Source organism: Dermochelys coriacea, chromosome 14, assembly GCF_009764565.3.
Source record: "Dermochelys coriacea isolate rDerCor1 chromosome 14, rDerCor1.pri.v4, whole genome shotgun sequence".
NCBI classification, from domain to species: Eukaryota; Metazoa; Chordata; order Testudines; family Dermochelyidae; genus Dermochelys; species Dermochelys coriacea.
Window position 1 is genome coordinate 14,682,917 of NC_050081.1, and position 60,948 is coordinate 14,743,864.

The following is a 60,948-nucleotide window of genomic DNA, read 5'->3' on the forward strand; positions in this document are numbered from 1 at the left end:
ATTCCCATAATGAGGATGATCTTACATTTTTATAGCAGCTTATCTCCTGAGGGACGTCAAAGCACTTTGCAAACTTAAATCACTGTACAAACCATACACAGGAATCACTGTACCCACCACAGAAATGCAGCCACTGCTGGGGTGAAACACGACAACTGATTAACAGAACACAGGAACACTGAACAATTCTTTTAGGATGAGAGCAGTGGAAAATGTAGTTGTATGTTAAGGGTGACTTGATTATAATCTAATTGTACCTACATAGGGAACAATTACTTGATAGGGGGCTCTTAGTACAAAATACAGGCTCTTTCCCTCTGTGTAGAAATTGACCATCAAGGAAGGCCATGTAGCTTAGACAGGTAATCAATGGCTCCTCAACACATAAACATAGAAAGGATGCAAATTAACATTAAAGGAAGGCAGCGGGGCGTGGGGGGTTTACACACACGCATAATAATAATAATAATACCTGGCTCTAATACAGCACTTTTCATCCATAGATCTCAAAGCACTTTACGAAAGCATTATTATCCCCATTTTACAGATGGGGAAACTGAGGCACATAGAGGGGCAGTGATGTGCCCAGGGTCACCCACCAAGCCAGTGGCAAAGCCAGGGATAGAACCCAGGTCTGCTTAGTCACAGTCTATGCCCTGGACACTAGGCCAGATGTTATTTTCTGTCTTTTTGAATGGTTTTGCTGGGTAGAGTGACTGACCCCGCTCCCACCAAAGCCAATAGATATCTTTCCCCGGATTTTAATGGGGGTTGGACTTGGTCTCCATAGCACGAGTTAAAGCCCACTGAAGTCAAGCAGAGATCTTACAGTGGCTTCACTGGGCTGCGGAACCACCCCATAGAGAAAGACTAAAATAGACAAGGTACTCCTGCCACGCAGAGTTCTTGTCACCCGCAGGCCCGGATATGTAATGTGTTTGAATGGCTGAGTCAAATCCCAATTGTTTATCCATTCTCTCACCTTGGTAAAGGCGGGCGAGTTGATTTTGCTCCTTGGCTGGTTTAATTCTGCACGACTACTTTAACCTACCAGCACTCCGGCTCACGTCGCTATGTCATTGGCACAGAGCTCGGGTTGAACCGCTTGCCTTGCAGCACGCCTGAAAAGCACACCAACGTGCGAGGGGCCCACACCCTCTGTCGGGGTTTACCGCTCACACAGGCAATGCCAAGCACAGGAGGATATCGCTCAGCTCGTTACCCGAGGAGTCATCCTGCAGCGGTATCAGGGCACTGGCCACAAACATTAGGGCCACACTAATCATCCAGGATGGCTCAGCATCACTCCAGACAAGTTATATAACCCGCTTACATAAGCCAGGCGTTGTTCTGCTGCAGTGGGAGGAGAATCCACGGCTCTCCTGCTCAGGTTTGGTTTCATCCCCTGGGGATTCAGTGGAAATACACGGCACTGGTCTGTCCAGTCTATGTGGCACGGGGGCAGCTCTTCCCACTAACCTTGGGAGCAGCAGGGATTCAAGAGCTGAAAGTCCCTCACCTCCCCTAGGGCTCAGAGAAGCAGCCTTCTGCTCAGACACAAGCTCGTCGGGTCACGGGTTGATACCTTTGGCAAACCCTGGTCCCCTTGTCTTTTGGGGCCTGAAGGGAGAGCACAGGGGGAGGGTACAGGCAGAACAATCTTTGCCACAGGTAGCACCTTGCCTAGCTAAGGGGAATAAAGGAGCAAGAGCTGGCAGGCTTCATCCCCAGGCTTGAGGGGAGATTTGCAGGATGCTGGAGCAGGATTCTACAGGACTGGATGGAGTTTTAGATTTTGACCCTCATACCCTAGTCCCCTCCATTTCTCCCTTTCTTCACCTCCTGATGCACAACCAACCTGCCCACTCCCCATACAAACTGCCATCCTAATCACTGTGACCGTGCTGGCCGGAGCAGGGCTCCCATCCGGGTACGTCACATCTCTCCAGCTGCGGCTGTCTGCAGGCTGGTAGTTCAACCCACAGCGGAATGTGTCTTTATTTGTAACCACTCCCCCTTCAGCACTGATGGGGAGGTTGCCCATACAATTGTGGACCCTTAGGGGGTGCTCGGCTGGGATGCAGCCTCTCGTCGCCTCCGACCAGCCATTTGTCCTGCTATTGCCAGCAAGAATTAAATAAAAAGTTTCTCTTTTAAACCAAGAAGTAGGGACAAGCTGGAACCAGAAACCCACGTCAAAATCTCCCGCAGTTCTGAGCTTCGCTGCTTAGTCAAAAGCTCTATTGGACAAGATACCTCCTGAGGTCCCTTCCATCCCTGATATTCTATGAAAAGCCTCTGAGATGGCCCAGCCCTCTCTTTGCTTTCACTGATCCACAAAGTGGCCAGTGTACTCCACATTCCTACACCTTCCCAGGGGCCAAAACTTCCAGCACCCCTCCCAGGACCACTTCTGTGACTCAGTTATAGGCCGCCACTATGGAACTAGGCTGCAAGTCGAAAACGGAAAGGTTGCAAACAGCGTCTGTCAAACTCAACAGCACAAGGGGCACCGTGCTGTGGGTATCAGTCACTCCCATATTCAATTCAGCAATAGACTCAGTAAGTGACCTAAGTCAGTCGTTTAATACATAAAAATTCAGCTGCCATAGAATTTCCCATCTGCAGCAGAGGCCGGGGGCCTGGCTGCAGCATTGAGACCCATTGTAAATTCCAGTTCGGTGCCACCCTACCAAGGACAGTGGCATCCTGGGAGAGGCAGGGGCTCCCCAGCTGCCCAGCTGAAGGGCAGCAGCAGCATGGGGAGAGCCCCAGGACCACTCAAGCAGAACACAGAAGCTACTTCCTGCGTGGAGAGAGCTGGAGCCTGGACTGAGACTATCCTTGGGGTCCACATCTCCGCATTTCCCATTATAAGCCAGCTGTGCTTTCCTCGCCATTTGGTTTGCTCGCTGCCAGATTAAGGGCAGATCAAAGGATCATGCTGAGGTAACAACCCTCCCCCTCCCCCCATGCACCACTTCCATTGTGCATGGCAAATCAAATACCATGGTATCAAGCCAGACACCTGAGTCTTATCTACCACCCCCCCCTGGATGCAACTGTGGGAATCTACATCCAATTATGCTGCTAATTGTGGCCACATGACATAAGGAATGAGCAGTATCAGGAAGAGGTATGTGCAGCAAGACAAAATTACATCAGAGGCCGGATTCCGTCTGGGCCAGTCATCGTCCGTCTCTCTGTCCTTCTTCCCATCCTTATCTCCACTCCTCCACAGATATTGATTGGGGGGAAGTCCCTAGAGGAACAATATCCCTTGGGCTTGCCTAATTTTCTCTTCCTCCTTCCTCCATTCCCTTGCTATCCCTCACTGGCCCCCTCCCACCATCCTGCACTTCTAGCAAATCCTCCCCCACCCCCAGCTTTGCTCTCCCTCCCATTCCTCCCTTCTCCTCCCCAACACTGCCCCATCAGGCAGTCCACCCCAGCTCTCACTCGCCCCATGCCCCTGGGTTGGGGTAACACATGGAGGTGGAAGGAGACAACACATGCTCCCCATCCCCCTGGGAGACCAGGAGTTCTTTCTTTCTTCCCCTGGCTTTGCTGCTCCATTCAGCTGCCTGCAACAAAGCAGGAGGTGATGGAAGTTGGTGGAAGAAAAAAAAGAACCCGGATGAGAGAGACTTTAGGCTGCTCCTAGGTGGCCGGAGGTGGAGAGGAAGCACTGGGACCAGCTAAGACAAACCTCCGTATGCTTCTAAAAACCCACAACACGTCTTCCAGATCTGAGTGCACAAAGTGCACCACCAGGGTGTAGGGCAGGCAGGTCTTGGGCTCTAGCTTCCCGACAGGCCGAGACAGCATGATGTAAGGAATTCACAGCAACACATGGGGAAAGAAGGTGGCCAATGCCAACGACTGGAGAGCACTTTCCCCCTTTATGGTTATGGCACATACATGCAAAACACATTAGCAGTGGGGACGCATTTTTGCTCACCCAGCCTGCAGGCAAAACAAGTTGGTTTTGTCAATGTGTTGCTAGTCGGTGGCTAAGTGCCAGCTGATGCAAACCCTACAGAAATCTCTGATTTCATGAACAAGAGCCTGAGATTGACATGGGATCCCTGAATCCCTGCAGTCCAGGCCCCCAAATCTGTTACACTGGTTAAGGAGCTTGCGTGCTCAGTGTACGCACAGTGAACAAACATGAATGAACACCGGACAAAATTCTACTTTCAACAACCTCAGAGCTGCCGTGTTTTTATAGCACTTTCAAAGCGCCAGGAGCCAAATTCTTCCCTCAGTTGCACTGTGCAAGTCCATTGGGGCTGCCTGAGCGCAGAAGCCGCTTCCCATGCTGTAAAACACATTAGCGAATTGCACAATGTCCCATAAGGTAAGAATTGTTCTCCATTTTGCAGATGGGGAAATCAAGGTGCAGGGAGGTCAGGGGAGTTGCCCAAGGTCACAGAGTGAGTCAGTGGCAGAGCCAGAATTAGAGTTCCAGCAACAGGAGTTATTCATAGACTAAGGGGTGGAGCAATGCTTCAGAGGGAGGCAGGGATCTTAGTAAAGAGCAAGGGTGATACACCAGCATCTGTCAAAGTTAATTCTCTTCTGGGTCCCTTTGCTCTACCTGCCTGGTGCTTCTTCGCTGCTACTCCTCAAGCAGGTTTTTGGATCTTCTGGTCGGCTGGGAATGAAGACCTGACACCTGTTCCTCCTCCTTATTCCCAGGCTGTGTCTGAATCACTGCCACAGCAGGTTCCTCACAATCATAGCAACTGAGCCACAACACACTTGGAAAGCCAGTGATGGAGCAAGGTCAGTGAACCAGGAGGTTTCTCCTCCTTTTTATCTTTGTTGTTGCTGTTGGAGTTGTCCGTCCTTAACTCAGGCAGGGAGGCTGCAGACGCACTGACAGGTGCATTCGCTAGCTCGGTTATGGAACAAGACATGCTAACATGGCCCGTTACTCCTCTCATTGACACCAGTGTTGGGGTAACTGCATGGACTGTAGTGGCATTCCTCCTGACTTGCACCAGAATGAGGTGAGCATCAGGATCTCAGGGCCTGATTCTCCATTGCCCTGCACCACATGTAGCTATTTACATATGCAAAGTGAGTTTAAAACCCTGCCAGGGATGGGAGTGAGAGGACTCTGATTTGCTAGTGTTTCCCAGCCATTTTGCTCAGGTGTAAATGACTCCAAGGGGTGGCTGATTCTGCGATACATCTTTTCAGGCATTTGCAAGGATTGTCAGTTTCATTCAGAGACTCCCCACAGGGGGGTGCTCTGCTCAAGAACATCATCGCCACCTGGCCTACCATTATCTATTTGACTCGGGTATGGAGAAATGGGCAATAGCCAGGAGAGGCAAAGAGTTAACTAGCCACATTTCATTGGGATAAATAAAAGCTCATGGGGTCAGTGTCTGATCTCAGTCATGCAAGTGGAAATCCAGAGTAATTCACTCAAGGCAAAGGGTGGGGGGAATCAATCCCATTTTCATGGGCTGCCAATCCTGCTCCTCCAGTGAAGGCAGAGTCACTCTGGATTTACCCTAGTAACTGAAATCACTATCTGGCTGAGTGCCAGGCTTTTGGTTCATTTGTGTTGGTGTAGAGGGATCTCCAGACTGTCAGGCTGAGGGTTTTACCAAGGAGGTTTTTCCCCAGTACCTGGAGCATTTTGCTATCTCCGCTTGGTTCTTCCACCACCTTTCTAAGCACCTGTATTTTGGTCTCTTACTTCACTCTCATCTCTCTTGCAAAAGCAGTGACTAAGGAGACACAGCCACCTGCCACTACTTAAAGGGTATAAACACCAGAGCCAGAGAGGAATACTGAGGATGATACCAGACTAAGAGTGGAAGGAAATTAATAAAGGGCAAATTTAGGCTGAATATCAGGAAGTGAGATGGATCAGGTTGGGCAATATTCTCCCAGAAGAAGAGGGGGAAGCTCCATGGCTCCAGGCATTAAAACTTAGACCAGACATAGCACTAGAAAAGTCCTGTACTTAAAAGCAACAAGAAGTCCAGTCTGCAGCATTTTCGTCACACACAGATCACAGCTTTGCTAAATGCCACTCGATAAAGTCAGGCTCCGCTACTTAAAAACAATAAGGTCAATGGAATGGAACCAAAGCAATGTTGTACATAACCGGATTAGCAGTGGGTGGCTCTCTCTCAAGACTTGGAGGCTGTGCGCTCCGGTTGGACGAGGACTCTTGTTATTCAAGTGCCAGCCGCGTGCTCTGGGGACAGATCTTCACCTGGTGTAACACTGGCATTGATCTATTGCAGCCAGTGGAGCTCTGACAGTTTACACCAGCTGAGGAGCTGCCCAAGGGAGCCTACAGTCTAAGGCCATTACTGGGACATGTAGGAACCTCAGGGAAGGTTCCATCGGGCATACGGGCAAAGGTCTGGATGCTGGTCCAAGGATGGCCCCCAGCCTCAGTTGAGATAGGAAGGTTATGAATGAACTGGGAGATTTGTTCTTTCCTAACTCCAGTCAATCTGTTTTGTCAAAGCGGCTCCCACATTGCAGCCAACGTGAAGCAAATCCTTTTGGATGCCATGGCATGTAATTAACCTGTGGCACTCACTGCTGCAGGGCGATTAGCCAGGGTTTCATAGGAAGGAGGAAGCAGGGAAATGAATAAGAATAGCAATGGCATTAAATGACAAGGGCTATTAATCCTTCATGCTGCAAGGCAGGAGCCACTGGTTCTCAGCCACTTTTTCATGATGCCCCCATGCGATAATTTGATATCTGTCCCTGGGGCAATTTTGTATGCTTAGCTATTTGCTTTTCCCTCCTTCCTTCTCTGTGCTGTATCCTGCACACCAAGGGTCTTTGTCTTCACAAAAGTCACCATTCCAACACAAATAACAACAGCTTGAAGACAATGCAGGGCAGGGTGATTAGGTCAGGAATCAGGGCTCACCCTGGGAAGGGTAATAGTAGAGGCCCGTTCTCACCACACCCTGCCTCTGTTTGTGATAAAGGCTGGAGTGAGACTCAAGTCCTCCCTGAGCAGGGGCAGGCTGGCTTTCCTGCATGGCTCACGCAGGGCCTAGCACTTGTCCTCTCTGCTGGATGCCTGTGTGGGCAGCGCCCCATGTGATGTGGCCACTCATTCACAATGAACTTATTCCACGCAGGCTCCCAGAACTATCGAGGTACTTGTGTGAGCCCACCACTGTAGTATCCAAACACATCACGTGCATCAGGGAATTTCTCCCCACCACATCCCTGGCATGCAGGGAAGTATTCTGAGATGAGAAACTGAGGCACTGAGCAATTAAATGTCTTGTGTAAGGTCACACTAGGAGTCTGTGGCAGAGTTAAGAACTGATCCCTGCTCTCCTGCATCTCAGTCCGGTGCCTTCACTACATCACTATTTAACAGCTGCTAGACTGTACCAACTACAATTCCAGAGGGGGACAGAGAAGCAGACAGTATTTGTGCACGTGGATTCCGCTGCCTCAACATTATCAGCCACTAGGGCCCAGTTATTGCTGCTACAATGGGTGTTTGCTAATTAGCCTGACTTAGATCACTTGTCAGGGAAAGATAGGATGTGTTTCTTACAGACCTACTGTAGCAAGATGCGCTCCCAGCAGCATAAATTACCCTCAGTTCTTTGTGCCTCTCTTATTAGCCACTATAAAACACATCCAGCATTAATCACCCACACCATCTAACCCAACAGCTCCTTGCCACTCCCTCCACCACACCATCCTACTCCCATCTTTGCCCACCCCGTTTTGGGGTCCTTGCTCAAAGCCAACCACGCCGGGCCAGTCATTGTAAGCTAACAAGATCGAAGACTCAAGCTAATGCCCAGGCTGTTACATTGCTAGGAAGCTCTGCACACACCTGCCGAAGTTGCACCACATAGGAAAATCCACATGCTAGAGTCTTTTTTCTTTTTTTTAATTCAATTTTCGTTGATATCGGCAATAATGATCTTGGTGATGAACGTTGCCTGGGGATTAGCAGCCACAGCAACTTGGGCTATCAGCCCCACCCAGCAGGTCTTGAACCCTCGGAATTAGTGCTTAGCTAGTGCATTAGAGGCACATACTGCACCCGACTGCCTAGGTCCATAAACCCCACAAAGCATCATCATTCTGGTTCTGCTATAGCAATGGGGGGTGGAGGGACAGGTCAGAGAGAGGGAATGCAAGGGACTCCCAGTCCCTGAGCAGCATGGCAGCTTGTTCCTCAGCAGCATGTGGAGCAGTACTGGGCACAGGTCAGGGATGCAGAAGAGCCATGGCCAGTAGGTCAGCATCTATGCGGATCCAGTGACCAAATTCTCATGAGGGGGTGGGCTCGGCAGGCATGGGGCTGCTACTCTGATGCTCCATCCTTTGCCACGGTGGTGAGGATCAGGGCCCTGCTCCAACAAAGCACTTAAGTGTGTACTTAACTTGAAGTCTACATGCCTCGTTGAAGTCAATGGGACTATTCGCGGGCCTACGTGCTTTGCAGGACCGGAACACAGGTGTAGGGGACCAGGATTTGGCTCAAATGTCATTAAATCAAATATCTGGTCCAGTGTCAATAATTTGAAAACTTCCTCCTCCATCCCCCACCCTCCCAGATTTATTAGAACAATCGGTGGGAACCTGCACTGGCCGGCTGCTGAGCATTTTGAAAGCGGAGTCCTGGTTTCAATGAACTAGCTGAGCAAACCGCACAATATAATCAAACCGAACCTCCCTGCCTATCCACTGGCCAGCTCCATGCTGCAGCTGGGCTCCATAGCCTGGTGTACTGAAAGTTTGTAATTTTAACACAGTTATCACTTTAATGTGCGAGGTGTTTCCTGTTCCTGCTTGCCAGCTAGGGCGCATTGGAGTCAGTCTGCAGAGAGCCAGCCTAGAGAAAGGTGGGGGGAGTTGTACATCTCTGTTATAGGGAGCAGCCTGCTTTGTGTCTCTCAGTTTTTTGGATTTGTAGGTTAAATCGTTCTGAGTTCTAAGAAATAGAGTCCTCTCGTTTTCCAACTTCCAGTAAGAGTATTTTACACTTTTATCTAACTTCACTGTGAATATGCCAGGAAAACAACACGTGGGACTGTGATGCCACAGCATGGTGCATGCTGGGATGTTACAGCCCCAGAAGAGCCTGTAATATGGACTGTTGGGGTACAATCTGAACTATTAAAAGAAAAAAGTGTAAAAGTCATTGTACTTTGGTGGGGTGACGTCTCCTACCCCTGGCCCTGATGGTGAGGGGAGTAAAATCCCTGGTATATGGGACCAGGCAGAGTCCCTGTCACAATACAACCCCCCTCCAGTATGGCACAAAGCATACACGGCAAGAGCTCCACTCTCCCCCAGGGGAAAGGAAACTGACAGCCCGCGTGCTGTGCTTGCCCTTTAGGACCTGAAAGCAGTTATGCTATAGAGATAGAGAGGCATCAGATGTTCTTGCTGAGAAGCCTTTTCAAGGGAAAACAGCTTTCTGACCAAAACAAAAAAGTCTTAACAGAATTGTTGGCATTAAGGTCGACCATGTCCATGTTTGGATGTCCCAGCTCCTCTCAGAAGCTGCCATTGACAGGGGAGGTTCGTTGGAGGCATCACTCCAGTGAGGCATAGGGTTACTGCACGCCATCCTTTGGCTTTCCCCAGCAGCATCTGCACATGGTAGTTTCCTAGGAAGCCTTGTTTTTTATGGTGCCCATCAGGCGAGCAGCATGGCACAAAAGCCAGCCATGAATCGCTAGGAATAACCAGCTAGCTCTAAGGAGGAGCTCACTTGTTTCTGCAGAGACTGGAGGCCAGAAAGGACCAGATCTTCTCCTGTAGATCACAGGCTGATAACCACCACCCAGCTATAAATAAGCAGAATTAGATCAAAATATTCCAGCCCTCAGGAGACCAAACTTTTGCAAGCCCCGGGAAGAGCACAGCAGAGACTGAGGCTCCTGCAGCAGGAGGGGATTCATTTCAGAAGAGGAGCTGGACATTTCAGCGAGGCCTCCAGCAGTTTTGTCTTTGCACAGCCAACCCTATCACTGGCCATTCAACCTCCTCCCGAAGGGAGTAACAACAGCTGAGGCTCACACCACGTGGCCACAGCAGGAAGAGATCACCAGACAAACTGGTGATAGAAGCCACAGCATCCTGGTGGTGTGGTCGGAGCACCCTGACCATTAGAGCCACCCACGCACTTGGCTGGAGCATGGCTAATGCATCCAAAAACCTGGAAAGGAGGGGGTGGAAATGGTACCGCCCAGAAGGCCAGGTGATTGCTGGGATCCCTGTAGGGAAGGGGGCTCAGGTGAGAATAGCCCTTTGCACATGGTCATGAATGCGGTTTTTCCAGGTCTATCTAGCATCTTATTAACCTGAGGTATCGGGGAGGTGCCCCAGCTTGAGGCCACGTGGCCCTTACTGCAGCCAGTGAAAAAGGGAGCACTTCTGGTCTGGCTTTGGTACTTGAACAATCGACTGCACTGTTCTCTCTAGCTCCTGGCTCCAGTGTCCTCCTCAGCTCTCACCTGCCTCCTCCCGACAGCCTGCTGGGGCCCAAAGCCGGTGCCCGGAGCCGCTCGGAAAGAGGCAAGAACACTCTCCCGTCCCCTGATCCAGTTCCTGGCTCGCTCTGTCTGTGCTTTGGGAGGTTTGCATGCACTGCCACAGGGGCACAGGTCTGTGCTCGGGGTAGCTGAAGCCTGACCCTACCCCTGCTCGGCCGGCTCTAGTAAGTTTACGTGATACAGCTGGGTACCTTTCCTATTCCCAAAGGGACGTATTTCATAACCCACCTCCCCTACTCAACTTCAAAGCCTTCTGCCACCCAGCAAATCCTCTTGGGAACAGCAGCAGGGCCCAGTCTCCCAGACAACACGTCCTGAGCCTCGTGTTTCATTCCAGCACTGCTCTTGAGAACGTTGTGATGCCTGCAAGTTTTCCTGGGCCAAAGCCCCAATTGAATCCCCCAGCAGCATCCCATTCACTGCCATGGTGCCTTACTCTGAGCCTGCCTCCTTTCGTAGGCACTGATGCCAAGGGGCTGTCTCCCACACAACGCTACAAAACAGGAGATGCCTGTGAAAGACCCTGGGACTTCTCAGCTGGCAAATGACAGATCTGGGAGCTATTTATCCCTAACTCAGGCTTCAGCAGGCTGGAACATGCACAGCATCCCCTGTGCCCGCCATTAAAATGCTTGACTAGACTCACTGTTTGGGATTGCCAGCAGCGTTGTTACAGGCTCGTCTTTGTAGGAGAGACCATATCCTGTCCAGCAGTCAAGACACAAAGCAGGTCCCTTTGTCTGTTAACGTCACTGTAGGAGTTCTAAGTAACTCATTGATCATGCGCTGTGGTGACGTAGAGCCCAAGGTCAAAAGAACAAGCCCCTAGCACTTCACTAAAGAAGAATCTCTGTTATTAGCGGTCTATGCCCTATGACACAACACTGGTCAGATTCTTTCCAGCCAAGGGCAGTGACAGGAATCCACCTTAGCTAATTTGTTACAAGAGATTTTCAGGCAGGATCTAAAATGTATTTACTAACCCTGGAGGCCTCAATCAGGTCAGGTCCTCCTTGTGCCAGGCACCGTACAGACACAGAGCAAAGGACAGCCCCTTACCTAAACAGCTTATGATCTCAAAGAGGTAAAGATGCACATTCACCCAGTAACTGTTTTAAAGCAGGTTTCAGAGTAGCAGTTAGTCTGTATTCGCAAAAAATAAAAGGACTACTTGTGGCACCTTAGAGACTAACAAATTTCTTTGAGCATAAGCTTTCGTGAGCTACAGCTCACTTCATTGGATGCATTCAGTGGAAAAACACGCAGTAATTCAGTGCAGAGACTATTATACACAAGCCTCTGGAGCGCTTGGTTCTCCCAGCGGTAGACAAAGCTGCTTTGTTAATTGTGAGCAACAACTTAAATAGAGGAAATAAAACACATCCTGCCCTCCACTGGCCTAAACTAGCACACAACTGCTCCCCAGGAGACTTCTCTTGTCACTTACAAATCAGTGGCTTTCTGGCTACAGACAGCAGGGCAAGCGTTTCCATTCTGGCTCCTCTCCACTCTGGGAATGGTTGCGAAACCCTTCTGTTTATGGCCAATCGGCCACAGCTGTTGCTGTGCAGGTTTCTGGCTGTGAGTGGGTGTTGGGAACACCTGGAAGCAAGCAGCCAAAACACATTTATACAGAGGCACATTTGGAACTTCTTGGGTCTAACTGTGATCTCGACTCATACCAGGGTAACATCATTGATTTCACAGGCATAGGTCCAGATCTACATCAATGTGAGATCAGAATCAAGCCCTGAGCATGCAAAGCTCAATGTTAACTGGGTCAAACTCAGCCTGGAGTGAGTGGGTAAAACTCCTGCCACCTCAGGTTTAAGCCAGAGCTGGATTTGGCCCATGGAGTTCAGTCACCCACGCATCTCTGTCGAATTTCTTTCACGGCAACACAGAAGAAAAAGTTGGCTGGTGAAATGTGCTTTTTCACCCCTCTGTGCCTGCTCTCCTAGAGCGGGGACTTGAAACATTCCCATCATTGTCCACCATGTACTCATGATCTTCCAGAATGATGTCTATACGCTGAGCAAAGATAGGGACCGACAAATGGGGAAAGTCTTTAAAAATCCTCGTAATGCTATGTGTTCATAGAGCGCACTTCCTCCCAAAGCATTTAATCAACTACAGACACTTCCCCCACTGCTGAAATGCAGCCACCTCTGGGGGTGGAACGCATCAGCCCTTAGCAATATACCATCACTCAGCAACACACAACAGTTTAGGACAGGAAGTGAAGCCCCAGCAGGCCCTGCAAGGGATAGTTAAGTAGGCAGCCTGGACTTACCTCAACTGGGATTTGGCCAGAACACAAAAAGTGCCATGACATCTGCAATGAGCACAAGTTATCAGGACCCCCGTTGTACAGCTCATTTCAAAGATGGCACTTCCAGAGCAGAACAGCTACGTCTCATAGCTGCAGTGTTCTCCCAAGGTACATGCCTGGAGAGATCAGCCGCAGGAGATCCTCAGATGCTCTATAATTCTCCAAGGTGGGCAAATCGCCTCACCACTGAGACAGAAGCACACCACCCTCCACGAGCCCAACAGGCTTTCTGCAGTAAGTCTCCCCTTTCAGCAACAGGGGATACTCTGATCCGGCCCCTGTTTTCCCTCGGGAAGTCTCCCTCGTCCCTGGCCAGCCCCCATTCTGCTTAGCATGTGCAGCTGATGAGCTGACAACTCACGGTTGCACAAATGCAGAGTTCTAAATCTGGCACAGTGGCAGGTATCCCAACAGAGCCTGCACCTGGGTTTTCCAGCATGACTCTGTAACTGGGTGGCCTGGCGAAGATGAATATAAACATCAGGGAGAACCAAGGAGCCAACTTTTCCACAGGTCGCCGGATGCCATGTTGGGCCCAGCTCAGCATCTCTCATGATGCCTCCAGGACGTTGCATGCTGGGATGGCTCTGCACAAGTGGGAAGTCAGTCACCGATAGGGTGACCAGACATCAAATGTGAAAAATCGGGTCAGGGGGTGGGGGGGTAATAGAAGCCTATATAAGAAAAAGACCCAAAAATCAGGACTGTCCCTATAGAATCGGGACATCTGGTGACCCTAGTCACCAAGCAATAGAAAGTAAAGGAAACTGCAGATAAAATCCTGATCATTTGTTGCAGGAATGGGTCGAAATAACGGCTAGGGATTGGCGGGGCGGGGTGGGTGGTTCTTTGGAGTGGGGAGAAGCAGATCAGGGAGTGCAGCTCTGTGGGCAAAGCTTGGTTCATTTTTTAACCCTGAAGTTTCTATTTCATCTTTCGCATTCCCCATGTAGTAACAGCCCTGAGTGTCGGCCCCTACATTACAGGCCCCAGGAGGGGACTTCTTGCAAGGGAGTTTCAGTGAAGATTGCCTTGCAGCATTTTACCTCCATCTTCTTGGAGCCCCTTTGCCCTCCCTAGGGCTCTCATGCAAAGCCCTCCCCAGAAGTTTGAGTCCAATGCAGGCATGCCAGTTAGGGACCCACAAAGGCTAGGGCAAAGACCGGACATGGATGAGAAAGTTAAGCATGGTTTCTAAAGCCAGCTGTATGGAGTGCGGTTCTCCTTCATTGACACTGGATTGTGCCCATTGACTTCACTGGAATTTCGCTTGATTTGCAAGCGTGAGCTCAGTATAAGAACTCCGGTTCCCAATCCCAAGCATAGGGAAAGCATTTGAGCCGTGCACTGACCTTTGATTCCCACAGGAGGGCACCACTGGAAGAAGGTGCAGGTGTTTTTTATTATTGGGCTCAAGGACCTAGCCTGAATCGGTTTCTGTCTGGAAGGGCAGTGAATCGACAGGTGTTCCGAGGGGTGTGCCCCAGACTGGCCTACACACTGCTTTCACAAGCAGCCTCTCCAAAGGGGGTTTGTTGTTCCCAGTAGCATCTGACGTGCAATTACCACATGTGAACTCTCCAGCTGACTTACAAGTCAGGCAGGCAAATCAGAGAAGGCAGTGTTGCCTAATGGGTAGAGTACTGTGCAGGGACCTGGGTTCTGTCCCCAGGTCTGTGACTGGATTGTTGTATGACCTTAGGCAAGTCATTTCACTGCCCTCTGCCTTGGTTTTCCCACCTGTAAAATGGGGATAAAGTTGCTTCCCTCCTTTGGAAAATGCTTTGAGCTTTCCAAATGAAAAGCGCTAGGTAAGAGCTAAGAATTATTAGGAGTCACGGGTGCTTCCTTGCAGTCAGGGAGTCTGTCTAACCTGTGTGTGACCAGTTAGCAGTTAGAAACCCTGAGCTCCTCCTGTGAGCTAAGCCAGGGAACTGCTTTAAATTGCATTGGCAGTGGAATCTTTTTCACTTGGGGGAAGATGGTCAATGCACCAAAAGCGAACCATTCCAAGAGGGGGAGGAGACAGACAGCTGTTCAGTATATGGCAACTTCAGGGCCAAAATCCCACTGGTCTTACTGAGTATGTCTATACTACACACTAAGCCCAGGCTCTGACTCAAGTTTGAGACCAGGCCCCTCTTCTGTCCACACACAAATCAGTCCGAGTTGGTCCACAAGCACTCAACGCCCAGATCCTAGGACCCTGCTGGAGGGGTGAGTAAGAACCCGCTGCGACTTGGGTCCAAGCCCTGTCACTCTGCAGTCTGGACGCAGCTCAAGCTCAGACCCGAGTTAGAAGGGCTACATGGTGACATATGTGGACACGTTAGCACGGCCGTGATACCCAGGTCCAGCAATTGTAAGCCCAGGTTTACAATGCAGTGTGGACATTCAAGTGCGGGCTTGGAAACACGGAGTCCATGAGCCTGGGTCCCACAGACCTGGGATTACAATGCAGTGTAGACTCTGCTGGCTCTTTCCTGAGCTTCAACATAAGTAGATATGGGGAGCAGGATCTGTCCATAGCCGCTCCAATCTGCTGCTCAGTGTGTGCAGCACAAGGCTCAATGGGTGGCCACTGTAAAAGTCCAGATGTTAGAGTAAAGCAGAGGCTGATGGTGCTTGCTGCAGGCTGGAGTGACACTGACACCACTTGGAGGCCTGCACTGCACTCGGGTGCTTGAAGTGGTAGGTTGGCACAGATTTAATGCCTGGCCACCAAGCCACGCTGGCCCAGTTGTCAGACCCCGCTGCCTATGCTCCACAGCCAGGCTGTTTGCTACCCTAGTGCTGAGACTCCAGGGAAGATGCCAACGCTACCTGGTTTGGAACTAGAGAGTGCCAGGCCCATAACAGTGCGTAGGAACTCATGGGTCTCGCATACATTGCACAACTCCTGCCAGGCTATCTGCTTCCCCATGACACATGACCCAAGGACAGCAGGTGTTTTCTGGGCTCCTGCGACAGGATCACACTTGCCTCCTGATGAGCATTCAGAATCCTGTCCTACTCTCAAGACGGGCACAGCCTCCTCCCGGCCACACCACATCACTGCTCTACTTACTGCAGCCTGTCTGGGGAGCTCTGAAATGCCTTCCCACCAGAGGGCACTCCCGTGGGGTGGAAATGCTGAGACCATTTAGTTCCTACTCTTGCTGTAAGATCCAGAGGTGGGGGGCTCCCTAGCTGCTGTGGTTTGGGTTTGTTGTCGGGCTCAGCCTCAAGGCTCCCTCACCTGTAAGTTTTCACACATACCTGGCTTTTCAGCCTTGGAAAGCAGTTGCTGAACCAGCTGTTCTGGTGAAAGAGAGGAAAGCGAGTATCTGTCTAAGCAGCGTTTTTTTCAACATGGGGTCTGCAGACTATGTCTAAGATTTGCAAAGGGGTCCATGCCTCCATTCAAAAATGGTTAGGGTTCTGCAAATGAAAAAAGGTTGAAATCATTGCTGTAAAGGATCAGACATCACTTTTTTATGTATTGGGAACTAGGAGCTGGGAAGCTCTTGAACAGGATCAGACTGTTACTTGAATTGCAAAGCTCAGTGATCCCAGAAGCCCAGAATAACAGTCTGATCACTGATATTGACTAGCTGTCTGAAGAGCAGAACAGCCTAGAAATCTCCATCTTGGTGTGGAATGGGAGTTTCTTGGCTGGAACGAAGCGTATTTGGCCTAGTGGAGGCGGCCCCTCTTGTTTCCTTTTCTCCTTTCCCAAGAATCTGTGCCTTGTTTCTTGAAAGATCCCAGTGTTCATGGGCACCGTTGTGTTCCTGCCAGGCCACTGGCCTTTCTGGCAGCTCCTAGCCAGTGTTTCCTATTTCCTCTTCCCATGCCATCCTTCCAAGGACCCTGCCTCTGCCCTGCCCTCTGGTGCTGAGATAGCTCATTAGCCTCCAAATTGACACTCTCCGGCCCTTTTCCCTCTAAGATGCTCTAGCTAAAATAGAACAGTGGATGATTTCACAACCACAACAAAATGCTTTTCTCTCCTGCCCTCCATAAAATCCACAGGGTCCTTAACAATAACGCTCAGTTTATGTGATCAGCAGCTAAGAGCAATTTAAAGCAACAGCCCTTGGATATTTCCTTTGTTTACTTATAAACCCCAGAGTGGACAAAAGGTCTGGCGCAAAGTTTTTACCCAGATGTTTGAAAATGGGGGGAGTGGTGGGCTGGGGGAATTGTCATTATTTAGATTATCACAGCTCACAGGAGCTCGATGTGATAGTCCCTACTGGAAGAGGGCGGGGTATTTGAGTTTGTAAATTGCCTGGGTCATTGGGGATGGGCTATCTTGACTATTGCTTAGTACTGCTGACCTTAGGATATTATTTGTGGTGTACTTTTTACATTATTAAGGGCACCGAGAGTGTATGGAGAGTGGCTGCATTTAATCCTTGTGCAAATCTAAATAAACAGACACAGGCCAAAGCAAACTCCAGGTCTGAACAGCCCTGAATTTAGGAGCATTCCAAACCGCTCCCTTCAGTTCCACACAAATCCTGTCCTATAAGGAGCTGAACCCAACCCCCTCAAACTCTGGAGCATTCCAAATTCAGATCTGGATTGGAATTTGACATCCTGAGCCAAGCTCCATTCCAGCTCCCTAGTGTGACTCAATGGGAGTGCTCACAAACAGTGTGCTAAGTGTTCCCGACCCACGACCCACGGAGCTCACAGACAAACATACAAACAGGCTGAGGTTAGCAGGGAGGGTTAGAATCCATCAGCAGAGTTGTCAAGGGGCATGTCGGCCACATCCTGGCAAAATAAAGTTAAATTCAGCTACATTAGGGAGCTCTTAGCTTTGGCTAGGCTGTAGGCCAGTCTTCCAGAGAGACCCTGCTGCAGAACAGGTAAGGTCCTTGCAGATGCACCTAGCAAGAGCATTCCCTGCACAAGGGCAATGTGAAAGAAGCCACAGGGACATGAGGAGGTGAGCTCCACAGTGGAGGGGCATGAGTACAGCATAGTCCGGCTCCCACTGTCAAGATTACAACTGGGATTTTCCAGTTCATCAGCCATTTTCCATCTCAATGGGCTGGAAAGGGCACAGTGACAAAAGGAGCAAATACTTTGTTTTAAATGATTACTCCTATCCTTTGCCATTGGTCAACTCATGGACAAGTAGGCTGGGTTATCCAACCAGGGAGAGGAACCTTGGTCATTCATAGGTCTATGTTCACGTCTTGCATTCACACAAATCCTAGGCCCCATGGCTTTAATTCTACAGAGGTTAATCTGGTTTTAAATTCTACGGTGGCTGCCAATTTACTCCAGCAGGGGGAGCGGTTGCATTACTTGTAAATCTAGCTCTTTGCAGTAGAAAGAAGCTGACACAATCTTGTAGTTGCATGAAAAGACCAGTTTGTGGGACTCAGTATTCATTGTCTGTCAGCTGGGAACTTGAAAACTCAGTGCATCTAATGTCAGTGCATTTGTCCTGGACTTTAGTCCAGGGGTTCTACAGGGGGCCAGGGATAACTGCTTTGTATATTCGGAGAGCTAATAACCCTTTAAATAATAAAGGAATAAATCCTTAAGAGTTCCTTTCACCCTCAAGCACATTACAACTACTCAATGATTAAAGCATTTCAACGCGCAGGGGCCATGGAGGATTTTTAGTATTATCCCCGTTTTACGGATGGACAAGAAAGGCGGAGAGTATGTTTACACTGCCAAAACAAGGTGTTAAAATTGCAGTGAAGACCCGGAAAACTTGGCTTTTAACTTGGCTTAGCAGCTCGCATTCAACCCCGGGCTCCATGACATGCCTGAATTTGAGCTGCTAACCCAAGGCGCTCCGTCTTTGATGCCATTTTAACCAGCGCTAGCTAACACAAGGTAAGAATTCATCATTTTTTGCATTGTAGACAAACCCTAAAAGAGATTCAGTGACTTGTCCAAAGTCACAAAGCAAGTCGCTGGCACAACCAGGGCCTAACCCCTGCAGTCCTGATTCCATTGCCTCTCTCCTAAGCACTCAATCACACTCCCTCTTTAAAAAGAAAAGGAGTACTTGTGACACCTTAGAGACTAACAAATTTATTAGAGCATAAGCTTTCGTGAGCTACAGCTCACTTCATCGGATGCATTTGGTGGAAGTGAGCTGTAGCTCACGAAAGCTTATGCTCTAATAAATTTGTTAGTCTCTAAGGTGCCACAAGTACTCCTTTTCTTTTTGCGAATACAGACTAACACGGCTGCTACTCTGAAACTCCCTCTTTATTGGCTCCTAATTTGGAGCCCTCTGGCAGTCACAGCTGTTTCTGTAGCTGATAGGCAGGCTCAGGCTATTGTTCTGGGGTAAAACCAACAAGCTGATCTAATCAAGGCCATAGACATGTGTTGCCAGAAATTTGCACAGGCATCTGCATAGACACTCAGCAACCAGGAATGAGAGAGAGACACTAGACCCAAAGCCAGGAGCAGGAATTGTTCCCAGAGCCACGGAGAGGAGACAAGGTGTATCAAAGAGCCCCGAAAGATTTTATAATGGGATCTGCTGGAGCTGAAAGCTGTGACATAGAAGCAACATAACAGCTGGGTTTTTGACTAGTCTCAGAAATAAAAGTCATGCCCCAGCATTGATGGCATTAACTTGAGATTCTGCCCTCTTCACATGAGCCTTTCCCACCTCACTTCTTCCTGGGAAGCAAAAGAAGCCCAAATTCCCACATAAGCATAACCTGTTGATACAGCCAAGCATCCAAACCAGAGTCAAGGAAATCACTGTACAGAGGGTGTGTTCCTTAAAAAATTTGTAATTATCAGGCAATATAAGGAAGTTCATGGTCTCTTAAATAAATGGTAAACAATGTGATCCTTGTGCAGGTAGGAATCACATACAATGAAGAGAGACCTTACATATATACATTTAATAAACAGAAAGGTACCTGGGTGCAGGAATGTCCTGGTGCAAGGGAATGTGTAGAATGGAAGTGGTGTAGGGGGCATTTTTCACATCTTCATATACTGGGCACACCTCACTCTAGTTTAGAGATGGACTCTAGCCCCACCATCTGCAGCTGGAGCAGCTCAGAGTTTGGATCCAGGAATTTTGATCTAATCCTTTATAAAGGGAGGGGCCACTTGAACCTATCCAGTCTATGGACGCGTTTATAACAGGCCCATGGTTGGAGTGAATTCTGGGTCGGGGTTTCAAACACTGCCCCAAACTTGTGGGCTGTTTACATTGGGGGCTTGGATTGGGGCCCAGGCTATTTTAGTTCATATATATTCACATTTTGCCCAGGATGGACCTGAATCATCTACCTAGCTGCCTTCAAATAGGGGTGAGGGTCTGGGCTGAGACTATTCTTCTGACTCAGCCTTGTTTGTCTTCTCTGGAACCTCTCACCTCGGTGCAGGGGCCATATTCAAGGTGGATTGCTAGGTCTGGCCGCTACCAAGGGCCTGTCGCGCTTTCCCTCTTGTCATGCTCCAAAGCCCATCTGAGTCAATGCAAGTCTTTCCACTGATTTCAATGGGCTTTAGCTCAGGGCCTACGTGAGCTGGGCTTCTCGGGGCGAGTAGCACACATATCACTGCTTCCTCACTAGAGCCCCAACTCAGCAGGGGCAATGCCCATTCAGCAAAGTTCTTACGCACAGGCTTAACTTTAAGCACACATTTAAATCCTATTGAAATCATCCAGACTTCAATACGTCCCTGAACTTAAGCATATGCTTAAGTGCTTTGCTGAACAAAACTGGATGGCTGAATGGCGGCCTACCAGGTACATTCTGCTACAGGTTGTTCTCCATCAGCTCCCCTTAGCTTCAGTGGAAAGTGTTGGCACAGGGCCCAATCCCATTGTCACATCTTTCCCCATGTACATGGAGGACTTGCCCCACCCCCCCCCAAAAAAACGCCTTCTAATACAACACTCTGTGATTGACATGCCATGACCCTGAAGACAATACATTAACCAACACAAGAGTCACTGGACACTACACTTTGAACCCAGCATGGCTGGGTTTCTACCCTCATCCTTGTCCCAGAGTGATGCACGCAGTGCCAGGAGGGGGCAGTGACAGCAGGTGCAGCTGGGAAGTTATGAACAGCTGTGGGAAAACTGGAGTGACCCAATCCCAGCTCCCTCCAGGCAGTCACCTAAAGTCACATGTCAAACAGGTAATCCAGGTTGCCCCAGGAAAACCATGAATCAGAAGCAATAACATACAGCAGGAAGTGCATTTCTTATGTGAACTATACAGGGGTTACACGTGCTTTCCAGCAGGAGCCAGAGGGCCACGGGCTTTCAAGCAACTAAAAAGGACCTGGCTGATAGAGTGGGGCATGGAGCAAGTTTACTGCCCCAGGAGTGTTTTTGAGATATTGAAAAATTTTCCTGGCTCTAATTGGGATGAAAAGGCAAAATCTGGAAAATTTTCATGAACCAAAATTTTCGGTTCAGGTCAATCAAGATGTTTCATTTCAATTTTGACAGTTTAAAAAAAATATTTTTTATTCTGATGAGTTTGTTTCTAAATGAGACATTGTTTGTCAATTAAAAAAAAAAGAATGGCAAATGAGCATGAAAATTTCAAAATGTTCTGAAACTATTCTTTTCCAAAATCTTTCTCAAGTTGAAAAACAAAAGTTGAAATGGACCCTTTCCCACCAGTGGTTTCGGGTTTGGATGAATCAGCATTTTCAGATAAAACGGTTTCACTGGAAAATGCCTGACTAGCTCCACTTGCTAACACTGGAATGAGGGGTATTATTGCAACACAGGCTGTATGGATCAGAACCAAAACTCTACAGCAGAGCACCCCTGAATTTGGGGGAAATGTGGATCTGAACTTGGAGGCTTAGGCCCATAACAAAATGGATATTAAAGTGTTTTGGTTACTAAGCCCAACCCATGAGGGAGTCATCTCATAGCTACTGCCTCAAACTCTTCTTCAGTTGATCACGGTGTTCCCACACACCCAGCCATTCCTGGGTCATTTCCCATCATTCTCTTCTATGAGAATGGGCTCCACAAACCTATCCCAGACCTGGGTTATGGGAAACTAGAAAGCAAACCCTCTCTGAATGGTCTTGATCCGTGCAGGTTTATGTTCTTTCACCTCACTTGAGCATCCAGCATTTCTTTGCAAATGCTCCAGGAAGAACCAAATGGAGCTTCATCCCTCTTTCCTACTGCCAGAATTGTTCTTGGCTGTTATGCCTTAGTGAGTCACAATATTCAAAAGACTCAAGGTGCCAGAGCTCACTGCTGGGATTCAGATCTGCCTGAGGGGAGTTAGGGCAGAATCCGAGTTCTGTTTGCAGGTGATGGGCTCACTGTGCAGTTAGTCACTAAAGCCCTGTATAATTCATAGAAGATGAGAGGTCATGGTACAAATGTGACTAATAAATTACCATTGGAAGATCCCTTTTTACTGGTGGTCCCATCCCTGCATATATCTCCTTTTCTGGAAGTTCCCAAGGATGGAGCTCCCTGAATCTATTAAGAATACCAGAGCCACAAACCCAAAGGAACAGGCAGTCCACACAGGGTTTGCAGCACAAGCATGATAAAAGAATTGGGAGGAGTTTTCCTTTTGGAATCTGAGGAGCATTTTGGCCACTCATTTCAGTCCTGCTGTAATCAATTCCTGGAAATATCACATGCATGAAAGTGGCACTTTCAGGCACATCCACAGACAGCAGAGCAACGGGCAAGTCAGAATAGGGTAGTATCCCTTTAAATAGCTCACAAAGGCCATTGATTTGGGGTGCCTTCATTGCCGGATGTCCCATTTGGGACATCTAAGGCCTGATTTTCAGAGGAGCTGAACCCCCCAAAGTGTATGTGAAATCACCGCATTCTGTGTTTTAGAAGCCATCAGAAACTAACCAGACCTATGGTGTCTCTGGGCCACATTTCTATAGGCCAGTAGGAAATCCGCCATAAGGCACAAGGCATTTGCTTGAATGTCTGGATAAATCTTTCCACTGATCTGTTAGTGGCAGCATGGTAAGGAGCTGTGGTGACATGTTTGATACCATTTCTTTGGTATCAATTGACACTTGATGGTGATCACAAATTACTTAAAGGGATACTACCCTATTCCTAGACAACCAGGTATCATCACCCTCTGGGTTATTAAGTGTGAAAAATCCTCCTGTCTCCCTCAGGAGCATAGTGTTTGGAAGCAAGTTCATTTGATCAAAAGAAATTGGACTCAGGCTGCACAAGCTGGAGCCAGAATTCAGGAGTATTTAGGTGAGGGGGTTTGGTTAAGCCCACTACAAAGACAGTGATGGAAATTCAGAGCTGGGCTGGGATTTTGAGCTCCCAAATTTCAGGGGTGCCCAGAATCAGGTTTTTGGTTTGGATCCATCTCTATTAAAAATAATAATTGTGCTTTGCATTTGTGGAGTGTTTTCCATACAAGGATCTCAGTGCGCTTTTCAGACATTAATTACTTAAGCATCACAGTACCCCTGCAAGTTGGGACTGGATTATTGTCTCCAGGGAGCATTCTCTCCATTTTACAGAATGGGAAACTGAGGCACAGAGTGGTAAAGACCAATGTGTTCAAAAGTGGCCATTGATTTGGGGTGCCTTCATTTCCGGATGTCCCATTTGGGACATCTACGGCCTGATTTTTAGAGGAGCTAAACCCCCAAAGTCTACATGAAATCAGAGTTGTGGGACTGTGAGACTCAGACCCATGGGGTCTCAAGCTGGGAACCCAAAACCAGAGGCACCAAAATCCAGCAATCGCTTTTGAAAAGGTGGTTGCAAATGACTTCTCCAATGCCACACACTGAGTGAACAGCAGAGCCAAGAACAGAGGCAAGGTATCCTGATTATTTATTTGTTAGTCCATTCCAAGGTACCACACGGTTCTCATTGTCCATGGCTTCCTGTGCTTTGTCAAACTGTGATCACATGGAGTTCCACCTATCAGCTTCATAGCGTAGGATGATCTTGTCACCCCTCTAGCAAGCAGGCTAAGGAGCTCCATTCAGCAAAGATGGAACGTCAGGCAGGTCATATCTCAACAATTCCTCTCAGCAGCTGGTTCCTGTTGGGCAGAGTCCCCCAGGCTGGAAGCAGAATGGGGAAGGAGGCAGTCAGTCATGAGGGACTGGACGACACTGTGGCTTTCAGTTGTCCTAGTGGAGGAGTCACTGGTTTGAGTTTTCTGGCAACTTAGAACTGGTTTTGTTTCTTGTTCATAAAAACTGCTATCTGTAGAGGAAAAGAGAAAACCTGTTAGCAAGCTCACACTGGGGCCAACACTGAGCAGATGGCCCAAACCAACACTGAATAATGGTGAAAAGAAGAGGGAATGCATTAGAGAAGCTAGAGTCCAGCATGTGGTCCACAATGAAGGACGAGGTATCACATTTTCAACGGATACACCACTTGGTGATGGAGATTTTCAAAGCACTCTAGGGGATTTAGACTCATACCCTCCGTTAATCTTAATGAAAGATGTGTTTAAATGCCCCAGACAGCTCTGAAAATCTCACCCAGCATTAGCCAAACAGCTAAAGGGGGCAGTCTTAACTGGATCATGGACACACAGTTTAGCAGACATGTAACAGATGCAAAAGATTAAAAAGTGGCCCCAATTCTGAATTTGTAATTATTGAGGGCATAGATGTTGCCACTTAGACATCTATTGATTGCACCTCCATGTTGGGTCATTAGGTGGGAGCCTCTCTGCTGGGCATTAACTGCAGCACAAAACTGCACGCACAGTTACGAAGGCCAAACTGATACCTTTTTAGAAATCAGGGTCTAGGTCCCAACCTGTGAACTTAGCTTCCATTTAGGCACCTCAGAACAGTCTGAGTTTGTTCAGGTTACGGAGCAGCAAGAACTTCAACTCCCACCCACCCAGCATGAGAAACACTGAGAAATTAACTAACCAAGCAACTCTGTAACCACCCAAAATCTCTGTGGGCTGGCAAGTTCCTGTCTTGCGTATAAATGAAGAAATACGGATCTTAGCTGGGCTCCTGTTCTTCAGATGGACAATAAATTGAGCACACATTCAAGCCATTCATTCCCCCCATTTCCCCATGCTGAGGGATATATGGCTCTAGGGCTAGATAGCAAGGGACATCTACTTACAGCTCGGTGTCTGCAATAACATCAGGCCCCTCCAAGGTCTGCTTCCTCCTCTGGATGGCATCCAATAGCTTTTTCCTAGGCCCCAGTGGGATGTTGATGCTCTTCAGGTCATTGTCTGAACACAGCATGAGGGCCTCCAGGTCGATCTTCTCTTTCTTCAGGATGGAGATGAACTCAAACATGTGCAGGGAAGCCAGGAAGGCCTCAAGGGGACTGGTATCGGATTCGTTGTCATCATCCAGGCCCAGCTCCACCTCCTCCCAGGGCAGCTCCTCCGCGTTCCTCTCCTGCAGGCTGTTGGCACTGCCGATGCTGTCGTTGAGACTTGGCGAGCGCTGCAGGCGGCTTCGCAGTTTGACACTTACCCCATCCAGGTTGCCCTCACCCAGCACGCTGGCATCCTCCTGGCCAATCCCAAAGAGCCCACTGCTGATGTAGTTCCTCCGGAACACCATGGTGCCAAGCCCAGGCCGGTTAAACAATGAGTCATGGCCAGAATCCGTGCTGACCTCCGAGTGGGCCGAGTCCATGTGCAAACCTGGGTCGCTTATGGCACGGGAGATGGTATCTTCATCAGTTAGAAACATGTCCCTGATGTTGCACCGGGTCCACTCCTTTGGGCTGGCGTAGGTGCCCTGCTTCACAAACATGACATCATTCCCCAGCTGTAAGCCCGACAAGGACCTCACGCTTTTCCTCCCATCCTCGTAGATCTTAAACGTTCCATCCACCTGCTTCTTCTTCTCCAGCTTCTTCTGGATTTTGGTCTTTCCCTTGGCTGTGCCGTGAACGGTGGCTTGGGAATATGGCAGGGACGTCACCATGGACATGTGCTGGAACTTCCTGCTCAGAGTGCTGCTGGAGTAGCTGGAGAAGCTCATGGTGTCAGAGTTGTCAGACATCTCCTTCTTGTACCTCTTCTCCATCCGCTCATGGTGCTTTTTCTGCATCTTTACACAGTCCTTGATCCTCCTCTCTGCATCTCTGAAAGCCTTGTCCTTCAACTTGCTCACCAGCTTGGGATTGAGGCTGCTCTGCTTGGCAGCAATCGAGTCTAGGTACCGCACGCATTCCATGTGTCCCTTCATGGCAGCCATGTCCAGTGGCGTATGGTAATCATTGTCCAGGCACCAGATGTTGGCCCCAAATGACACCAGGAAGGAGAGGCAGTTCAGATGACCATTAGCTGCTGCTAGGTGAAGAGGTGTGTTCCCCCAGATGTCACATTTGTCTGGATCACCCCTAAAACAATGTTTGGAACAACTAGTTAATGCGCAGTTCCTTTGGGCTGACCTTACTATGCAGATATGAAGTGGGGTTTAAAGAGATAGTTACTAAACAATAAGCTCATGCATTGAATGCCACAACCCCCACTACCATACAAGCTCTTTCTTCCCCCAGATCACCCAAATATAAGCAACATGTCCCTTAGCACATCCACTACATCCCAGTCCATGAGTCCTCTGAAGAAGTGTTGTGAGTGTCAGGCAATCATACACTTTACAGACAGCCTGTGGCCATTTCTGTTACCCACATTTAGCCCTAAAGGTTACATTCATGACCCTGTGTCCAATTCACCATCTTCTCTCCATGCTGGAGAGGGACCTGAGCTGCGAAACTGGGATCCAGATTCTGAACATCCTAGAGTTGGTGGAACTGGTTCTGAGATATTTGGTTGGCCCATTATAAAGGTAGAGGCCACTTGCAAAATTTAGATGCAGGTTCAAATCTTTACCATCTCCAAAATCTGATGGTGTTCCCAAAATAAGCCCTGGACTCTATGTGCACTTCTACAGATCCTCCCTGGGGTCCCCCCTGCTGGAGATGCCAAGAGAAATGGCCACCCAAAGCACTGGACCTAAACCACATCAGTTGTTTCACCTTTTCACCTTCATGTGCACATGACATGAACTGCATCCCTGCCTCAGAGCTGTGCCTCGGGCACCATTCAAATGATAAGACCAGGTGGGTTTTTTTGCCTTACCAAGTTTGGTTTTTGATTGCACAGCTGAGAGCAAGTTGGTATTAGCACATCCTGAGAATCCAGTTTCAAAGGAAGTGGAGATTAGGTTTCCATCCTTCTCAAGAGCCGCAGACTCAACTAATGTGATTAGCAGACTCTGTAGTGATGTCAGCACCTATCCCAGCAAGCCACTACTGGTCACTAGGGAGTTGCCTAGTTTTGCAGGCTCCCCAGATGAGAAAGATCCAATAGGGTATGTGAAGCAGGACTTGGCCATGGAGAAAGTGCACTTGAGAATACTTGGGTGGATGTCTGAGCTCCTAACAGTCCCCTCTAATTGCGATCTGCTGAAATTAGACAGCTACTCCCCTTCCAGCATCAACCATGCACTTGTGTATATGAGTCAATGAAACGCCCCCAGCATCAGTATCTGACATCCGTCAATAAGCCCAATCAAAATCACAGAACTACCAAACTACACTACTGCACCGTTCCCTAGAGCGACTCCCCTCGGGAGAGCATGGGACTGCACAGCTCTGAGTTCCACTGTCACCAGCATTCCTACATCTTCCCTTACCACCCGTCTGATGAACTACAGCTGCCGTTAGAGGAACTGGGTGCTCCCCTATGGCCACTGATGCACCATTTCCAAAACTTGGCCTTGCTGGGAGTGACTGAAACGGGAGCTGAGCTGCCACACAGCCAGTGCTCCACCAGCTCCTGTGGAGGGATATAATGTCCTCCAGGCCTATAAAGAAAGAGAACAGGTTGGTGGGAAGAGAAGGGAGAGACTGGCACTGAAAAGGCTGAGAACTTTCTCCCATCCTGCACCGGTGACCTCCTTCCTACAGTCACAGGGCCTCTCACTGAGAGGAGCTGGGATGGAGGCACCAGATGCTCCCTCACCAGCCATGGGGTAAGGGCTTCGCTCCAGCCAGTCGTGCTGAAAGAGGCTAAGATGACACCCACAAGAAGAGGCTCACTTGGCAATAGGTGTGAGCTTCCCCGCTGGATGCGCCATTTCACCACAGGGGCTAGGACTGGAGGGAGAGGAGCTCTCCCGCAGCCAGCCTGGCCTGCACCATTCCCAACAGCATCTCCTTTAGCCCTTGTGTAACAGATTTCCCCTCTCTAGCTCCCACCCTCCCCTCCAAACGTTGGGAGTTTGGACCAACAGAGCCGAGACCAGAGCCACTCCTGCTTTCAGTTTTGCAAAACTAAATCCCAAGCAATGAGGCACCTGGACCCATCTAACCCATAATGGAAAAAAGACATAGGGCCCAGTCCTGCATCCAGACCTGTCATTGGCTTCAGAGGGAGTGCTGTGCTCGAAAGGCTTTGAGGATCAAGCCTGGAAATATCATAGAGAGAAAAGAAAGGCAAAGGATCAATGAACATTAGGGATCCATTACCCAGCAGCAGGGCAGGGGAGGTTTATCTTGGCTGCAGGTATCCTACCTACTCTAGCGGTGCTGAGCTCCAGTGACAGGTGTACTTACTTCCTAGTTCCTCTGCTAGCTCCTCCTGGATCCCTCCACCCTAGTAATGATATGTCAAGGCTGGGAAATTCATGGGGAGGATAAATATTTGATGAATTGCAAGAGAGGAGTAAATTATTTATCCAGCTGGATTAAAGAGCCAGTGAAACTGTAACAGCCGGCGCCAGCAGTGGGCTTATAGGGGTGTGAACTGTTGTTTGTTTAAGTTTGTTCTGAGTGGCCACACGTGTGTCAGAGTTGGGCCATGTTCCTCTGTGCATTGGTAGGAGTGACTGGGAGAGAGAGGGGTGTGATGGATCAGCATGTTTACATGTTATGTGTGGACCCGCAGCAAAACTCTGATTCCAAACCTAACCACTGGACTTTGATCCAAGTATCACAACTCAGGCCCATTTCTCATGTACATGTGCTTTGGACTGCAGAGTGGTATTTCTTGTGTATGATACTGGCCTCTTTTGTAAAGTGCTCTTTGATCTACTGATGAAAAGTGCTATATAAAGAGCTAAGGATTATTATAATTATTATGCTTTCCGTATGCTTTTTGTTGCCACAGGGAGCCATTGGCTGGGGAGAAATAATACTAGGTCCAGCTGTGTCAGCCTATATCCTGCATCCAGGAACCAAAACATTATAACAAGACTAGATCTCTGCTTACTGTGGCCCCATACCTGGTCCTTGAGGCACTAAAAATGCCCATGATAAGCAACTACTTGTAAAGTTGGCACGTCCAATCTGGAGTCAGGGATAGATGATAACCATGAGTTTACCTTCACTTACTGTTTTTAATGACAGGTTTCAGAGTAGCAGCCCGATGAAGTGAGCTGTAGCTCACAAAAGCTTATGCTCTAATAAATTTGTTAGTCTCTAAGGTGCCACAAGTACTCCTTTTCTTTTTACTGTTTTTAGAATCACTTCTCAAAGCAGAACCACGCTTCCAGGGCATGGCACACATTGTTAATTGCAAGGTCCAGGAAGTGGGAACATATTTTAATAACAGGTAATGCATCGTATTTATACAGCATGACACTTTTCAGCTGCAAAGCATTTTCAAGTGCTGAATCAACAATCACAGCAATTATTAATATTACTTTTTTAAAGTACTTTTAACTGGACCCCTAGGTGTACATAAGCCTACATTGAGTCACCATGCTATCTTATCACTGTACCGCTCCCCTTTCCTCATTCCATCCCATTCCTTGTGTTTGTGTCGCTCTACTTGTTCCATCGCAGCTAAAATTAGGTCCTGATCCTGCAAACATTTACTCATGTCCTGAGATTAAAGCACGTGCATATTCCCTTGGACATCAATGGGACTGCTTGCACATGGAAGGTGAATTGCATGTAGACGTGTTTGCAGGATTTGTAAGGGCCTGGGGCTGTAAACTCTGTGGGGCAGAGAGAGTATCTTTCTATCTGTCCTGTCAGCGTAATAATTCTTATTCTTGGCCTGAAAAAGATACGGTAGATTCCCCTTATTAGCAACCCTCTGGTTGCCAGCAAAAGGTTGCCATTATTCAACCATTGCCTAAAAGCAGACGGCAAGTTTGTAAGGCTGCAGCCAGAGAAGGAAGCACGGGGATGGGCTGAGTCCAGCCACAGGCAGGTGGTTTATGGGGCTGCAGACAGGGAAAGCATGTCCTACCACCTCCTTCCCCAGCTGCAGCCTCATAAACCTGCCTGCAGCTGGGGCCTTTCTTCTGAAAAATGTTCTTAATAAGCGGCATGCCATTGCCAATATCCAATCCCAGTAACCTTCAGGTCAATGGGACGAGAAGGGTTCCCAGCAAAATGTGGCTATTAACTGGAAGTTGTTAATATCTGGGTTGCTATGAAGTGGAATCCATTGTTGTTGGAATCACCCTCAGGGGATTTAAGACTAGATAAAATTGGGATCCAGAGTGGGCATGTGAACATGATACAGGGTTTTGGTCCCGTCCATGATAAACATAGATTTGGATCTGGATCAAGCTGTGGATGTTGATCACTTGGGAGTTCTGGTGCATTTGAAATCCAAAACTGGATTCTGTAGCTTGAGCCCATGTCAAGGCTTTGCAGAGGGAACGGATCTTTCTTGTACTGGTTAGTGCTGTATTTTAACAGGCGGCTGGGATGTTATTATTTATTATTATGTATGATCTGTATTGTGGTAATGGCTAGGGGCCATAGTCATGGACCAGGAGCCCAATGCAATGGAACAAACACAGAACAAAAAGACAGTCCGTGCCCATGTCTGTTACTATATAGCAACAGTGTGGTTTAGTTGACTGTGGAGCTGGGAGCTAGTAATTCCTGAAATCAAATCCTGACTCTGCCACTGGTGGCAACTGCTGGTGTCATCTGTAAACTGGGCTGGAAAAAAATTCCATGAATTAAAACTTTATAGGGAGCAAATATCTTTCACCTCTATGTTACCAGTTCAACTCTGGCCCCGGGTGGTGGTAACAAAAGGTTATTCCAAGAGCTGCATGGGAATTTTGTTTCTCATCAAAAATGTTGATGAAAACATTTTTAAACAAATTTAATTGGAAATCTTCAAGGCTTCTTTCTTTCTTTTTTTAAACTCATCATTTTTCAAAAATTCCACTGAAAAGTCCTTTTCTATCCAAAATGTTTGACCAGGGTACAATTTTCAATAGCACTTAAGTGATTAGGAATCTCAGTCCTATTTTCAAAAGTGACTTAGGCACTCTGGAGCCCACATTTCATTGCAAGTTGATGGCAATTACTCTCTTGAATGCCTAAGGGTACATCTCCACGGCAATAAAAAAACCCAGCAGCACCAAGTCTCAGAGCCAGGGTCAATTGACTTGGGCTGACGGGCCTTGGGCTGTGGGGCTAAACACTGCAGTGTAGACATTCTGGCTCAGATTGACTCCCGGGATCTGAGACCCTCTCCCCGTCGCGGGGTCTCAGAACTTGGGCTTCAGCCCAAGTCTGAACATCTACACTGCAGTTTTATAGCCCCACAACCCATGTCCCAGTCAGCTGACCCAGGCCAGCCACAGGTCTTTAATTGTAGTATAGATGTACCCTCAGTCGCTTCTGAAAATGGAACTTAGCAATTTTGAAAATTTGACCCCAGCTCTAGTTATTATTAACCCCGATGACTGGTCAGGGCTCAGGTGAAATGAGTCGATAGAACTCATTCCCTTTGCTAGCGGTCAGCTGCTACAGCAGCTAACAGGCTCCCTTCTTGGCAGGCCTAACCAAGACTAGGGATTGAATGGAGCGTGAATTACCTTCCCATCTCTGCAGGGGCTGCTTCCCCAGCAGGCCGAGGCATGTGGGCCGGGCAGTGTGGGATGTTTGGCACCATTACTGCTGTTCCTGCTCTGTGGATAAACTGTGAGCCCATGTCTCCTGGACTGTCCATCCAGCATCTTTCATGAGAGCCAAATTCATACGTTCCCCATCTGTACATCTGAGGCAAATCCCAAGTCAGCACAGGACCCCCTCAGCAAAGGGCCAATGGCCGTCAATGCGGTTTTCCCGTTTATAACAATACTTTGTACCTGATTCTGCAACCTCCCTCAGGCTGGGCGGCTCTTACTCACACAAGCAGTCCCATCGAAGTCAGCAGCACCTGTCCCCAGCCAGCCCCCGCATTCTCTGGGGTCAAATTCAGCTTTGGGGTAAGAGGGTGCGACTCGCTTGATCTGCCTGCACCAGAGCTGAATGTGTCCCTTTGTCCAGACATCTCACAATGCTTTACACAAGTGTATTATCATCCCCATTTTATAGCTAGGGAAACTAAGGCACAGATCACTGACATGACGGCCAAACACAGCAACAGAGCTGGGAGTACAACCCAGGTCTCCAGGTGCCCTGTGCTCAGTCCACTAGACCACAGCTGACTAGCATTCCTGAGGCATAAGATAGATTCCCCTCAGCTTACAACAGGATGAGGAACAAGTGGGAAGGACAGAAAACAGAACAGAATGTCCTGCTGTCCAGACCATTCTCCCCTGCTCCATAGGACAGAAGGACAAATCCTCCGCAGTCCACCCGATGGCCAGAGAATCCCCACACCCCTCATTGTCTAGCATGTCTCCTCCCGGCAAATCAGAAGCTGGCCTGACTCCCTTTCAGGACGATGTCATACCCACACTGAAGGGTTATTGTCTCCTCAAAGCTATGACACTAAATACCACTTTGCCTCCCTTTTCCCAGCCACCCGGTTAATTGGGTTCCTTTGCCTCGCCAGAGCCCAGCCAGGGACATGAAAGAGGCTTTTTGTGTAACTAATGAGTTGGATGAGCCACCGCCGAACCTTTCTCTGCCTCTCTCACCTCATCCCGCCACTGCGCTGAGGGGCAGAGACACAGCAGTGTTTGTTATGAAATCTCTCCCTTCATCCAGCACCCCCCTCACCATCAACCTGCTTTGTTAGCCCCTCGCGATGGGCTGAGACCAAGAAATTTACTCAGGGCAGCTGGCAAGAGTGATTACTAGCATGGCCATGTTCTGCAGTAGGCTATTCTTGGCTCCCGACTCACATCCCCATGGCCTCACCTATTCCATATGTTGGTGTGTTCCTCCCCCAGTTCCCATCCCTGTGGTATCCAAACCCAGCACGGACATTAATGAATATAGTATAACAGCCCTGCGAGTAAGGATAATTATTCCCATGTTTCAGAAGAGGAAACTGAGGCACAGAGGGTAAATTAGTCAGCTGAGGTCTCACAGCCAGGAACGTAACCCAGATCTCCTGAGTCGCTATGCAATGCCTGAACACCCTGCAGAGCTTCTGTAGGCTATGACAGTCCCTGGGGGGGACACTGGGCCCCTATGAGCTGCAGAGATCCAGCAACTGGGAGGTGGAGAAGATAAAAACATGAATATGGCCAGGGCTGTCTACACCATCAAACTACACAGCAGTATCCCAAGACAGTTAGGCCCTTCCTGCAGAGACAGGACTGTTCTATAACCCTGTAAGAAAACCAGGCCACAACTCTGAGAAGATCCAGCCTCTACGGCAGTTCCCAGAAGGTCCTTATAACATGGCCCATTCCCACCCCCACCCAGGCAAAAAGCAAACCATGTTATGACCCTATCAGGACACGCAGAAACATAACTGGGTGTCCTGGCACAGGAGCCACTGTAGTGTAGACAGGGGCTGGAGGATTCATTCCAGGGCATTGGCATAGCTTAGCTAGCACTGAGATATCTATTGGCCAGGTTGGGAACTTGTTTTACAAGCAGCCACAGCACTATATTCCCAGTAACCTATCTCTCTCAACTGCTTTTTGGTTTTTTCCCTCTCCCACACACACTTTCCGTTCCCTCTGGGTAACTGTCGCCCTCCCTCCTTATCTATGCTCACCAACTAGAACATTGCATAACAGCCAGTCCCCAGCATCCACTTCACTGGGCACAGACAGAGAGAGGATAATTTACTGGGCTTGTCTGTCCTGCCAGTACCACAGCCCCGGGTTGCTTATCCGGCACTTACAAAGAGTAGCTTGTGGCTCCTTTGTGATCCCAGCTGCCCCCTGAGACCACATTTTCTGGCTAGTCCCCTATATCACCCCATCTCACATCACCCCACAAAGTACTGCAGGCGAGCACCCTACTGGCCAGAAGTTCAGATTTCTACTTGTTCAAGCACAGTCTGCTAGGCACCAGAAAAAGACTGGTTTAAAAGTAAAGACCTTGAAACATTTGGACATTGCTCAGTTTTGATCATTCTTTCTAATAATTGTGACTAAAGTAAAAATTTTAAAAGCACCTGAGTGACTTAAGAGCCTAGTGACTTAAGTGGGTTTGGAAATTTCACCCTAGAGTGGGGTCGAAAACTGAAATTAAAAAAATCACACACAAAAATGTTTACACTTCAAAGTTGTTTCCATTTCATGGGTTCCAAATGGACCCATTTTCCATTTTGTTTTCAAATTTTTTGGCAAACATTTTTATCGACATTGTTCCCTAAAGCTGTTATTGAAACCTTTCATTCTATGAAAACTGGGTTGCAATAACATTTTTGATTTTTAAAAAAAATCTATACAAAACATCTGCAAAAATAATGATTTTTTTAAAAAGTCAATAATTTTTCGTGTTCCATAAAATGCTGTTTTAAAAGAAAAAACTTTGAGTTAAAAAAATTCAGACCAGACCTGGGTGTAATATTTCAACACACCCTTGAGAGGAACTTCAGTGACCAAGAACTGAAGCTTCCATCAATGCAGGCAAGAGAAATACTCTAGCTACAGCTTGCAGCGTTCCAGGGTGGCTTCCCTGACCAGTGCGGACAGGGAAATATTTTGTCCTGAGAACCGTGCCAGCCAAGCTGTGCTGCAGACCTGTCTGTGCTATGAAAACAACCCAGCCTAGCAATGATTGGTATTGTGGTTTAGCAGAGTAGGAGTGGAAGAGGCTGAAACTTTTTATGACAGGACTGAATAGACACACACCCTCATTTACAGCCCCCATCTACACTACCATTAAAACTGAGTCAGGGAACCTGATTACAATACAGTTCCCGTTTGAAGACAGGCTCATAATTACATTCAAGGTGTTAGAATGGTTCAGGGACATGCCAAAAGGATGGAGATGGGATGGGAAGTGACCACATATGGAGCCCCTGCACCACACACACTGCAGCCCCTCTAAGAGACCTAAGTTCTACGTGATATGTTGCCCACAACATCAGAGATGAGACTATGTCCTTAACTAAAGAGTAAATTCATGAGTGAAATCCACTTGGACTGTCTGCATTCTATAAGCCCTTAGACTTAATCTCAGGGTTCATTCCCTTTGCTGCGACAGGGGACAAGGGAGAGAATTAATGGGAGTTACTCAAGAGGGCTGTTTTAAATAGACCAAGCCCAACTGAACTACTAGAAAGATTACCACCAGAGATTGATGTTGATTGAGGAGATATTATAATAGAAGAAGTTAGAAAAGACATCAGGAAACTGAAAAATAGGAAAGGGGCTGGAGAGGGTAACGTTATTGGAGAGATGCTAAAAGCAAGTGATGAAACAGCCCTCAGACTTCCCTTGAATTTGGAATAGAATATTGAGTGAAGAAAAGAACCCACCCCAGTAGAAGAGAGGCCTTATATTAAAATTGCCAAATAAAGGTGACCAACTGCAATAACTAGAGAAGAATTACATCATCTCAGTGCCTAGGGAAATAATGTGCAACATCATCCTGGAACATATCAAGAAACAATTAGCTCTCCAATTTAGGGAGGAACAAGCAGGTTTTAGACCATTAAGTTCATGTACAGACTATATTGTTATTCTCAAACATAGTATAGAACAATGTGCAGCGTGGCAAGCACCTCCTGTGATACATTGTATAGATTTTTCCAGAAGGCTTTTGACAGCATACACAGAAAAGTCTTTGGAAAATTATGGTATACTACAGAATACCAGCAAAAATTATTAAAATCATTAAGGATCTATATCAGAATTTCACATGTGCAGTTAAAGATGGCGACAGCATCAGCCAATGGTTTGCAGTGACAAATGGAGTAAGGCAAGGGTGTATTATGTCCCCACTTTACACTGGTCACTGACTATGTCAGGAGGAAAGTAACCACAGAGGGCAACCGAGGAATTTTATGGGCAAATGATAAAGCACAATGGGATGATCTTGCTTTTGCTGATGACATTGTCTTGCTTAGTTCAAAACATTGTTTAATGAAAGAAAAGATCCAGCTTTTGGCAGATACAGCAGAACAAGCTGGTTTGTTCATCAACCAGGGGAAAACAAAATACATGGCTATCAATATCCCATAAGCAACAATCAGAATAGACAGAGAAACACTAACACCTACAAGATTTCTATCAAGCATTCTTACAACTACAATACCCACCTGCTGCAGTGAAGAAACAGACTGACACAGCCAGAAGAGTACCCAGAATTCACCTACTATAGGACAGACCCAACAAAGAAAATAACAGAACGCCACTAGTCGTCACCTTCAGCCCCCAACTAAAAGCTCTCCAGCGCATCATCAAGGATCTACAACCTATCCTGAAGGATGATCCCTCACTCTGACAGATCTTGGGAGACAGGCCAGTCCTCGCTTACAGACAGCCCCCCAACCTGAAGCAAATACTCACCAGCAACCACACACCACACAACAAAAACACTAATCCAGGAACCTATCCTTGCAACAAAGCCCGTTGCCAACTGTGTCCACATATCTATTCAGGGGACACCATCATAGGACCTAATCATATCAGCCACATTATCAGAGGCTCGTTCACCTGCACATCTACCAATGTGATATATGCCACCATGTGCCACCAATGCCCCTCTGCCATGTACATTGGCCAAACTGGACAGTCTCTACGTAAAAGAATAAATGGACACAAATCAGATGTCAAGAATTATAACATCATTCAAAAACCAGTCGGAGAACACTTCAATCTCCCTGGTCACTCGATTACAGACCTAAAAGCGGCAACAAAAAAACTTCAGAAACAGACCCAATGAGAAACTGCTGAATTGGAATTAATTTGCAAACTGGGCACCATTAAATTAGGCTTGAATAAAGACAGGGAGTGGATGGGTCATTACACAAAGTAAAACTATTTCCCCATGCTTATTTTTCCCCCTACTGTTACTCCTGCTGATAATAGCTCACCTTAACTTATCACTCTCGTTATAGTGGGTATGACAAACACCCATTTTTTCATGTTCTCTGTGTATACTGTATATATATCTTCCACTGCATGCATCCGATGAAGTGGATTTTAGCCCACAAAAGCTTATGCTCAAATAAACGTGTTAGTCTCAAGGTGCCACAAGTACTCCTCGTTCTTTTAACAGAAGTAAGTCATTTTACCTATCTAGTGAATGAGATGTGCAGTGATGATGGCACCATGCTAGATGTCAAGCAACAATTATCAAAAGCAGCAAACAACTTTCACAAGCTTGAAAAAATCTGCAAAAGTAGTAGGATTGGCACTGACAAAAAAATACAAATTTTTAAACACTGGCATCATGTCATCCCCTTTCATGGAGCAGAGACAGGAAATCTACAACAGAAATTGACGAGAGGATCAACTCATTCCAAAGTAAATGCCTGTGAAAGATATTCTGAGTTCATTGCAAAGAGTTTCTTGCAACATCAGAAATTCTAAGTCGAGCACAACAATTTAAGGCGTCAAGCATGGGAAGACGACAATGATGGACATATTTAGGACATGCTTTAAAGATGCCACCAATATGTTTTCCACATCAGGTGATAATATGGTCACCACCCGGGAAGAGAAAAAATGTCAGCTGACCCTGGCCAGTCGTGGCCATGCTGTGGGTCTTTTATCGCAGTGTAGATGTACCCTCTGTCCGGGGCGGCAGATATAATAGGTCAGGGGAGGCTAAGCCTCCCCTAAGCCAAGACCTGGCCCCACCCACACTCTGCCAAGCTGGTGGGAGGCGGGAGCTCAGCTTCAGCCAGAGGCCAGCAGGCAGCTAGGGCCGGCGGGCAACCCAGCGCAGAGGCCGGCACTGAGGGTGGCCTGGCACTGGGCTCGGCACTGGGGTTGGCTGATGGCCCAGTGCTGGGGCTCCTCTGGCGGGGGAAGGGAGAGGGGGCTCAGGACTCCAGTGGACGGGGGCAGTAGGGACAGGGCCGCATAGCTAGCCTCCCATGCCTCTGTCTCTCCCTAGCTCTGTGACTGATTGGTTGCTCTGTGTGTCCTCCACTCTCCCACACCCTGGTATTGGAGCAACAGCAGGCCACAGACCTCAGGAGAAAGAGCAGCATTCGGGAGCAGGGAGAGAAGAAAGGGCTTTGTTAATCTTGCCCCTCAGATTGATTCCAGGGTGTAATGAGGCCACCTCTGTAGCTTCTGTGAACTCTGCACTGGTTTAGTGAAGCATCTGGGTATATTTCATCCCAAAGTGTGACCCGTGCACTGATAAAAACACATTCTAAGCACCACTGACAACGGCACTGATTGTACCATTAATCATCAAAAGGGCATTGGCCCTTCCCCATGCTATTTTCCCTGTCAACAGCCAATGTATTTTATGCTGTTAATTAAACAGCAGCCAAGCTACACAAGAGGGTTTCAGCTGGGACCTTCAATTCTAATTAGAATTTATAAAAGGGCCCTTCTCCCCCTGAAACCTTTCAATCTCCTGGACAAGGCAGGCTGAAGGTCAGGCTGGGGTGCCTTGGCAGAACTTTGTGGGGATCTGGAGCTGACACAGCAGAGGGAGCTGAAAATGAGCTTTCGGGTGAGCTGTGAGCTGCACTGTCAGACCAGGGGTGGGGGGCGCCGAGGGTGAGATGCTGCAGATCAGGACTGACGGTTATTGGCAGGAGGCGGCTGTGAGGGTCTAAGACAGGAACAGCAGGGGATGGACGGGGTGCATTGGCAGAGCTGGGAACAAGCCCAATAATGGAGCAATAGTGGATGCAGCTTGAAAATGAAATAAAATGAAATACATGCTTTCCCCTTCTCGCCACACTGTGTTCATTTGAATGACAATCTCAGCCCTTTGGTAAAGGCCCTCTTTAACCACTTAGTGTTAAACAAGCTAAAGCCAAAGCTTAAAGCCCCCGCAGTGGCCCATTCCTGACATTTCTGCCCTGGCCCCTAGCAGGATGCCTCTCTGACTTGTGACCCACACAGAAGCTTTGATGAGATTTTTAAGCCTGGGTAAGACTATGGCACACACACTGGTCACACAACCATATTGGAGCCTAAATCTTCTCTCCCGAGTTTGGTACCATCTTTACCAGCCAGCCCTTCAGCTTCTGCAAGCCAGTTCACCAGGGTCCCAATCAGATGCCTGTTGAAGACAATATGCAGTGGAGTTGTAAGCGTGTCGGTCCCAGGATACTAGTTGAGGTGGGTGAGGTCATCTCTTCTATAGGATTAACTTCTGTGAGCAAGAGAGACAAGCTTCGGAGCCACAGAGACCTCTGCCTTCCCCAGACCTGAAGAAGAGCTCTGTGTAGATCAAAAGCTTGTCTCTCTCCACAACAGAAGTCGGTCCAATAAAAGCTATTACCTCACCCACCCTGTCTCTCTATTAAAGACAATGACATTTATCCAATTGACTTTAATGGAGCACAATGCTGAACAGGGTAAGTGATCAGTGATTTTAAGTGTCTCAATTTTTGGGTGCCCAAGAGGCATCTTAAAGGTGCTGTGCCCTCTGAAAATCAGGTTCTTTAAGGTGTCTCTTGTTGAACACCCAAGGTACCCAAAATCACTAGTTACTTTTGAAAATCCAGGCCAGGATCACTACTAACCATTGCCCGGATCACAGAGTGGCTGGAATCCACCGAAAGGTTACAATGGCTAAGAACTCAGGCTCTTCAGAGGTGGAAACACCACCTCTAACTGACCCTGAAAACCCCAGGTAAAGCCCCGAGGAACAGGCAAACCATTATAACACCCCCTTCAGGCTGCACCATCACAGGTTCAACATCAAACCAGTATTATGAAGGCAACAGTAAAACCTGGCTCAGCCTTTGACCTCTGGAGAGCTGAGACCCAGCCCGAAGCATATCACAGGAGAAATGCAGCTATAATTACTTTGCACTAATACACAACACCTTTCATCCGAGGATCTCAGTACACTTCACAGGGGTGGGTTGGCAACACTGCCCAGGTTGGACATAGTACTAGACTAGCAAGGGTGTTTGCAAAGCAGGATCAAGGTGCATTGGGAGAGATGGGAGAGTAGCAGAACAGCAGTGGGGTTGTAGGTTTGGAAGCATGTTAGCAGAGCTGAATGGGGGCTGGGCTAACAGGGATGTTCCAAGCCAGGAATGACAGGCACCAACAGAGCTGAATGAGTGATGCTTGCTCAGCCCCTGCTCACACTACTCTTGAGAAAAGAAAAGGAGTACTTGTGGCACCTTAGAGACTAACAAATTTATTAGAGCATAAGCTTTCGTGAGCTACAGCTCACTTCATCGGATGCATTTGGTTGAGGTTAGCCAGGGTTAGCAATCTCTCACTTCCCAGCTGCCTGGATACTACAGTGATGGGCATGTTAGATGCCCCCCGGATTGGCTCAGACAGACTCACTGCCCAGTCTAGCAGGAAAGAAAATAGCTCAGGGGAGCAGGCGGAAAGAAGTGGCAGCCTCTGTGCAGGGCAAAGGATGAAGGCCGTGGGCTTCCCAGCACTGACAGCTCTCCTGATCCGTGAGGGTGGGTAAACATGGGTTTTCACTGAGCCGCTCCATGGAGGCTAGGAAGGGATCAGGGCAGACAGCAGCACTTACCCTCTGCTAACTATCAGCCTCAGCGCTTCCAAGTTGCCGTGATAAGCAGCCCAGAGGGTCGGGGTCATGCCATCCTCATCAGGCGAGTTTAGGTCCTTCCTGGTGGCTTCCTTTAGCAGGTCCAGGTAGCCGTCCCGGGCTGCTCGGTGGTACTGGTCGTTCATGATGCTAAGCAGTCCCCTGGCCAGCTCATCGGGGGAGGGAGGCAGGCAGGGGTATCTTAAAGGATGGGCATTGACGCGGGTAGGCTTCCAGGCAAGCGGCTGCCTGAGAGCCGAGGAGGGAGCTGAGAGCAGTGGTTATCAGGACACCTGAGAAGTCCTGACCAGTGAAGGGAGGAACTCCTTGAAATGAATGCAGGAGATGCCTTGTCCAAAGCTCCCCCTGGGTCCTAAGAATCCTCCTCTCCCACCAGTGCAGGCCTCATGGCAAGGAGGAGAAGGCACGGTTCAGCCCTGTCCCCAGCTCCAAGCACCTTTTAACTTTACTGTCTCTATCCTGGGGCCAGCCACGTCTCCCTGGAGCCCTCCTGAGGAGGATTCATGCAGGAGGCACAGAACAGGTCAGGGGCAGTTCAGCACAGCAGCTCCCTTCAGGCTCTTTCAGCCCCAGGGATCTTTCTAAAACAGGAGGAAGCCAAATGAAATACCAGGCAGCAGCATCGGCCGTATCCTGCCAGGCACAGCCAATCCCCCAATGCCCCTGCACTGTTCCCAACGGCACCTTGGGTCCATGCAGGGGCCTGGGATGTTACCTGAGTGAACATGTCAGAACTTAAACCTGCCCCAGAGATAGGATGACCAGATGTCCCCATTTTATAGGGACAGTCCCGATATTCGGGGCTTTGTCTTACATAGGCGGGTGCCTATTGCCCCCAACCCCGTCCCGATTGTTCACACTTGCTATCTGGTCACCCTCCCAAGAGAACACATTTCGGCTTGTCTAAAAGCACAGGAACCGCAATGAACCATGAGACACTCCTGACTTGCCCGGATGTAACCAAGACCAGCATTCGAGGGAGAGCCCAGACTTGCGGGGGGCGGCGTTTTTACTGATTTCTAGGGTTTATTTTTCAGAAATGTATGGCTCAGTTTTTCATGGTAAAAGACGTAATACAGCTTGGGCATGCGTGTGGGCACACTAGCTACACACCGGGAGCGGCAGCGGCAGCGGCATCGGCATCGGCATCAGCCCCAGCCGTCCACCCGCCCACCCCCTGCTGCCCAGGGCAGCATACAGGGCACCTAGAGAACTGGAACCAACAGCAAGCTCGGGGTGTGGGCTCCCTGAAAGGGCTCCTTCCCCTCCCCCCCCCCCCCCAGCAGAGAACCCTGCTGGTTTATCTGAGGCCTACCCTCAGGAGGGGGTAGGATTTGGCCTGTAGGTAAAATGGCAGCACCTCCCCTAGATCTACAGACCAATCCAGAATTCCCTGGCTGGAACATGCTGCTGCTGACCTCCACTCCATGCCCTGCAGGATGCTGGGAGACTTCAGTACTGACATGCTGCTCCACCCTCCTTCTGCCAGATGGGGCAGGATGCATGGTCCTGTGGCGCCCTCTGCTGCTCAGCGAGGCCAAACCACAACCAGCCCATCTGCCAGACCAGCCACATGGTTATCCCAACACGTGGCCCTGACCTTTGGTTTTCCTTCTTCGAGTTCACTGGCATGGCTTGCAGTGTAATGTGCGGAGAATTTCCTGTTGCTCCCTTGACATTAATGGGAGCCATGCCACTAACATCCCTGGGCACCTGGCCTACAGTTCATCCCTGTGGCATGGGAAAGGATGAGCCTGTGGGCAGTAGTGACCACAGCGCTAGGGGAGGCAGTAGGGCTGCCCATCAGAGCAGTCTGAGTCCAGGATAGGGGAATGAAGACAGAGAGGACTGGGAGGGGAGAAGGGTGAAGGAGGGAAAGAGAAAGAGAACAGAAAAGGGAGAGAGCGAGAGACGGAAAGCAACGCTGACGGGAAGGAATGGGAGCGATAGCGAAAGGGAGAAAGGGGCAAGGAGGAGATGGGCAACAGAAAGGGGGAAGAAAAGCCAGTAACTCGTGAAGCTTTGGGCTGCATTTGTGAGTGAGCTAATGAGATAATCAAATGACATTTAGCTCAGCCCATCTCCCAAGCATTTTGCAAACACTAACTAATCAACCCTCTCAATCCCCTAGGGATACAGGTAAGTATCCTACAGCCAGGGTCAAATTCAGGTGTGGGGTCCATTGACGACAGTGGATTTGCAGCCCTTCATATTACATCATGTCTGAACTCAGCCCGGAGAGGTTAAGTGGTAGCTAAAGAGATAGTTGCCAGTTTTAAGGTCCTTTGTATCCTTCCCGAGGAAAGACAATATAGTAATCCAAACTATTTGTTACTTAGATATTAGTTATTCTCATCTTATTATTAATGGGCCTGTTCTTGTAACTCCTGGGGTTCTCAGAGAACTGCTCCATGAAGGAAATACTCTCTCCTCAGCTCCGTCTAGTAAGGGGAAAGAGCAACATGCGGGGCGAGGCGAACAAATGAGATAGAACAAGTAACAAGAAAGCGACTGGAGCAGAAAAGTGTATCACAAAAACCATGCCAGCCAGCAGAGGACAGGGTAGAGAAAAGATATGAAGATGGTCAGGGACAATGTTGCAGAAAGAAGAGACATTATCACCCAATCTATCCCAACCCCACGAGAGGGAATTACTGGAAAGAAAACAGAAAATAGACCCAAAAAAGAAAAGGAGTACTTGTGGCACCTTAGAGACTAACAAATTTATTTGAGCATAAGCTTTCGTGAGCTACAGCTCACTGCATCCGATGAATAAATTTGTTAGTCTCTAAGGTGCCACAAGTACTCCTTTTCTTTTTTGAGAATACAGACTAACACAGCTGCTACTCTGAAACCTGAAAATAGACCCATTTCTGCCATAGACAGACAGTCTGATAGAGGGAATACACATGGAAGAGGTGAAGCTAGAGAGAAGCCCATAAAATAGCCCATTCTTATTGGGCAGCTTTCAGTCTTAAGCGACCATTGCCAAAACACTGAGTAAAACTCGACCCTATCCTACTGAGACCACCTCCGTTAAGCAACCGGCTTTGCCCACTGCTGAATAGCCATGGGAGAACAGTGCATATGCTACTTTTATACACTCCGTCAGTGACAAATCAGCTTGTCATTTGAAGGAAAAGTAGTCAGGTAAATTAACCAGCAACAAAGGAGAAGGGCAGCCCCAGCAGAGCAAGCCTGGGACTGCGTTTGGATGGAGCAGTGCATGGAATCCAATGACTGAAGACAACAAGTCCTACTCAGTCCCAATAACATACCTCCCCGTCCCCAATCACTGACCAAGCAGAGAAAGGCTGAGGAGCACCCAGGACTGAATGGATATGGGAGTGGATTCCTTTCTCTCCCTCAAGCATGTGTCCTGATAGGGCAGACTTGAAGTATGTTGGTAGAGCAATTTGGAGTGGTCTAGTGCCCACGCCTGGAGTACTTTATAGTGGGACCGAGTAGTCCATAAACATTAGCTAAGATCAAATGGAGTGTCAGTGTAGCATGTAATCCATTGTCTCAGGGCAATCTAGCTTGCCCTTGCAGGGACCTGGACTTGATCTAATGGATCTTTGATCACAGATCTTTATCTATGATCCTGTGACCTAGAGGGGAGGCTCATGCCATGCTCAGTAATGTTCATACCTCATGCCCTTCAAAGGCAAATAACTCTTATCTCCCCATCTCTCTCTTCCCTAAAACCAGCCCATTGCACACAATGGATCATGGGAGTTTCACTGAGAAGTTTATGAAACTGTACTGTCAGCTCCAGAGATTGTGTAAATCAAGACGATGTCCAAATAGGTATAAATTCTGCAGCTGTCCAGATTTGAGGGAAGAGGAACCTCGTGTAGCAGCCCAGGTAAGATCAGAGAATCAGGTGGCAGGCGTAAAAGCAGGTTGGTGGAATGGCTTTCGGCTTTAATAATAACTTTGCTCTCAGAGATACTTCAGCCCAGGTTTCCCTAGTGATAAATTCAAAGTTTTATAAAATATTAATAAAGCACTGAGCTTAACCTATTTGTAACAGGTTTTGGAGGAGTTGGAAAGCTAGACAAGCTCACCAAGGAACCTGTTTTAGTGCCTAAGCTTGCTGCAAACTACACTGTGTTTTTCTAATGGATTCCTATTCTATTAGGTTTATCATTGTAATAGGTCTGTTTCTTTGCAGGAAGCGTGACATTTTGTCTGCATGTTTTGTGGCTGGAATTTAAATCCAACCATGTTGGCCATTTGCCCTGAGACCTTTGATCTTGCCTGCATTCTCATGCTTTCCAATAGTTCATGTCAATAAACATTTAAATGTTGTATTATATATTAGGCGTGTGTTACCCTGGGGAGTTAATATTTGTGTTAAACTGACATTGAATTAGCTCTCAAGCATTGATTTGAGTTTTCAAAAGTGACAAAACAGTGAGCGCAGCCCATAGGATCTCAGTGACCAAATGCTACTGAGGAAATGTCTTGCTGCCCTTTTAAACAGGCTTCTTCAGATCTAATGATTCCCTTTAGCAGAGATAGATACTGAATCTCATTCCACTAACAGCGGAAGCAGGACATGCATATAGCACAAAAGGTGCAACCCCATGAGAAAATAAGTTACGGCTGTGTACACACCTTGAATTGAGGGGAACACCACCAGAATGGTACAAAACCTCATGTTCTCTTCCAGGAGCTGCACTCACCTGTGCTACTGGACATTCTCTAGCCATCCATATCTGGCATTCACTTTACTAGACATCCGATCACTACTATTTTCTCACAGGGTGGCACCTTTTGTGCAGTAAGCGCATGCCCTGCTCCTGCTGTTATTGGAATGAGATTCAGGGTTGGACCAAAGGGGAGGGTGAGAGGCAGGAGGTTCAAGGGAGATGGAACAGTGGGGGAGGAAGCAGAAGCCAGCATGCACTAAAACTAAGGATGAGCTGACTTCTGATATTTCTCTCTCCAAACTCCCCACGCATTCAGAGAAACACCTGCTGCAACTGCATTTCTCTGAAGGAACTTTGCCAATTGTTACAAGGAGGAGGGAGGTAAATTGTTCTTCTTAACCTCTGAGGATAGGACAAGAAGCAATGGGCTTAAATTGCAGCAAGGGAGGTTTAGGTTGGACATTAGGAAAAACTTCTGAACAGTCAGGAAGCTTAAGCACTGGAATAAATTGCCTAGGGAGGTTGTGGAGTCTCCATCATTGGAGACTTTTAAGAGCAGGTCAGACAAATACCTGTCAGGGATGGTCTAGATAATACTTAGTCCTGCCATGAGTGCAGGGGACTGGACTAGATGACCTCTTGAGGTCTGTTCCAGTCCTATGATTCTATGATTCTTTGATTCAGATGGAGTGATCCTTTTATTTCTGGGGTTCTGTTCCTGATAGCAGTAACACTTGGCTTTGGCATTAGTTGAACCATGACCGAGGAGCCCGTGCGGACAGACAGCGAGATCAGTCATGAAGACTCCATCATGGGCTCCGGTCAGAGAGAAGACATTGCCAGCAGGGCCTCCAGCCCAACAGGCTCCTTGGGCCACCATCCGCACTCGCCCCCTTTGACGCACAAACCCAAGGAGATCTGGAAGAAAGGAGGCCGCATGTTCTCGGTCCTGCTGGCCGTCAATTTGGTGCTACTGGCCTGCACCCTGGTGAGCAGTGCGGCCTTCAACCAGGTAGCTGTCCACGACTATGACGTGTTTTTCCTGCTGACCATCATGATGCTGATCTGTATTGCCTGGATCCTCTTCTACCTCATCATCACCAAAAAGCGCCAGGATGCCATCCTCTACAAGGACTCCCATGCGGGACCTGTCTGGCTGAGAGGTAGGAAGCCACCATGGGTGATGCCTTGGGATGGCGGGGGAGTGGGTGGAGATGGGATCCCATACAAGCTAAGCACTCTGTGGGCAAAGCATTGCCCAGATGGCCTCCTAGGGGCCCTTCTCAAAACATCACTCACAGAGAACTTCATAAGGTTCCTTTCCTTAGTGCTCTGGGTCTGAGGGTTTGACTACTCCAATGATCAGTCTCATTAACCTGCTGGATCCGGTACTTACACAGGAGGGTTCTCTGACGTACTCTGTTGTTTTTCAGCCTCGTCATTTGCCATTCCAAGGGCTGTTGGTGCAAAGGATTTGTAGGCTTTAGGGTAAAAAGGAAACTGGGACTACTATAAAGGGGAAGCCCAAAACGCCACCTGCCTCCACATGGCAATGCCATTTCTCTCCCTCCGCCGTCTGTCTAGACAAGCATGGGCTCACCTACATCTACCTGTCCACCCCCACCATGCGCATGTCATCTCTAATTGCTTTTGCTTCCTCAACAGGAGGCCTGGTTTTGTTTGCCATTTTTACCCTCGTGATGGACGTGTTTAAAACTGGGTATTACTCCAGCTTCTACAACTGCCTGTCTGCCATCAAAATTATCTACCCTATCGTGCAGGCTGTGTTTGTGATCGTCCAGGTGAGCGTGGGCTCTTTCAGTGCCCAGGGGACAGGTGGGGTGAGCTCAGGGACAATGCTTGTCCTTCCCGGGGTGCTGATCGCTCTTGGACCGGTCTCTGCCCAGCGAGCTTAGCTCACTCCTAGCTCTGTTCTAACCTAGCAGAGCAAACTCAGCTGACTAAACTCCTCAGGGAGCACACTTCCTCATGGCCAAACCATATTTGATCTGTGGTGACTTGCTTTAGGTCAAGGTTCATAACTCTTTTCCATACTATGACCTGCTATTATTTGCATAGCAGGACTGGTCATCTGAACCCCCTAGCCAGGACTTCTCTCCCATTTAGCAACATGGAAAGGGCAGGATGGCCGTAACCCCTGATATCTATTCATGATTGCCTGTGGGGTCTCAACCCCAGGTTGGGAACCTCTGGTGGATGTCAATACTGTGGAGCAGAGAGGGCTGGATGGGAGCAAGGGATAAGCAGGAGCAGCCTTATGTGCAGCAATGGTGGGCAGAAGAAGGAGCTGCGGAGGCAGAGTGGAGAGCATGGGAGGGCTACAGCACAAGGCAAAGTAAATGGGGCAGGAATGGATGGCAGAGGAGCGACACGGGTGGGAAAACGGGCCCAATGCAGCAGAGAATAGGGCAGGGCCTGACTTTCATTCAGCAGAGCATGGAAGTGACCGGGTCTGTTTCTAGTCTGACACTGCCACTTTGAGGGTCAGTCTTAATCAATGCTTATATTTCTTCCAGACGTACTTTCTGTGGATTTCTGCCAAAGACTGCATTCACGTGCACCTGGACGTTACCAGGCGAGTATTTCTCCCAGCTGGGCGTGTTCCCTTCTGCACTGGTCCCCATTCCTCTGCTTGCAATTCGCTGCAGCTACAGGTGGAACATTCCTACATTCTTTCATGTCAATGGATCTGTTACAGGATTATCCTACCAGGCACACATAAGAGATGGCCCTGTGGTGACAAGTGGAGAGCTGCCACTTGGTTCCCAGCTACCCTGAAGTGCTAAAAGGGGAGAGTCCAGTCACAGATCAGATTCAGTAAGCTGTAGAAATGGGGGCCAGCTGCAAAATTGAGAGGCAGAGCCAGGGTGTTGGTTTGGATGCCTCTCCAGTGTAATCCCAGCCCATGCAGTGTGGCACTCTGTCCCCTTCTAGTGGTGGCTGACCCACAGATAGATGTTAATGAGCCGGCTACCATGGGCTCTCCTGTACTAGCAGCTCACCCTTTAAGATCCAGAAGCAGGAAGACTGATCCCCATGCAGGGGCACAGCCTTACACTAGCACATAATACTTAAATTTAAAAAAAAGTCCTGGTCACTTCCCCGGTACTAGGAAGGAAGACAAAGGAGCGTCAGGAAGATCAAAAGGCTGATGGAATGAGAAACCAGACCTCAGATGATCATATTCACTTTTGCAAGACTGGATCCACCTTTCTGGACAGGCCAACCCTGACCAATTACTCCACATACTTCCATCCACACCCTGTGACAGGCTGAGCCAGAAACAGTGAGAGACGAGACTCAGTTGGTGCTTACCAGGCAGGGTAGATGGTATGAAGAGTGAAGGGAATGAGAGAGAGCAGTTAGAGCAGCAGACAGGGAATCAGGACACCAGGACTCTCTTCTTGACCCTGCCACAGGCTCCCTGTGTGACTGGGGGAAAATCACTTCCTCTCCCTGTGCCTCAGTTTCTCCATATATAAAACAGGGGTACTGATACTTGCCTACCTCACAGAGGCAAGGCTTAATTCACTCATGTTTGAAGAGTGCATTGAGGCCTAGAGAGGATAGGTGCCAGAGAAGCAGACTTTGCCTTGATTCTGTCTCTTCTCTCATATAGGTGTGGCTTGATGCTGACGTTGACCACTAATCTAGCCGTGTGGATGTCGGCCGTAACGGATGAGTCCGTGCATAAATCACACACAAAATTCCAGAACTTAACAGAAGGAACACACAGATGGATCATGAAAGGTAATTTGCCCATTAGTAAACCCAGCTAATTCTGGAGCTGAGGCTACGGAGTTAGAAGTCTTTCTCCGGATCAGAGTCTGGTACCCTTACTCCGGCTCAGCAGCAATTTCATTGATGAATGAATGCAAGGGGACTGCTCAGAGTAAGGTGCTATCTTGTGTGAGTAGGGGTATTCCAATCTGGACCTTAGCATTTGTGTCTTGCTTTGTGTCCAGCAGGAGTCATGGGGATGGAGGGAGAACCTAGAATGAACAGAGGAGGAGGAGGGGAGAGGAGGAAAAGAAAAGGAAAGAGAGAGAACAAAAGAAAGGACCAGGGTGGAAGAGGAGAGGAAGGAAGAAGGGATTCTAGATAGGCCCAGATAAGAGAAGAATGTTCACTAAACCAATTGTTTGACAAGGGGGAAAGCAATTCAGAAAGGCAGAAACCAAAGGGAGGCTGAGGTTTCAATGGGCGGACTCTCAGTGTCCAGGCAACCCTGGGTTTTGGGGTCATGAGATCTACTTGTATCTTTGGTTCTGCATTTTAGTGACCATCATTCTCCAGAGTGAGGCTCTTCAGGTCTGTTAACAAGTGCTTGTTCCTTGGAGTAACAATATAACATGTATGTGTTTTTCCTGTTCCAGCTGGAACGGCAAGTGACTCAATAGAAGGCTGTAGTTGTACCAGTGAAATTTGCAAGATCTTCCAGAGTGGCTATTTTTGGTTGTATCCCTTCAACATTGAGTACAGTCTCTTTGCCTCTGCCATGCTGTATGTTATGTGGAAGAACGTTGGACGCCTCATAGACCACCACACCCACCATATCCACCACCTGAAGTTCAGGCTCTTTAGAAGGACCTTTTTTGTGGGCATCATTTTGGGGCTGTTGATACTGGTGAGCGGCCTGGCGGTCCTTATTGTTTATGAGGTGGAAGTGAATGCCAGTGGCCAGCCAGACAAAAAGAACGAAGCACTCATCATGTATTACACCTTCAACATTGTTTGCCTGAGCCTGATGTCTCTTGTCTGCATTGGAGGTTCCATTGTCTACAGGTTTGATAAGAGAGACATGGACCACCTCAAGAATCCAACCAGGACTTTGGACATGGCCTTATTGCTGGGGGCTGCCGTCGGACAATATGCTATCTCCTACTACTCTATTGTGGCTGTGGTGGCCAGCACTCCAAGGGATGCTGTAAGTGCCCTCAACTTGACCTACTCACTGCTGATGATCGCCCAGCACACCTTCCAGAACATCTTCATCATTGAAGGCCTTCATCGGCAGCCCCCAGAAGATGACCACAAAATTCATCCTCACCAGAAGGACATATATGGACTCACCTTTGTCAACATCAATGCCGTATCCCTCCGCATCCCCGAAAGCAGCAGTGCCCTGCCATCCCCCTTGCCCCACGGTCAAGGTGCGGTAGCAATTCAGCCTTCAGAGGTGGTGCAGTCCATAATGGTCCCCAAGAAGGTGAAATGGAGGAGGAAGTTTCTAAAGGAGATCTCCTTGTTCCTGCTCCTGTGCAATGTAATTGTAAGTGACAATCAGAAAGGGATTTTTTGGGCGGTGGGTGGGTTGGTGGAGGGCAGGGGGTCATGTCCAAGAGGATGTGGTCTAAGGAAAATGTTCCTTTTTCTTACCTTAAATCTCTCACTTAAATCAGAAGTTGCTGCACTGAAGTCAGTGGAGTTATTGGAAAACATTCTCTGCTGGTGTAACTAGGCACAGCTCTCTTGATTTCAGTGGCTTTTTGCCCATTTATGCCAGCAGAGAACTGGAGCCCATAACATTGTACAATCAGTGTGAAGGAGAGGAGAATCGGGGCCCAATATTTTTCATTAAGCTTAATCCTTTGATACTAAGTTTTTAATGTAGGGGAAAGGCATTTAGAGCCTGATCTAAGCCATTTTGTTATACGTTAGACAGCAAAAGACATGATGTCACGTGATCAGTATTGAAGTAGCATGGGTGAAATTCTAGCTCCATTAAAGCCAATGGCAGAACTTCCATTGACCTCAGTGGGGCCAGGATTTCACCCTATGGGTCAAATCGTATTCTCAGGATCTCTATTGACAGGTGTAGCTCAGAGCAGAATCTGGCCCCGAAGAGCTTCACTTAGAAACCTGCCTTGATTAGCAATTACACTTGATTAGCAGCCACGATTTTCATTGCAAGCCCTAAGGGAAGCCAATTAAATGTAGCATGACCCCCCTTCTCTCCCCCATGTTTTGAAGGCATTTTGATTTACAGGAAAGCTGTGGAGGAAATACACACATTTCATAGGAGCTACAGCTTCTGATCAAACCAGGCACAGACGATTTAGATAAAGAGCCTCCACTCTTTTTCTGTCTCTAATATGGTCCTGAATTTAGAAGATTTATCCTTTCCCTTCTCTCTGACTCTTCTGCCCTTTGAAGCTCTTAGCAGCAGCTACAGCTTCTCACCCCATCCCATCCCTCTCACTGAGACTGTCACATTTGTTTCCCACCTCCAAACAGCTCTGGATCATGCCAGCATTCGGCGCCCGGCCGCAGTTTGACAATGACAAGGAACTCAACTTCTACGGCTATTTGAGGTGGGCTGCCATTGTGGACATTTGCCTGCCCTTCGGGATCTTCTACCGCATGCACGCAGTGGCCAGCCTACTGGAGGTCTACATCATGTCCTAAAAGGAAGAACACCTGCTCTATCAACCCACCTTTCCCACCCCAGGACTGAAAGTCTGAGCGGCTGTACTGAAGGGTTTGGGGGTTGCATGCATCTCACGCCCTAGCGATGACAGGGCATTACTGCACCGCCATGGAAATAATCCACTCATAGTCCCAGATGTTGTTTTCTACTCATGTATGAGTGCGTGTGTTTGATTTCAATTATTGCTTTAAGTTCTAAGGCTTTTAGAAAAGTGGAACGTGTACAAAGTAGGGCAATGAAAACCATGTGCGGTTCATTCAAATTGATACCCCTTCCTACTAAGGGCCTGATCCTGCCGCCTGCTCCCAACACCATTGACTTCATTCTCCCAGGGGGCACTCGGTATCTTGTCAGAGCCCATCTATGTGCAGGCTGAATCCTGTTCGCTTGAAGAGATCCATTGGCTTCAATGACATAACTCAGGTGCCAAGGCAAATGGGACACAAAGCTACATCTCACCGCTGGGAGCGCCATTGCAAAGGAGAAGAATCAAGCTCACAGACATGAAAACTGAACTGGTGGATGTTGAAGGCTTTTGAAATCACGTTAGAATTCTTTTCTCCCCACTACCCGACCACAGTCCTGACGGCTTCGCAATACTGTCTTTGATCACATCCCCTTTCTCCTCATTGAGACTGTATAGCTGCTGACCAGCCAAGGCCCAGAATGACTGAAAGCATCCTTATTCCGGACAGAACCTACTCATATGCTGAATTCCCACTGAAGCCAACTGGCCCTTAGCACATGGTTAAGTGCAGTCCTGAATAAGAATAGACTTAAGCACGTGCTTAAGGTCTTTCCTGAATCAGGGCCGACGGTTAATTCTATTACGAGAATTAAAAGGATTTTTTAAATAGTTTAATGATTTTTTAAAAAACATATGAACTTATTTTATATAAAAAATATTTATTGATTTTCAGTGTAACAATGAATGGCTAAAGGTTCACAGTGCCACACAATGCACACATTGGAGATCCAATTCATTCTATAGGCCAGGTTTCCTGACCTTAGATGAACACACAGGGCTGCCAGTGATTTCATTTGGAGACCTGTGCATCAGAGAGTGGAACTGATCCGTATGGTATCTGCCTAATCTGAAGCAAGCCTCATGAACTCTAAACAAGCCATGTTTCATTTGGCTGGTGCATATCAGTATCAGCAAATGAGTCAACATGGCACAGCTCAATGTCTCTCTCTAACAAAGTTATGTTTGTAAGAAAGAAAGAAATTTCATTGTACTGAAGAGGAAAATCGCAGAGCTGATGAAAATTAACAATAATTTCCTGAGGCTATTTGTATATTTCTCAAATAAAAGATTAAATGAAAATCATATTACTTGACTGAGCAGAGTTTATTTTTCACCAGCCAGCTAGAGTCACATGTAGGTTCGGTCCATGTAACACCAGAGTGAGAGGGAAAAACAAAGATTTTGAGGTGGTTGAAATATTTTGCCCCCCCAAAAAGAGTTCACATTTCAAAAATTCATAGATTTTAAGGCCAAAAGAGCATCTAGTCTGGCCTCCTATATATTGCAGGCCATAGAATTTCACCATTTACCTCTCTATTGAGTCCATTAGTTTGTGTTTGACAAAAGCTTATCTTCCAGAAAGGTGTGCAGTCTTGATCTGAAGACATCAAGAGAGAGATAATTCACCACTCCCCTCGGTAGTTTGTACCAATGGTTAATCACTCTCACTGATTAAAATGTGTGCCTTATTTCTAATTTGAATTTGTTTGGCTTTAACTTCCAGCCATTGGATGCTTTTCTTTTAGTTTTTTTATTAAGGCAAAGTTACACTAAAATGTTAGCCTACTACATCATATATTACATATTCAGGATCAGGTTAATATTCAAAGAACCTGGCTAAAGATTCTGACTTGCTGGCTGGGGATCCCTCTTCTAAATACCCTTCCTCTTTTTAGTTCTCCTCTTGCGTATGTCCTTGGTGTGAAAGCTTTTCCATTACAAGAACAGTCTGTATTTTACTATACCACAATTCCATAGGGGGGAGGTGTCACATTTTCCCAATAAGTTGCAATACAGCGTCTAGCTGCTAAAAGTGAAAACGAAATTCATTTGTTGTTCGGTTTAAAATGCTGATCCTTTCCTAGATCATTAAGCAAGCAGGTCAAGGAGGGATCTCCTAGCCATTGCTTCTTGTCATGCCTTTCTCCACTAGACTCAAAGCCCATTAGAACTTTTTTTAAGACCAGCTCTTCAGAGGTTACAAATTAACGTGGAAGAGAAACAAACGAATGAACTGGGAAATGGCTGGACAAAAAAACCCTAGCCAGAATCTTAAGTTCTCCCTCTGAAGAATTTACTCCTGCTGGTGAATTGTACTTTCCTTATTATTTGCCATCAGAACGTGTTACCCTCTGTCAAGGTTACAGGACTAGCTCTAACTCTGCTCCCGCTCTGGTCTCTCTAAGTCCACCCCCACAGGAATCGGGACCCAGGCTTTCAGCTTCCTTTGGGCTATAGAACCCTGTGCATCAACTGTACTTACCCAACAGATCCGACTAAGTTCAGGTACTTGCATATCTTCCCTTCAGGAGTTGCCACCAGTGGTGTATAGACTTAAAACAAATGTATTGTTGATTTTAACCACAGGAACACAACGCATAGCATAAGAGAAAAAGGATTTTAAAACAAAAGGTCTTCACACATCTATCTTAACTACAGTCCTAGACACTGGCAAACCCTAACCTCTGACGGCCTGGATCTCAGCCTCCAAAGTTCTCCTACCCCTTGAGCGAGTGCCTGTCTTTTTAAACCCCTCCTGGCTCCTTTGTTGCAGTTTCCCAGGCTTGGACTGCTGGCCAAAACCTGTCTGCTTAGTCTGCTGCAGGGGGTCAAGCCAGGGCATCAAAACTCAAAGTAGTGGCTCTTGAATAGGCTCTGAAGTAGAGCTGGGCAAAAATTTTCCAACAAATCTTTTTTTCAGCCAGAAATGCAGGTTTGGGTGGACCAAAATGTTTCACAAATGTGTGTCAAATTAGTCAGATTGTTTCAGTAGGAAAAAAGGTCTGGAAAAGTCAAAACGTTCCATTCGGACATTTTTGAAATGAAACCTTTTGACCTTCTGATTCAGAACAACTTTGTTTCAAATCAGACTTCATTTTTATTTAAAAATAATAATAAAAATGTTAAAAAAACCCTCCAAACCAAACCCTTTCATTCAGCCCAAAGCAAACAAACATTCAGCTTTTTTGGTTCCCCAAAAAAATTTGGAAAAAAAATTCATTCAGGTTGACCCAAAATGAATTTTTTCTCTCATAGTTTCAATTCTGCCACCAAACCAAAAAATTAGTTATTTGTACAACTCTATTCCAGTGTTTGCTTGAGAAGGAGATCTCAGAATCCACCTCCTTCCTGAGTGTGGGCAAAGGCTGTTTGTGGCTGAGATAAGTCTGTTTTATTGCCAATGGTTGGCCAATATTGTCTGCTATTCAATTGTGTTAATATGTCTAGCTATAAACAATGACAGGTGTGTTATTAACACAAGATTTTTAAAGCCTATCTTGCCTTTTTGAGCCCATAGCTAGGTAGCTGTTCGAATATGACATTTGCACCTATGTATAATTCTGTGTGTAAAAAAATAAAATAAAGTCCAGGTAGAGAGCAGGTAGAAAATCTTTAAATATATAATTCTGGGCTCTCACATATAAGAGAACCAAAAAAAAAAAATCTCTTTCCCATAATGAATTGGTAAAGGTTTATTTAATGCTCAAAGGGATTTTTACAAGCATTGACGGGCATCAAGCTGCACTGTCTAGCCAGTTTAGAGGACGCTGTGCCTACAGGCAAAGCCAGAGTCTCTGCCCAATTAGTTAAACACAGGTTCAGTCTTGCACATCAGTTGCAACTCACAATCATGTGTAAACCTTTCACTGGCCACAAGCCCTTCTAGCCAATATGAATCCAGAAACTCACTCCAGAACTCTAAGGTAGCTCAACTGAATACGACTGTGAGACAATTAACCCTTCAGTCAATATTTTGTTGCAGCCAGAACAGTGAGAAGGATCAGTAACGTATTCTACCCCAATAATGATTTTTTCATAGCAAATCAAAATGTTTGATACACTAAGATATTTATACTTTCCCCATTAGTAACAGAGCACCTCACAATCTTTCATGTATTTATCCCCACACAATCCCTGTGAGGTGGAACAGAGCTATTAACACTATTTTGCAGAGGAGAAACTGAGGCACCGGGCAGCTAAGTGACTTGTTAAGATCACGCAAGAAGTCTGTGGCAGGGCAGAGACTTATACCTAGGTCTCCTGACCAGCATCTTAACTTCTGGACCAGCCTTTCTTTCACGGTACCTCAAAGTACAGCCATTTTGGAATGAACAGAAATCACATCTCCATTAGGGGCTGCAGCTCCGGGCGGCATAGATGGGAGATAACCAAACGTCTGCATGGGACACAAACCAAACAACTATCACATCAAACAAAGCAATTTGAGAGCTTCAGGGAACAGAGAAAAAGCTGGAGCCTCACCCTTACGGTTCGGTTGCTAAATGCAGAGTTAGGAACCTAAATAAAAGGACCCTGGTTTTCAGTGGTGCTGAGCACCAGCGCACTCCCATTGGTGTCAATGGGGTTTGCGGGAGCTCAGTACCTAGATTCATAGATTCATAGATACTAAGGTCAGAAGGGACCATTCTGATCATCTAGTCCGACCTCCTGCACAGCGCAGGCCACAGAATCTCACCCACCCACTCCTATGAAAAACCTCACCCATGTCTGAGCTATTGAAGTCCTTAGATCATGGTTCAAAACTTCAAGGAGCAGAGAAGCCTCCCTCCAGTCAACCATGCCCCATGCTACAGAGGAAGGCAAAAAACCTCCAGGGCCTCTCCAATCTGCCCTGGAGGAAAATTCCTTCCCGACCCCAAATATGGCAATCAGCTAAACCCTGAGCACATGGGCAAGATTCACCAGCCAGATACCCAGGAAAGAATTTTCTATAGTAAATCAGATCCCATCCATCTAATATCCCATCTCAGGGGATTTGGCCTATTTACCCTGAATATTTAAAGATCAATTACTTACCAAAATCCCATTATCCCATCATACCTCTTAGAAGAAGGCCACTGTTTAGCCTGAATTTGGGTTGAGGAACCCAGGTTCACCTGAGTTTCAGTTTGGATCTGTATTTCACAGCTGGGCCCTCCCCTGTTCACAGGCCAAACCAGCTCCAGTTCCAGACAGCCCTGAACTCCATCCAGATGCAGAGCTGGGTTTTACGGCTTTGGCCCAGTTCTACCCAAACCTGAAAGTCCCAGCCAGGTCTAATACAAATCCAGGTGTCAGGAGAGGACATGAGTCTCCCCTGAGCCATCAAACACACAAAAGCCAGGACCTTTCACCATGTAAGTACACAGGGAGGGAACCAATCTAACAAAGAGATGGAGATAAGAAATCGCTTTATGGCAGGTGAACAATAGGGAGAGGAAGAGGTTGTGATTAGGGCCCGACCTGAGTCATGGTGTCGTGGATACAGAGAATCTGTCCCTGTTCCCTGATTTCTGAACTATTCCTTGTTTCCTAGGTCAGTTTTTGATTTAGTTGAAGGTGAGGCAGCAGGAGGGGAGATAATCACAACAGCTCAGCAGCTGGGTGGGAGATGTGTCCAGTCCACTGGCATGGACGAGGTCGCTGCTCAATGCACGCAGGGAGCGGGGAATTGTCAGGTTTGAAGGTTGGGAGAGTGGGGTCGGGGCAGGGTGCTTGTGGAGGGCTGAGGGGTTGGATGTTTGCTGGGGAGGGGGTGGCAGCTGGGAGGGGAGTTCACCAAAGGGCTGTAGGTGGGTGGATTCAGCTGCTTGTGGTAGGGGAGAGGCCAGGTTGGGTCTTTGCTGAGGGGTGGGGAAATCAGGCTGGCTGCTTGCTTGTGGACAGGTGGGAGCTAGAGGTGAGGCCTGGTTCTTGTTGAGGACTGGCTGGGCGGGAAGAGGGGCAATTCCAACACTGAGCCATTGCCCCATCATATTTGCTCACTAAGGGGGTTGGCTCCCCCACCTTCCGCTGCAGCGAAGGGAAGGGTGCATGGAGAGTTCTCTGGGGAAAATGGCACATAATCAGAGCGTCTCAATTACCTTATCACACCAGAATCTCAACTGCCAATTAGCTCCACGCTGAACCGTCATCTGGGGCATTTATCTGTGATGGGGAAGGGTGTGGGGCTGTACTCTGGAGCGTATTAGGCACAGGCATTCCACAGAACCCTGGTTGGACAAACACCAGAGCACGGTGGCCTCCTACTGCCTTAGCTTGGATTTACAGTTTGACTTGGCAGATCTCTCAGAGCCAGCCTGTAACCTTATTCATGCTGAGTGCACAAAGAAAGCTGTTAATCAGAATGCTGCAGATAATGGAGGGGGAGAGGTTATTTCTGGTATTAATGACTTTGATTCACCCCGGGAACAAAGAAAGCCATCTCTATGCTGGAAAACTGCACCTGTTTAATGAAATGGATTTAAAACCTGAACTCGTTAATCTGGTGCAACCCCAACGTAGACGCATTAAGTTGGTTTAAACCCTGGCTTATATTGAGTCAACTTGCATCAATACATTTGAAAACCGGAAGAGCTATAGTTGAAGAGATGTGCTTTTCAGCATCTGCAAGGCCAGAATCTCAGGGTTAAGCAAAGGTGAACCAGGTGGGTTTCAGGTTTCATTTGTAAACTTCCAGCACTTTTCAAGCGTTGAGTTTCATGAATCACTTTTGAATACTGTAAAATTTTTTTTTTAAACCTTCAATTATTATTCCTCAAGGGAACTTTATTTACTTCTTTTCCTTCCCAGAGGAGTGTTCAGATCTGGGGGGTTGATCTGGTCGATTTGAGTGGTTGATGACCCAGTTCCAATCGCTATCCAGCTTTCGCCAAAGCTGTGGGGAGGGCGGCATTTGGAGCTCTGCTTCTAAAGGTAGAATCTAGGATTTCAGCAAAGCCAATTCCCGTCTCCCTGCCCAGGAGTTACCCACACCCAACTGCAGAAACCTAAGCCTGTGGTTTTAAAATCCACGGGAGGGCTCCCAATATTGCACCAAGTGCTCTGGAAGAAGATTCTGGGTTTGTTATTATCCTATATGAAATCTGTTTTTTCTGTTAAATATATAGGCTACCAAATGATATCTTTGGGTAGCCCAGTGGCCTGCTATGCTCTAAAATGGACATTAGGAAAGGAGCTTGATTACCTATCTAAAATGTTGATTGCACATACATAAGACATGCCATACCAGAACAGACAGTGGTCCATCTAGCCCTGTATCTTGTTCTGGCAGAGGCCAGTACCAGATGCTTCAGAGGTAAGTGCAGGAAATGGTGTAGTGGATCATTATAAAATAACCTGTTGATAGGGGAAATTTCTTCCTACTCCCACCTCCCCATCAGTTATTGGCTGTCTTATGCCATGAAGCATGATGGTTTATAACATGCAATAATATCTTAAAACGCCATTCCTAGGACAGAACTTTGGGGCACTTCCACCCTTGACTTTTTGACAAATAAATAATTCCTGTTCTTTTCTGTGCCTTAGTCAGTTTCTGATCCAGGACAGTAGTTTGCATCTCACCCCATGGTTCCTTCCTTTACTTATCAGTCTCTTGGGAGGGACTTTGTGACTCAGAACTCAAGCATGTTGTAAAAGTGACAAACCCAGAGCTGCAATGCTAGATGTTTCTGTTCTTAATAACCTCTCTCCCAGTGTCGTTTCACCTCTATCTGGACCCCATACATTGCACTTGGAGTTTCAGGGAACACAAACTCAGCTAAGAACAGCACAGTATTGTTCCTGGCTTCCAACCAAACCAGAAGTCAGTGCACATTTGCCAAAAATATTCCAGTGGCCTAAAGAAACTCATCTTCAGTGGGGCTGGGAGCATACAGCAGGCTGAGAACAAGCGTTGTACAGCTCAGATCAAGATGAGCCCAAAGCACACTTGAGGATCTGAACACCCCAAAATTTTGTGATATTGGAAATTCAGATCTGGTTCTGAATTCCTCCTTTGAAGCCCATCTCTCATGTCAGGCAGTGATACAGGTAACTTAATCTTCAGGTACTCCTTTGGTTTGGTTTGGAGATGCACCTAAGAGTTTGCATGTTTATCTGATCATATGTCTAGCCACACTGTGCTACACACTTCTCCTGACCACCATCTCCCAAGATTCATCATTGCTCCTGCTTCTGGTAAGGTTGGAAATACCTTGAGACCATTTTTTCCCATTCTGAGCCAGAACCTCAGCTGGTACAAATTGATATAGCTCCATTGATTTGAAGCTGAGGATCTGGCTGTGTATCCCAACCTTTCCGCTTCCGGAACCCAAGAGAACAGCTCAGAGACGTGCAAACAGCAGAACCATGTCTCTAAAAACCCCTCAGACTTTGCAGACTCAGGTAAAACGAGTCCTGGATCCAAACTCACCTGGTTTTGGTATCACCTAAGAAAAAGCCACCTCCCTTTTGGCCTGTTTCTACAGAGAGGCTCGGAGAAAATGAAAAATGGTGGTGGGAGTGCAAAGAGATCCAAAATTTTTTTTCCAAAACCAGTTCAGCTGAGGTTCATTCTGAGACCAGGGAGAAATTTCTGGTTGTTTTAGCCAGCCCAGTTTGCCCATCATCCCCCACCTGGAGCTCCCTTGAGTGTGCCAGTGAGGGAGAAGTGGCTTTCAGATACCGTGGAGCTTCAAAAGGCATTAGTCATACGGCTTGCAGTTTTCACCAGTCAGCACATCCTGTGTAGAGAACTAACAGGCAGTTGACATGGGGTGGCCAGGGTCGATTCCTATTGGCTGCCCTCTGCCGAGCTAATGAGCCTCTCAGCGAGGTCATTAATATAATGACAATAATATTCCAAAAGTAAACAGGCAAAAATCAATGTGCTGTGAGAGCCCAGGTTCCACTTTCCAGTTGGCAGCCCTTTCCTGCCTGTCGCAGCTCTTTAGAGAAGCCTGGAGAGGGCCGGGGCTGAACATCAGTCATTGCAGGGCAGGGGGTGATTTTAGCTTTGCGTGCCTGGAGAATGTAAAACAGGTCCCACCAGTTGCTGCTTCCACCCTGCAGATCTCACCAGCCTTGTGGAGGTAAGAACGTAACAGAGAGCTCTGGCCAGTATGGACACCTCTTCTCGGCTTCTCCTTTCTCGGGGTCATTCCTTGGAATT

The 60,948-nt window shown here is 47.7% G+C and overlaps 2 protein-coding genes across 3 annotated transcripts; one reads left to right on the forward strand and one right to left on the reverse strand.

Moving 5' to 3' along the window:
- Positions 1-19,624: 19,624 nt before the first annotated feature.
- On the reverse strand, positions 19,625-40,944 carry USH1G (USH1 protein network component sans). 2 transcript variants are annotated; one of them, XM_038371754.2, is made up of 3 exons: positions 40,622-40,944; positions 24,953-26,194; positions 19,625-24,061 (listed from the first exon to the last, which is right to left on the reverse strand). In XM_038371754.2, the coding sequence occupies exons 1-3, from the start codon at positions 40,783-40,785 to the stop codon at positions 24,058-24,060; spliced, it is 1,410 nt and encodes a 469-aa protein (XP_038227682.1). In that variant the 5' UTR covers positions 40,786-40,944; the 3' UTR covers positions 19,625-24,057. The 2 variants fall into 2 exon arrangements, with proteins under 2 accessions (XP_038227682.1, XP_038227683.1); XM_038371755.2 differs by lacking the exon at positions 19,625-24,061 and having other exon boundaries at positions 24,949-26,194; positions 40,622-40,938.
- A 5,131-nt stretch (positions 40,945-46,075) lies between these two features.
- On the forward strand, positions 46,076-51,747 carry OTOP2 (otopetrin 2). Its single transcript, XM_038371876.1, has 6 exons — positions 46,076-46,481; positions 46,984-47,120; positions 47,856-47,914; positions 48,959-49,089; positions 49,716-50,611; positions 51,577-51,747. Exons 1-6 carry the CDS (start codon positions 46,076-46,078, stop codon positions 51,745-51,747), a joined length of 1,800 nt encoding a protein of 599 aa, XP_038227804.1.
- Positions 51,748-60,948: the final 9,201 nt, after the last annotated feature.

Bases quoted from the DNA above. Each gene is read 5' to 3' on its own strand.
- USH1G (XM_038371754.2), bottom strand. From the start codon at position 40,785: ATGAACGACCAGTACCACCGAGCAGCCCGGGACGGCTACCTGGACCTG. The intron at 26,195-40,621 runs GTAAGTGCTGCT...ACATTGTTTTAG, and splicing joins AGGCTGATAGTTAGCAGAGG to GGGTGATCCAGACAAATGTG.
- OTOP2 (XM_038371876.1), top strand. From the start codon at position 46,076: ATGACCGAGGAGCCCGTGCGGACAGACAGCGAGATCAGTCATGAAGAC. The intron at 46,482-46,983 runs GTAGGAAGCCAC...CTTCCTCAACAG, and splicing joins GGGACCTGTCTGGCTGAGAG to GAGGCCTGGTTTTGTTTGCC. The intron at 47,121-47,855 runs GTGAGCGTGGGC...TATTTCTTCCAG, and splicing joins CTGTGTTTGTGATCGTCCAG to ACGTACTTTCTGTGGATTTC.